We start from the raw sequence: 72,089 nt of genomic DNA on the forward strand, positions 1-72,089 counted from the left end.
TAAGCACCCTCCTCCCTGCCCTGTGGTGCAACACATGTCCCTTTCCACAAACATTTACTCAATGGGAGCGTAGGGTTGCAACCACACACACAAGTTGACCTGCTGTGAGGAAAAAACGAGTTAGTACATTTCAAACATGAAAAAGGTCATTTTAAAATCAACATGAAAAACAAAAATTCCAAAAGTATAAAACAGAAAAAAATGCTTATTAGAGAAAGAAAATGTATCGAGCTAAGCACCCTCCTCCCTGCCCTGTGGTGCAACAGATGTCCCTTTCCACAAACATTTACTCAATGGGAGCGTAGGGTTGCAACCACACACACAAGTTGACCTGCTGTGAGGAAAAAAGGAGTTAGTACATTTCAAACATGAAAAAGGTCATTTTAAAATCAACATGAAAAACCTAAATTCCTAAAGTATAAAACAGAAAAAAATGCTTACCAGAGAAAGAAAATGTATCGAGCTAAGCACCCTCCTCCCTGCCCTGTGGTGCAACAGATGTCCCTTTCCACAAACATTTACTCAATGGGAGCGTAATGTTGCAACCACACACACAAGTTGACCTGCTGTGAGGAAAAAACGAGTTAGTACATTTTAAACATGAAAAAGGTCATTTTAAAATCAACATGAAAAACCAAAATTCCAAAAGTATAAAACAGAAAGAATTGCTTACCAGAGAAAGAAAATGTATCGAGCTAAGCACCCTCCTCCCTGCCCTGTGGTGCAACAGATGTCCCTTTCCACAAACATTTACTCAATGGGAGCGTAATGTTGCAACCTCACACACAAGTTGACCTGCTGTGAGGAAAAAACGAGTTAGTACATTTCAAACATGACAAAGGTCATTTTAAACTCAACATGAAAAACCAAAATTCCAAAAGTATAAAACAGAAAAAAATGCTTATTAGAGAAAGAAAATGTATCGAGCTAAGCACCCTCCTCCCTGCCCTGTGGTGCAACAGATGTCCCTTTCCACAAACATTTACTCAATGGGAGCGTAGGGTTGCAACCACACACACAAGTTGACCTGCTGTGAGGAAAAAACGAGTTAGTACATTTCATACATGAAAAAGGTCATTTTAAAATCAACATGAAAAACCAAAATTCCAAAAGAATAAAACAGAAAAAAATTCTTACCATCGAAAGAAAATGTATGGAGCTAAGCACCCTCCTCCCTGCCCTGTGGTGCAACAGATGTCCCTTTCCACAAACATTTACTCAATGGGAGCGTAATGTTGCAACCACACACACAAGTTGACCTGCTGTGACGAAAAAACGAGTTAGTACATTTCAAACATGAAAAAGGTCATTTTAAAATCAACATGAAAAACCAAAATTCCAAAAGTATAAAACAGAAAGAAATGCTTACCAGAGAAAGAAAATGTTTCGAGCTAAGCACCCTCCTCCCTGCCCTGTGGTGCAACAGATGTCCCTTTCCACAAACATTTACTCAATGGGAGCGTAGGGTTGCAACCACACACACAAGTTGACCTGCTGTGAGGAAAAAACGAGTTAGTACATTTCAAACATGAAAAAGGTCATTTTAAAATCGACATGAAAAACCAAAATTCCAAAAGTATAAAACAGAAAAAAATGCTTACCAGAGAAAGAAAATGGTTCGAGCTAAGCACCCTCCTCCCTGCCCTGTGGTGCAACAGATGTCCCTTTCCACAAACATTTACTCAGTGGGAGCGTAGGGTTGCAACCACACACACAATTTGATCTGCTGTGAGGAAAAAACGAGTTAGTGCATTTCAAACATGAAAAAGGTCATTTTAAAATCAACATGAAAAACAAATATTACAAAAGTATAAAGCAGCAAAAAATGCTTACCAGAGAAAGAAAATGTATCGAGCTAAGCACCCTCCTCCCTGCCCTGTGGTGCAACAGATGTCCCTTTCCACAAACATTTACTCAATGGGAGCGTAATGATGCAACCACACACACAAGTTGACCTGCTGTGACGAAAAAACGAGTTAGTACATTTCAAACATGAAAAAGCTCATTTTAAAATCAACATGAAAAACCAAAATTCCAAAAGAATAAAACAGAAAGAAATGCTTACCAGAGAAAGAAAATGTTTCGAGCTAAGCACCCTCCTCCCTGCCCTGTGGTGCAACAGATGTCCCTTTCCACAAACATTTACTCAATGGGAGCGTATGGTTGCAACCACACACACAAGTTGACCTGCTGTGAGGAAAAAACGAGTTAGTACATTTCAAACATGAAAAAGGTCATTTTAAAATCAACATGAAAAACCAAAATTCCAAAAGTATAAAACAGAAAAAAATGCTTACCAGAGAAAGAAAATGTATCGAGCTAAGCACCCTCTCCCTGCCCTGAGTTGCAACAGATGTCCCTTTCCACAAACATTTACTCAATGGGAGCGTAATGTTGCAACCACACACACAAGTTGACCTGCTGTGACGAAAAAACGAGTTTGTACATTGCAAACATGAAAAAGGTCATTTTAAAATCAACATGAAAAACCAAAATTCCAAAAGTATAAAACAGAAAGAAATGCTTACCAGAGAAAGAAAATGTTTCGAGCTAAGCACCCTCCTCCCTGCCCTGTGGTGCAACAGATGTCCCTTTCCACAAACATTTACTCAATGGGAGCGTAGGGTTGCAACCACACACACAAGTTGACCTGCTGTGAGGAAAAAACGAGTTAGTACATTTCAAACATGAAAAAGGTCATTTTAAAATCAACATGAAAAACCAAAATTCCAAAAGTATAAAACAGAAAAAAATGCTTACCAGAGAAAGAAAATGTATCGAGCTAAGCACCCTCCTCCCTGCCCTGTGGTGCAACAGATGTCCCTTTCCACAAACATTTACTCAATGGGAGCGTAATGTTGCAACCACACACACAAGTTGACCTGCTGTGACGAAAAAACGAGTTAGTACATTTCAAACATGAAAAAGGTCATTTTAAAATCAACATGAAAAACCAAAATTCCAAAAGTATAAAACAGAAAGAAATGCTTACCAGAGAAAGAAAATGTATCGAGCTAAGCACCCTCCTCCCTGCCCTGTGGTGCAACACATGTCCCTTTCCACAAACATTTACCCAATGGGAGCGTAGGGTTGCAACCACACACACAAGTTGACCTGCTGTGAGGAAAAAACGAGTTAGTACATTTCAAACATGAAAAAGGTCATTTTAAAATCAACATGAAAAACCAAAATTCCAAAAGTATAAAACAGAAAAAAATGCTTACCAGAGAAAGAAAATGTATCGAGCTAAGCACCCTCCTCCCTGCCCTGTGGTGCAACAGATGTCCCTTTCCACAAACATTTACTCAATGGGAGCGTAGGGTTGCAACCACACACACAAGTTGACCTGCTGTGAGGAAAAAACGAGTTAGTACATTTCAAACATGAAAAAGGTCATTTTAAAATCAACATGAAAAACCAAAATTCCAAAAGAATAAAACAGAAAAAAATTCTTACCATCGAAAGAAAATGTATCGAGCTAAGCACCCTCCTCCCTGCCCTGTGGTGCGACAGATGTCCCTTTCCACAAACATTTACTCAATGGGAGCGTAATGTTGCAACCACACACACAAGTTGACCTGCTGTGACGAAAAAACGAGTTAGTACATTTCAAACATGAAAAAGGTCATTTTAAAATCAACATGAAAAACCAAAATTCCTAAAGTATAAAACAGAAAGAAATGCTTATCAGAGAAAGAAAATGTTTCGAGCTAAGCACCCTCCTCCCTGCCCTGTGGTGCAACAGATGTCCCTTTCCACAAACATTTACTCAATGGGAGCGTAGGGTTGCAACCACACACACAAGTTGGCCTGCTGTGAGGAAAAAACGAGTTAGTACATTTCATACATGAAAAAGGTCATTTTAAAATCAACATGAAAAACCAAAATTCCAAAAGTATAAAACAGAAAAAAATGCTTACCAGAGAAAGAAAATGTATCGAGCTAAGCACCCTCCTCCCTGCCCTGTGGTGCAACACATGTCCCTTTCCACAAACATTTACTCAGTGGGAGCGTAGGGTTGCAACCACACACACAATTTGTTCTGCTGTGAGGAAAAAAGGAGTTAGTACATTTCAAACATGAAAAAGGTCATTTTAAAATCAACATGAAAAACCAAAATTCCAAAAGTATAAAACAGAAAAAGATGCTTACCAGAGAAAGAAAATGTATCGAGCTAAGCTCCCTCCTCGCTGCCCTGTGGTGCAACAGATGTCCCTTTCCACAAACATTTACTCAATGGGAGCGTAATGTTGCAACCACACACACAAGTTGGCCTGCTGTGAGGAAAAAACGAGTTAGTACATTTCAAACATGAAAAAGGTCATTTTAAAAACAACATGAAAAACCAAAATTCCAAAAGTATACAACAGAAAGAAATGCTTACCAGAGAAAGAAAATGTATCGAGCTAAGCACCCTCCTCCCTGCCCTGTGGTGCAACAGATGTCCCTTTCCACAAACATTTACTCAATGGGAGCGTAGGGTTGCAACCACACACACAAGTTGACCTGCTGTGAGGAAAAAACGAGTTAGTACATTTCAAACATGAAAAAGGTCATTTTAAAATCAACATGAAAAACCAAAATTCCAAAAGTATAAAACAGAAAAAAATGCTTACCAGAGAAAGAAAATGTATCGAGCTAAGCACCCTCCTCCCTGCCCTGTGGTGCAACAGATGTCCCTTTCCACAAACATTTACTCAATGGGAGCGTAATGTTGCAACCACACACACAAGTTGACCTGCTGTGAGGAAAAAACGAGTTAGTACATTTCAAACATGAAAAAGGTCATTTTAAAATCAACATGAAAAACCAAAATTCCAAAAGTATAAAACAGAAAGAAATGCTTACCAGAGAAAGAAAATGTATCGAGCTAAGCACCCTCCTCCCTGCCCTGTGGTGCAACAGATGTCCCTTTCCACAAACATTTACTCAATGGGAGCGTAATGTTGCAACCACACACACAAGTTGACCTGCTGTGAGGAAAAAACGAGTTAGTACATTTAAAACATGAAAAAGGTCATTTTAAAATCAACATGAAAAACCAAAATTCCAAAAGTATAAAACAGAAAAAAATGCTTACCAGAGAAAGAAAATGTATCGAGCTAAGCACCCTCCTCCCTGCACTGTGGTGCAACAGATGTCCCTTTCCACAAACATTTACTCAATGGGAGCGTAGGGTTGCAACCACACACACAAGTTGACTTGCTGTGAGGAAAAAACCAGTTAGTACATTTCAAACATGAAAAAGGTCATTTTAAAATCAACATGAAAAACCAAAATTCCAAAAGTATAAAACAGAAAGAAATGCTTACCAGAGAAAGAAAATGTATCGAGCTAAGCACCCTCCTCCCTGCCCTGTGGTGCAACAGATGTCCCTTTCCACAAACATTTACTCAATGGGAGTGTAGGGTTGCAACCACACACACAAGTTGAACTGCTGTGTGGAAAAAACGAGTTAGTACATTTCAAACATGAAAAAGGTCATTTTAAAAACAACATGAAAAACCAAAATTCCAAAAGTATAAAACAGAAAAAAATGCTTACCAGAGAAAGAAAATGTATCGAGCTAAGCACCCTCCTCCCTGCCCTGTGGTGCAACAAATGTCCCTTTCCACAAACATTTTCTCAATGGGAGCGTAATGTTGCAACCACACACACAAGTTGACCTGCTGTGAGGAAAAAACGAGTTAGTACATTTCAAACATGAAAAAGGTCATTTTAAATTCAACATGAAAAACCAAAATTCCAAAAGTATAAAACAGAAAAAAATGCTTACCAGAGAAAGAAAATGTATCGAGCTATGCACCCTCCTCCCTGCCCTGTGGTGCAACAAATGTCACTTTCCACAAACATTTACTCAATGGGAGCGTAATGTTGCAACCACACACACAAGTTGACCTGCTGTGAGGAAAAAACGAGTTAGTACATTTCAAACATGAAAAAGGTCATTTTAAAATCAACATGAAAAACCAAAATTCCAAAAGTATAAAACAGAAAAAAATGCTTACCAGAGAAAGAAAATGTATCGAGCTAAGCACCCTCCTCCCTGCCCTGTGGTGCAACAGATGTCCCTTTCCACAAACATTTACTCAATGGGAGCGTAATGTTGCAACCACACACACAAGTTGACCTGCTGTGAGGAAAAAACGACTTAGTACATTTCAAACATGAAAAAGGACATTTTAAAATCATCATGAAAAACCAAAATTCCAAAAGTATAAAACAGAAAAAAATGCTTACCAGAGAAAGAAAATGTATCGAGCTAAGCACCCTCCTCCCTGCCCTGTGGTGCAACAGATGTCCCTTTCCACAAACATATACTCAATGGGAGTGCAGGGTTGCAACCACACACACAAGTTGACCTGCTGTGAGGAAAAAACGAGTTAGTACATTTCAAACATGAAAAAGGTCATTTTAAAATCAACATGAAAAAACAAAATTCCGAAAGTATAAAACAGAAAAAGATGCTTACCAGAGAAAGAAAATGTATCGAGCTAAGCTCCGTCCTCGCTGCCCTGTGGTGCAACAGATGTCCCTTTACACAAACATTTACTCAATGGGAGCGTAATGTTGCAACCACACACACAAGTTGACCTGCTGTGAGGAAAAAACGAGTTAGTACATTTCAAACATGAAAAAGGTCGTTTAAAATCAACATGAACAACCAAAATTCCAAAAGTATAAAACAGAAAGGAATGCTTACCAGAGAAAGAAAATGTATCGAGCTAAGCACCCTCCTCCCTGCCCTGTGGTGCAACAGATGTCCCTTTCCACAAACATTTACTCAATGGGAGCGTAGGGTTGCAACCACACACACAAGTTGACCTGCTGTGTGGGAAAAACGAGTTAGTACATTTCAAACATGAAAAAGGTCATTTTAAAAACAACATGAAAAACCAAAATTCCTAAAGTATAAAACAGAAAAAGTCCTTTCCAGAGAAAGAAAATGTATCGAGCTAAGCACCCTCCTCCCTGCCCTGTGGTGCAACACATGTCCCTTTCCACAAACATTTACTCAATGGGAGCGTAATGTTGCAACCACACACACAAGTTGACCTGCTGTGAGGAAATAACGAGTTAGTACATTTCAAACATGAAAAAGGTCATTTTAAAATCAACATGAAATACCATATTTCCAAAAGTATAAAACAGAAAAAAATGCTTACCAGAGAAAGAAAATGTATCGAGCTAAGCACCCTCCTCCCTGCCCCGTGGTGCAACAGATGTCCCTTTCCACAAACATTTACTCAATGGGAGCGTAATGTTGCAACCACACACACAAGCTGACCTGCTGTGACGAAAAAACGAGTTAGTACATTTCAAACATGAAAAAGGTCATTTTAAAATCAACATGAAAAACCAAAATTCCAAAAGTATAAAACAGAAAAAAATGCTTACCAGAGAAAGAAAATGTATCGAGCTAAGCACCCTCCTCCCTGCCCTGAGGTGCAACAGATGTCCCTTTCCACAAACATTTACTCAATGGGAGCGTAATGTTGCAACCACACACACAAGTTGACCTGCTGTGAGGAAAAAACGAGTTAGTACATTTCAAACATGAAAAAGGTCATTTTAAAATCAACATGAAAAACCAAAATTCCAAAAGTATAAAACAGAAAGAAATGCTTACCAGAGAAAGAAAATGTATCGAGCTAAGCACCCTCCTCCCTGCCCTGTGGTGCAACAGATGTCCCTTTCCACAAACATTTACTCAATGGGAGCGTAGGGTTGCAACCACACACACAAGTTGACCTGCTGTGAGGAAAAAACGAGTTAGTACATTTCAAACATGAAAAAGGTCATTTTAAAATCAACATGAAAAACCAAAATTCCAAAAGTATAAAACAGAAAAAAATGCTTACCAGAGAAAGAAAATGTATCGAGCTAAGCACCCTCCTCCCTGCCCTGTGGTGCAACAGATGTCCCTTTCCACAAACATTTACTCAATGGGAGCGTAGGGTTGCAACCACACACACAAGTTGACCTGCTGTGAGGAAAAAACGAGTTAGTACATTTCAAACATGAAAAAGGTCATTTTAAAATCAACATGAAAAAACAAAATTCCGAAAGTATAAAACAGAAAAAGATGCTTACCAGAGAAAGAAAATGTATCGAGCTAAGCTCCCTCCTCCCTGCCCTGTGGTGCAACAGATGTCCCTTTCCACAAACATTTACTCAATGGGAGCGTAGGGTTGCAACCACACACACAAGTTGACCTGCTGTGAGGAAAAAACGAGTTAGAACATTTCAAACCTGAAAAAGGTTATTTTAAAATCAACATGAAAAACCAAAATTCCAAAAGTATAAAACAGAAAGGAATGCTTACCAGAGAAAGAAAATGTATCGAGCTAAGCACCCTCCTCCCTGCCCTGTGGTGCAACACATGTCCCTTTCCACAAACATTTACTCAATGGGATCGTCGTGTTGCAACCACACACACAAGTGCAACTGCTGTGTGGAAAAAACGAGTTAGTACATTTCATACATGAAAAAGGTCATTTTAAAAACAACATGAAAAACCAAAATTCCAAAAGTATAAAACAGAAAAAAATGCTTACCAGAGAAAGAAAATGTATCGAGCTAAGCACCCTCCTCCCTGCCCTGTGGTGCAACAGATGTCCCTTTCCACAAACATTTACTCAATGGGAGCGTAATGTTGCAACCACACACACAAGTTAACCTGCTGTGAGGAAAAAACGAGTTAGTACATTTCAAACATGAAAAAGGTCATTTTAAAATCAACATGAAAACCAAAATTCCAAAAGAATAAAACAGAAAAAAGTTCTTACCATCGAAAGGAAATGTATCGAGCTAAGCACCCTCCTCCCTGCCCTGTGGTGCAACAGATGTCCCTTTCCACAAACATTTACTCAGTGGGAGCGTAGGGTTGCAACCACACACACAATTTGATCTGCTGTGAAGAAAAAACGAGTTAGTGCATTTCAAACATGAAAAAGGTCATTTTAAAATCAACATGAAAAACAAAAATTCCAAAAGTATAAAGCAGCAAAAAATGCTTACCAGAGAAAGAAAATGTATCGAGCTAAGCACCCTCCTCCCTGCCCTGTGGTGCAACAGATGTCCCTTTCCACAAACATTTACTCAATGGGAGCGTAATGTTGCAACCACAGACACAAGTTGACCTGCTGTGAGGAAAAAACGACTTAGTACATTTCAAACATGAAAAATGTCATTTTAAAATCAACATGAAAAACCAAAATTCCAAAAGTATAAAACAGAAAAAAATGCTTACCAGAGAAAGAAAATGTATCAAGCTAAGCACCCTCCTCCCTGCCCTGTGGTGCAACACATGTCCCTTTCCACAAACATTTACTCAATGGGAGCGTAGGGTTGCAACCACACACACAAGTTGACCTGCTGTGAGGAAAAAACGAGTTAGTACATTTCAAACATGAAAAAGGTCATTTTAAAATCAACATGAAAAACAAAAATTCCAAAAGTATAAAACAGAAAAAAATGCTTATTAGAGAAAGAAAATGTATCGAGCTAAGCACCCTCCTCCCTGCCCTGTGGTGCAACAGATGTCCCTTTCCACAAACATTTACTCAATGGGAGCGTAGGGTTGCAACCACACACACAAGTTGACCTGCTGTGAGGAAAAAAGGAGTTAGTACATTTCAAACATGAAAAAGGTCATTTTAAAATCAACATGAAAAACCTAAATTCCTAAAGTATAAAACAGAAAAAAATGCTTACCAGAGAAAGAAAATGTATCGAGCTAAGCACCCTCCTCCCTGCCCTGTGGTGCAACAGATGTCCCTTTCCACAAACATTTACTCAATGGGAGCGTAATGTTGCAACCACACACACAAGTTGACCTGCTGTGAGGAAAAAACGAGTTAGTACATTTTAAACATGAAAAAGGTCATTTTAAAATCAACATGAAAAACCAAAATTCCAAAAGTATAAAACAGAAAGAATTGCTTACCAGAGAAAGAAAATGTATCGAGCTAAGCACCCTCCTCCCTGCCCTGTGGTGCAACAGATGTCCCTTTCCACAAACATTTACTCAATGGGAGCGTAATGTTGCAACCTCACACACAAGTTGACCTGCTGTGAGGAAAAAACGAGTTAGTACATTTCAAACATGACAAAGGTCATTTTAAACTCAACATGAAAAACCAAAATTCCAAAAGTATAAAACAGAAAAAAATGCTTATTAGAGAAAGAAAATGTATCGAGCTAAGCACCCTCCTCCCTGCCCTGTGGTGCAACAGATGTCCCTTTCCACAAACATTTACTCAATGGGAGCGTAGGGTTGCAACCACACACACAAGTTGACCTGCTGTGAGGAAAAAACGAGTTAGTACATTTCATACATGAAAAAGGTCATTTTAAAATCAACATGAAAAACCAAAATTCCAAAAGAATAAAACAGAAAAAAATTCTTACCATCGAAAGAAAATGTATGGAGCTAAGCACCCTCCTCCCTGCCCTGTGGTGCAACAGATGTCCCTTTCCACAAACATTTACTCAATGGGAGCGTAATGTTGCAACCACACACACAAGTTGACCTGCTGTGACGAAAAAACGAGTTAGTACATTTCAAACATGAAAAAGGTCATTTTAAAATCAACATGAAAAACCAAAATTCCAAAAGTATAAAACAGAAAGAAATGCTTACCAGAGAAAGAAAATGTTTCGAGCTAAGCACCCTCCTCCCTGCCCTGTGGTGCAACAGATGTCCCTTTCCACAAACATTTACTCAATGGGAGCGTAGGGTTGCAACCACACACACAAGTTGACCTGCTGTGAGGAAAAAACGAGTTAGTACATTTCAAACATGAAAAAGGTCATTTTAAAATCGACATGAAAAACCAAAATTCCAAAAGTATAAAACAGAAAAAAATGCTTACCAGAGAAAGAAAATGGTTCGAGCTAAGCACCCTCCTCCCTGCCCTGTGGTGCAACAGATGTCCCTTTCCACAAACATTTACTCAGTGGGAGCGTAGGGTTGCAACCACACACACAATTTGATCTGCTGTGAGGAAAAAACGAGTTAGTGCATTTCAAACATGAAAAAGGTCATTTTAAAATCAACATGAAAAACAAATATTCCAAAAGTATAAAGCAGCAAAAAATGCTTACCAGAGAAAGAAAATGTATCGAGCTAAGCACCCTCCTCCCTGCCCTGTGGTGCAACAGATGTCCCTTTCCACAAACATTTACTCAATGGGAGCGTAATGATGCAACCACACACACAAGTTGACCTGCTGTGACGAAAAAACGAGTTAGTACATTTCAAACATGAAAAAGCTCATTTTAAAATCAACATGAAAAACCAAAATTCCAAAAGAATAAAACAGAAAGAAATGCTTACCAGAGAAAGAAAATGTTTCGAGCTAAGCACCCTCCTCCCTGCCCTGTGGTGCAACAGATGTCCCTTTCCACAAACATTTACTCAATGGGAGCGTATGGTTGCAACCACACACACAAGTTGACCTGCTGTGAGGAAAAAACGAGTTAGTACATTTCAAACATGAAAAAGGTCATTTTAAAATCAACATGAAAAACCAAAATTCCAAAAGTATAAAACAGAAAAAAATGCTTACCAGAGAAAGAAAATGTATCGAGCTAAGCACCCTCTCCCTGCCCTGAGTTGCAACAGATGTCCCTTTCCACAAACATTTACTCAATGGGAGCGTAATGTTGCAACCACACACACAAGTTGACCTGCTGTGACGAAAAAACGAGTTTGTACATTGCAAACATGAAAAAGGTCATTTTAAAATCAACATGAAAAACCAAAATTCCAAAAGTATAAAACAGAAAGAAATGCTTACCAGAGAAAGAAAATGTTTCGAGCTAAGCACCCTCCTCCCTGCCCTGTGGTGCAACAGATGTCCCTTTCCACAAACATTTACTCAATGGGAGCGTAGGGTTGCAACCACACACACAAGTTGACCTGCTGTGAGGAAAAAACGAGTTAGTACATTTCAAACATGAAAAAGGTCATTTTAAAATCAACATGAAAAACCAAAATTCCAAAAGTATAAAACAGAAAAAAATGCTTACCAGAGAAAGAAAATGTATCGAGCTAAGCACCCTCCTCCCTGCCCTGTGGTGCAACAGATGTCCCTTTCCACAAACATTTACTCAATGGGAGCGTAGGGTTGCAACCACACACACAAGTTGACCTGCTGTGAGGAAAAAACGAGTTAGTACATTTCAAACATGAAAAAGGTCATTTTAAAATCAACATGAAAAACCAAAATTCCAAAAGAATAAAACAGAAAAAAATTCTTACCATCGAAAGAAAATGTATCGAGCTAAGCACCCTCCTCCCTGCCCTGTGGTGCGACAGATGTCCCTTTCCACAAACATTTACTCAATGGGAGCGTAATGTTGCAACCACACACACAAGTTGACCTGCTGTGAGGAAAAAACGAGTTAGTACATTTCAAACATGAAAAAGGTCATTTTAAAATCAACATGAAAAACCAAAATTCCTAAAGTATAAAACAGAAAGAAATGCTTATCAGAGAAAGAAAATGTTTCGAGCTAAGCACCCTCCTCCCTGCCCTATGGTGCAACAGATGTCCCTTTCCACAAACATTTACTCAATGGGAGCGTAGGGTTGCAACCACACACACAAGTTGGCCTGCTGTGAGGAAAAAACGAGTTAGTACATTTCATACATGAAAAAGGTCATTTTAAAATCAACATGAAAAACCAAAATTCCAAAAGTATAAAACAGAAAAAAATGCTTACCAGAGAAAGAAAATGTATCGAGCTAAGCACCCTCCTCCCTGCCCTGTGGTGCAACACATGTCCCTTTCCACAAACATTTACTCAGTGGGAGCATAGGGTTGCAACCACACACACAATTTGTTCTGCTGTGAGGAAAAAAGGAGTTAGTACATTTCAAACATGAAAAAGGTCATTTTAAAATCAACATGAAAAACCAAAATTCCAAAAGTATAAAACAGAAAAAGATGCTTACCAGAGAAAGAAAATGTATCGAGCTAAGCTCCCTCCTCGCTGCCCTGTGGTGCAACAGATGTCCCTTTCCACAAACATTTACTCAATGGGAGCGTAATGTTGCAACCACACACACAAGTTGGCCTGCTGTGAGGAAAAAACGAGTTAGTACATTTCAAACATGAAAAAGGTCATTTTAAAAACAACATGAAAAACCAAAATTCCAAAAGTATACAACAGAAAGAAATGCTTACCAGAGAAAGAAAATGTATCGAGCTAAGCACCCTCCTCCCTGCCCTGTGGTGCAACAGATGTCCCTTTCCACAAACATTTACTCAATGGGAGCGTAGGGTTGCAACCACACACACAAGTTGACCTGCTGTGAGGAAAAAACGAGTTAGTACATTTCAAACATGAAAAAGGTCATTTTAAAATCAACATGAAAAACCAAAATTCCAAAAGTATAAAACAGAAAAAAATGCTTACCAGAGAAAGAAAATGTATCGAGCTAAGCACCCTCCTCCCTGCCCTGTGGTGCAACAGATGTCCCTTTCCACAAACATTTACTCAATGGGAGCGTAATGTTGCAACCACACACACAAGTTGACCTGCTGTGACGAAAAAACGAGTTAGTACATTTCAAACATGAAAAAGGTCATTTTAAAATCAACATGAAAAACCAAAATTCCAAAAGTATAAAACAGAAAGAAATGCTTACCAGAGAAAGAAAATGTATCGAGCTAAGCACCCTCCTCCCTGCCCTGTGGTGCAACAGATGTCCCTTTCCACAAACATTTACTCAATGGGAGCGTAATGTTGCAACCACACACACAAGTTGACCTGCTGTGAGGAAAAAACGAGTTAGTACATTTAAAACATGAAAAAGGTCATTTTAAAATCAACATGAAAAACCAAAATTCCAAAAGTATAAAACAGAAAAAAATGCTTACCAGAGAAAGAAAATGTATCGAGCTAAGCACCCTCCTCCCTGCACTGTGGTGCAACAGATGTCCCTTTCCACAAACATTTACTCAATGGGAGCGTAGGGTTGCAACCACACACACAAGTTGACTTGCTGTGAGGAAAAAACCAGTTAGTACATTTCAAACATGAAAAAGGTCATTTTAAAATCAACATGAAAAACCAAAATTCCAAAAGTATAAAACAGAAAGAAATGCTTACCAGAGAAAGAAAATGTATCGAGCTAAGCACCCTCCTCCCTGCCCTGTGGTGCAACAGATGTCCCTTTCCACAAACATTTACTCAATGGGAGCGTAGGGTTGCAACCACACACACAAGTTGAACTGCTGTGTGGAAAAAACGAGTTAGTACATTTCAAACATGAAAAAGGTCATTTTAAAAACAACATGAAAAACCAAAATTCCAAAAGTATAAAACAGAAAAAAATGCTTACCAGAGAAAGAAAATGTATCGAGCTAAGCACCCTCCTCCCTGCCCTGTGGTGCAACAAATGTCCCTTTCCACAAACATTTTCTCAATGGGAGCGTAATGTTGCAACCACACACACAAGTTGACCTGCTGTGAGGAAAAAACGAGTTAGTACATTTCAAACATGAAAAAGGTCATTTTAAATTCAACATGAAAAACCAAAATTCCAAAAGTATAAAACAGAAAAAAATGCTTACCAGAGAAAGAAAATGTATCGAGCTATGCACCCTCCTCCCTGCCCTGTGGTGCAACAAATGTCCCTTTCCACAAACATTTACTCAATGGGAGCGTAATGTTGCAACCACACACACAAGTTGACCTGCTGTGAGGAAAAAACGAGTTAGTACATTTCAAACATGAAAAAGGTCATTTTAAAATCAACATGAAAAACCAAAATTCCAAAAGTATAAAACAGAAAAAAATGCTTACCAGAGAAAGAAAATGCATCGAGCTAAGCACCCTCCTCCCTGCCCTGTGGTGCAACAGATGTCCCTTTCCACAAACATTTATTCAATTGGAGCGTAATGTTGCAACCACACACACAAGTTGACCTGCTGTGAGGAAAAAACGAGTTAGTACATTTCAAACATGAAAAAGGTCATTTTAAAAACAACATGAAAAACCAAAATTCCAAAAGTATAAAACAGAAAAAAATGCTTACCAGAGAAAGAAAATGTATCGAGCTAAGCACCCTCCTCCCTGCCCTGTGGTGCAACAGATGTCCCTATCCCCAAACATTTACTCAATGGGAGCGTAATGTTGCAACCACACACACAAGTTGACCTGCTGTGAGGAAAAAACGAGTTAGTACATTTCAAACATGAAAAAGGTCATTTTAAAATCAACATGAAAAACCAAAATTCCAAAAGTATAAAGCAGAAAGACATGCTTACCAGAGAAAGAAAATGTATCGAGCTAAGCACCCTCCTCCCTGCCCTGTGGTGCAACAGATGTCCCTTTCCACAAACATTTACTCAATGGGAGCGTAGGGTTGCAACCACACACACAAGTTGACCTGCTGTGAGGAAAAAACGAGTTAGTACATTTCATACATGAAAAAGGTCATTTTAAAATCAACATGAAAAACCAAAATTCCAAAAGAATAAAACAGAAAAAAATTCTTACCATCGAAAGAAAATGTATGGAGCTAAGCACCCTCCTCCCTGCCCTGTGGTGCAACAGATGTCCCTTTCCACAAACATTTACTCAATGGGAGCGTAATGTTGCAACCACACACACAAGTTGACCTGCTGTGACGAAAAAACGAGTTAGTACATTTCAAACATGAAAAAGGTCATTTTAAAATCAACATGAAAAACCAAAATTCCAAAAGTATAAAACAGAAAAAAATGCTTACCAGAGAAAGAAAATGTATCGAGCTAAGCACCCTCCTCCCTGCCCTGAGGTGCAACAGATGTCCCTTTCCACAAACATTTACTCAATGGGAGCGTAATGTTGCAACCACACACACAAGTTGACCTGCTGTGAGGAAAAAACGAGTTAGTACATTTCAAACATGAAAAAGGTCATTTTAAAATCAACATGAAAAACCAAAATTCCAAAAGTATAAAACAGAAAGAAATGCTTACCAGAGAAAGAAAATGTATCGAGCTAAGCACCCTCCTCCCTGCCCTGTGGTGCAACAGATGTCCCTTTCCACAAACATTTACTCAATGGGAGCGTAGGGTTGCAACCACACACACAAGTTGACCTGCTGTGAGGAAAAAACGAGTTAGTACATTTCAAACATGAAAAAGGTCATTTTAAAATCAACATGAAAAACCAAAATTCCAAAAGTATAAAACAGAAAAAAATGCTTACCAGAGAAAGAAAATGTATCGAGCTAAGCACCCTCCTCCCTGCCCTGTGGTGCAACAGATGTCCCTTTCCACAAACATTTACTCAATGGGAGCGTAGGGTTGCAACCACACACACAAGTTGACCTGCTGTGAGGAAAAAACGAGTTAGTACATTTCAAACATGAAAAAGGTCATTTTAAAATCAACATGAAAAAACAAAATTCCGAAAGTATAAAACAGAAAAAGATGCTTACCAGAGAAAGAAAATGTATCGAGCTAAGCTCCCTCCTCCCTGCCCTGTGGTGCAACAGATGTCCCTTTCCACAAACATTTACTCAATGGGAGCGTAGGGTTGCAACCACACACACAAGTTGACCTGCTGTGAGGAAAAAACGAGTTAGAACATTTCAAACCTGAAAAAGGTTATTTTAAAATCAACATGAAAAACCAAAATTCCAAAAGTATAAAACAGAAAGGAATGCTTACCAGAGAAAGAAAATGTATCGAGCTAAGCACCCTCCTCCCTGCCCTGTGGTGCAACACATGTCCCTTTCCACAAACATTTACTCAATGGGATCGTCGTGTTGCAACCACACACACAAGTGCAACTGCTGTGTGGAAAAAACGAGTTAGTACATTTCATACATGAAAAAGGTCATTTTAAAAACAACATGAAAAACCAAAATTCCAAAAGTATAAAACAGAAAGAAATGCTTACCAGAGAAAGAAAATGTATCGAGCTAAGCACCCTCCTCCCTGCCCTGTGGTGCAACAGATGTCCCTTTCCAAAAACATTTACTCAATGGGAGCGTAATGTTGCAACCATTCACACAAGTTGACCTGCTGTGAGGAAAAAACGAGTAAGTACATTTCAAACATGAAAAGGGTCATTTTAAAATCAACTTGAAAAACCAAAATTCCAATAGTATAAAACAGAAAAAAATGCTTACCAGAGAAAGAAAATGTATCGCGCTAAGCACCCTCCTCCCTGCCCTGTGGTGCAACAGATGTCCCTTTCCACAAACATTTACTCAATGGGAGCGTAGGGTTGCAACCACACACACAAGTTGACCTGCTGTGAGGAAAAAACGAGTTAGTACATTTCAAACATGAAAGAGGTCATTTTAAAATCAACATGAAAAAACAAAATTCCGAAAGTATAAAACAGAAAAAAATGCTTACCAGAGAAAGAAAATGTATCGAGCTAAGCTCCCTCCTCGCTGCCCTGTGGTGCAACAGATGTCCCTTTCCACAAACATTTACTCAATGGGAGCGTAATGTTGCAACCACACACACAAGTTGACCTGCTGTGAGGAAAAAACGAGTTAGTACATTTAAAACATGAAAAAGGTCATTTTAAAATCAACATGAAAAACCAAAATTCCAAAAGTATAAAACAGAAAGAAATGCTTACCAGAGAAAGAAAATGTATCGAGCTAAGCACCCTCCTCCCTGCCCTGTGGTGCAACAGATATCCCTTTCCACAAACATTTACTCAATGGGAGCGTAGGGTTGCAACCACACACACAAGTTAACCTGCTGTGAGGAAAAAACGAGTTAGTACATTTCAAACATGAAAAAGGTCATTTTAAAATCAACATGTATAACCAAAATTCCAAAAGTATAAAACAGAAAAAAATGCTTACCAGAGAAAGAAAATGTATCGAGCTAAGCACCCTCCTCCCTGCCCTGTGGTGCAACAGATGTCCCTTTCCACAAACATTTACTCAATGGGAGCGTAATGTTGCAACCACACACACAAGTTGACCTGCTGTGTGGAAAAAACGAGTTAGTACATTTCAAACATGAAAAAGGTCATTTTAAAATCAACATGAAAAACCAAAATTCCAAAAGTATAAAACAGAAAGGAATGCTTACCAGAGAAAGAAAATGTATCGAGCTAAGCACCCTCCTCCCTGCCCTGTGGTGCAACAGATGTCCCTTTCCACAAACATTTACTCAATGGGAGCGTAGGGTTGCAACCACACACACAAGTTGACCTGCTGTGTGGGAAAAACGAGTTAGTACATTTCAAACATGAAAAAGGTCATTTTAAAAACAACATGAAAAAGCAAAATTCCTAAATTATAAAACAGAAAAAAATCCTTACCAGAGAAAGAAAATGTATCGAGCTAAGCACCCTCCTCCCTGCCCTGTGGTGCAACAAATGTCCCTTTCCACAAACATTTACTCAATGGGAGCGTAATGTTGCAACCACACACACAAGTTGACCTGCTGTGAGGAAAAAACGAGTTAGTACATTTCAAACATGAAAAAGGTCATTTTAAAATCAACATGAAATACCAAATTTCCAAAAGTATAAAACAGAAAAAAATGCTTACCAGAGAAAGAAAATGTATCGAGCTAAGCACCCTCCTCCCTGCCCTGTGGTACAACAGATGTCCCTTTCCACAAACATTTACTCAATGGGAGTGTAATGTTGCAACCACACACACAAGTTGACCTGCTCTGAGGGAAAAACGAGTTAGTACATTTCAAACATGAAAAAGGTCATTTTAAAATCAACATGAAAAACCAAAATTCCAAAAGTATAAAACAGAAAAAAATGCTTACCAGAGAAAGAAAATGTATCGAGCTAAGCACCCTCCTCCCTGCCCTGTGGTACAACAGATGTCCCTTTCCACAAACATTTACTCAATGGGAGCGTAATGTTGCAACCACACACACAAGTTGACCTGCTGTGAGGAAAAAACGAGTTAGTACATTTCAAACATGAAAAAGGTCATTTTAAAATCAACATGAAAAACCAAAATTCCAAAAGTATAAAACAGAAAAAAATGCTTACCAGAGAAAGAAAATTTATCGAGCTAAGCACCCTCCTCCCTGCCCTGTGGTGCAACAGATGTCCCTTTCCACAAACATTTACTCAATGGGAGCGTAGGGTTGCAACCACACACACAAGTTGAACTGCTGTGTGGAAAAAACGAGTTAGTACATTTCAAACATGAAAAAGGTCATTTTAAAAACAACATGAAAAAGCAAAATTCCAAAAGTATAAAACAGAAAAAAATGCTTACCAGAGAAAGAAAATGTATCGAGCTAAGCACCCTCCTCCCTGCCCTGTGGTGCAACAAATGTCCCTTTCCACAAACATTTACTCAATGGGAGCGTAATGTTGCAACCACACACACAAGTTGACCTGCGGTGAGGAAAAAACGAGTTAGTACATTTCAAACATGAAAAAGGTCATTTTAAATTCAACATGAAAAACCAAAATTCCAAAAGTATAAAACAGAAAAAAATGCTTACCAGAGAAAGAAAATGTATCGAGCTAAGCACCCTCCTCCCTGCACTGTGGTGCAACAGATGTCCCTTTCCACAAACATTTACTCAATGGGAGCGTAGGGTTGCAACCACACACACAAGTTGACTTGCTGTGAGGAAAAAACCAGTTAGTACATTTCAAACATGAAAAAGGTCATTTTAAAATCAACATGAAAAACCAAAATTCCAAAAGTATAAAACAGAAAGAAATGCTTACCAGAGAAAGAAAATGTAACGAGCTAAGCACCCTCCTCCCTGCCCTGTGGTGCAACAGATGTCCCTTTCCACAAACATTTACTCGATGGGAGCGTAGGGTTGCAACCACACACACAAGTTGAACTGCTGTGTGGAAAAAACGAGTTAGTACATTTCAAACATGAAAAAGGTCATTTTAAAAACAACATGAAAAACCAAAATTCCAAAAGTATAAAACAGAAAAAAATGCTTACCAGAGAAAGAAAATGTATCGAGCTAAGCACCCTCCTCCCTGCCCTGTGGTGCAACAAATGTCCCTTTCCACAAACATTTACTCAATGGGAGCGTAGGGTTGCAACCACACACACAAGTTAACCTGCTGTGAGGAAAAAACGAGTTAGTACATTTCAAACATGAAAAAGGTCATTTTAAAATCAACATGAATAACCAAAATTCCAAAAGTATAAAACAGAAAAAAATGCTTACCAGAGAAAGAAAATGTATCGAGCTAAGCACCCTCCTCCCTGCCCTGTGGTGCAACAGATGTCCCTTTCCACAAACATTTACTCAATGGGAGCGTAATGTTGCAACCACACACACAAGTTGACCTGCTGTGTGGAAAAAACGAGTTAGTACATTTCAAACATGAAAAAGGTCATTTTAAAATCAACATGAAAAACCAAAATTCCAAAAGTATAAAACAGAAAGGAATGCTTACCAGAGAAAGAAAATGTATCGAGCTAAGCACCCTCCTCCCTGCCCTGTGGTGCAACAGATGTCCCTTTCCACAAACATTTACTCAATGGGAGCGTAGGGTTGCAACCACACACACAAGTTGACCTGCTGTGTGGGAAAAACGAGTTAGTACATTTCAAACATGAAAAAGGTCATTTTAAAAACAACATGAAAAAGCAAAATTCCTAAATTATAAAACAGAAAAAAATCCTTACCAGAGAAAGAAAATGTATCGAGCTAAGCACCCTCCTCCCTGCCCTGTGGTGCAACAAATGTCCCTTTCCACAAACATTTACTCAATGGGAGCGTAATGTTGCAACCACACACACAAGTTGACCTGCTGTGAGGAAAAAACGAGTTAGTACATTTCAAACATGAAAAAGGTCATTTTAAAATCAACATGAAATACCAAATTTCCAAAAGTATAAAACAGAAAAAAATGCTTACCAGAGAAAGAAAATGTATCGAGCTAAGCACCCTCCTCCCTGCCCTGTGGTACAACAGATGTCCCTTTCCACAAACATTTACTCAATGGGAGTGTAATGTTGCAACCACACACACAAGTTGACCTGCTCTGAGGGAAAAACGAGTTAGTACATTTCAAACATGAAAAAGGTCATTTTAAAATCAACATGAAAAACCAAAATTCCAAAAGTATAAAACAGAAAAAAATGCTTACCAGAGAAAGAAAATGTATCGAGCTAAGCACCCTCCTCCCTGCCCTGTGGTACAACAGATGTCCCTTTCCACAAATATTTACTCAATGGGAGCGTAATGTTGCAACCACACACACAAGTTGACCTGCTGTGAGGAAAAAACGAGTTAGTACATTTCAAACATGAAAAAGGTCATTTTAAAATCAACATGAAAAACCAAAATTCCAAAAGTATAAAACAGAAAAAAATGCTTACCAGAGAAAGAAAATTTATCGAGCTAAGCACCCTCCTCCCTGCCCTGTGGTGCAACAGATGTCCCTTTCCACAAACATTTACTCAATGGGAGCGTAGGGTTGCAACCACACACACAAGTTGAACTGCTGTGTGGAAAAAACGAGTTAGTACATTTCAAACATGAAAAAGGTCATTTTAAAAACAACATGAAAAAGCAAAATTCCAAAAGTATAAAACAGAAAAAAATGCTTACCAGAGAAAGAAAATGTATCGAGCTAAGCACCCTCCTCCCTGCCCTGTGGTGCAACAAATGTCCCTTTCCACAAACATTTACTCAATGGGAGCGTAATGTTGCAACCACACACACAAGTTGACCTGCGGTGAGGAAAAAACGAGTTAGTACATTTCAAACATGAAAAAGGTCATTTTAAATTCAACATGAAAAACCAAAATTCCAAAAGTATAAAACAGAAAAAAATGCTTACCAGAGAAAGAAAATGTATCGAGCTAAGCACCCTCCTCCCTGCACTGTGGTGCAACAGATGTCCCTTTCCACAAACATTTACTCAATGGGAGCGTAGGGTTGCAACCACACACACAAGTTGACTTGCTGTGAGGAAAAAACCAGTTAGTACATTTCAAACATGAAAAAGGTCATTTTAAAATCAACATGAAAAACCAAAATTCCAAAAGTATAAAACAGAAAGAAATGCTTACCAGAGAAAGAAAATGTAACGAGCTAAGCACCCTCCTCCCTGCCCTGTGGTGCAACAGATGTCCCTTTCCACAAACATTTACTCAATGGGAGCGTAGGGTTGCAACCACACACACAAGTTGAACTGCTGTGTGGAAAAAACGAGTTAGTACATTTCAAACATGAAAAAGGTCATTTTAAAAACAACATGAAAAACCAAAATTCCAAAAGTATAAAACAGAAAAAAATGCTTACCAGAGAAAGAAAATGTATCGAGCTAAGCACCCACCTCCCTGCCCTGTGGTGCAACAAATGTCCCTTTCCACAAACATTTTCTCAATGGGAGCGTAATGTTGCAACCACACACACAAGTTGACCTGCTGTGAGGAAAAAACGAGTTAGTACATTTCAAACATGAAAAAGGTCATTTTAAATTCAACATGAAAAACCAAAATTCCAAAAGTATAAAACAGAAAAAAATGCTTACCAGAGAAAGAAAATGTATCGAGCTATGCACCCTCCTCCCTGCCCTGTGGTGCAACAAATGTCCCTTTCCACAAACATTTACTCAATGGGAGCGTAATGTTGCAACCACACACACAAGTTGACCTGCGGTGAGGAAAAAACGAGTTAGTACATTTCAAACATGAAAAAGGTCATTTTAAAATCAACATGAAAAACCAAAATTCCAAAAGTATAAAACAGAAAAAAATGCTTACCAGAGAAAGAAAATGTATCGAGCTAAGCACCCTCCTCCCTGCCCTGTGGTGCAACAGATGTCCCTTTCCACAAACATTTATTCAATAGGAGCGTAATGTTGCAACCACACACACAAGTTGACCTGCTGTGAGGAAAAAACGAGTTAGTACATTTCAAACATGAAAAGGGTCATTTTAAAATCAACATGAAAAACCAAAATTCCAAAAGTATACAACAGAAAAAAATGCTTACCAGAGAAAGAAAATGTATCGAGCTAAGCACCCTCCTCCCTGCCCTGTGGTGCAACAAATGTCCCTTTCCACAAACATTTACTCAATGGGAGCGTAATGTTGCAACCACACACACAAGTTGACCTGCGGTGAGGAAAAAACGAGTTAGTACATTTCAAACATGAAAAAGGTCATTTTAAATTCAACATGAAAAACCAAAATTCCAAAAGTATAAAACAGAAAAAAATGCTTACCAGAGAAAGAAAATGTATCGAGCTAAGCACCCTCCTCCCTGCACTGTGGTGCAACAGATGTCCCTTTCCACAAACATTTACTCAATGGGAGCGTAGGGTTGCAACCACACACACAAGTTGACTTGCTGTGAGGAAAAAACCAGTTAGTACATTTCAAACATGAAAAAGGTCATTTTAAAATCAACATGAAAAACCAAAATTCCAAAAGTATAAAACAGAAAGAAATGCTTACCAGAGAAAGAAAATGTAACGAGCTAAGCACCCTCCTCCCTGCCCTGTGGTGCAACAGATGTCCCTTTCCACAAACATTTACTCAATGGGAGCGTAGGGTTGCAACCACACACACAAGTTGAACTGCTGTGTGGAAAAAACGAGTTAGTACATTTCAAACATGAAAAAGGTCATTTTAAAAACAACATGAAAAACCAAAATTCCAAAAGTATAAAACAGAAAAAAATGCTTACCAGAGAAAGAAAATGTATCGAGCTAAGCACCCACCTCCCTGCCCTGTGGTGCAACAAATGTCCCTTTCCACAAACATTTTCTCAATGGGAGCGTAATGTTGCAACCACACACACAAGTTGACCTGCTGTGAGGAAAAAACGAGTTAGTACATTTCAAACATGAAAAAGGTCATTTTAAATTCAACATGAAAAACCAAAATTCCAAAAGTATAAAACAGAAAAAAATGCTTACCAGAGAAAGAAAATGTATCGAGCTATGCACCCTCCTCCCTGCCCTGTGGTGCAACAAATGTCCCTTTCCACAAACATTTACTCAATGGGAGCGTAATGTTGCAACCACACACACAAGTTGACCTGCGGTGAGGAAAAAACGAGTTAGTACATTTCAAACATGAAAAAGGTCATTTTAAAATCAACATGAAAAACCAAAATTCCAAAAGTATAAAACAGAAAAAAATGCTTACCAGAGAAAGAAAATGTATCGAGCTAAGCACCCTCCTCCCTGCCCTGTGGTGCAACAGATGTCCCTTTCCACAAACATTTATTCAATAGGAGCGTAATGTTGCAACCACACACACAAGTTGACCTGCTGTGAGGAAAAAACGAGTTAGTACATTTCAAACATGAAAAGGGTCATTTTAAAATCAACATGAAAAACCAAAATTCCAAAAGTATACAACAGAAAAAAATGCTTACCAGAGAAAGAAAATGTATCGAGCTAAGCACCCTCCTCCCTGCCCTGTGGTGCAACAGATGTCCCTATCCCCAAACATTTACTCAATGGGAGCGTAATGTTGCAACCACACACACAAGTTGACCTGCTGTGAGGAAAAAACGAGTTAGTACATTTCAAACATGAAAAAGGTCATTTTAAAATCAACATGAAAAACCAAAATTCCAAAAGTATAAAGCAGAAAGACATGCTTACCAGAGAAAGAAAATGTATCGAGCTAAGCACCCTCCTCCCTGCCCTGTGGTGCAACAAATGTCCCTTTCCACAAACATTTACTCAATGGGAGCGTAATGTTGCAACCACACACACAAGTTGACCTGCTGTGAGGAAAAAACCAGTTAGTACATTTCAAACATGAAAAAGGTCATTTTAAAATCAACATGAAAAACCAAAATTCCAAAAGTATAAAACAGAATGAAATGCTTACCAGAGAAAGAAAATGTATCGAGCTAAGCACCCTCCTCCCTGCCCTGTGGTGCAACAGATGTCCCTTTCCACAAACATTTATTCAATAGGAGCGTAATGTTGCAACCACACACACAAGTTGACCTGCTGTGAGGAAAAAACGAGTTAGTACATTTCAAACATGAAAAAGGTCATTTTAAAATCAACATGAAAAACCAAAATTCCAAAAGTATAAAACAGAAAAAAATGCTTACCAGAGAAAGAAAATGTATCGAGCTAAGCACCCTCCTCCCTGCCCTGTGGTGCAACAGATGTCCCTATCCCCAAACATTTACTCAATGGGAGCGTAATGTTGCAACCACACACACAAGTTGACCTGCTGTGAGGAAAAAACGAGTTAGTACATTTCAAACATGAAAAAGGTCATTTTAAAATCAACATGAAAAACCAAAATTCCAAAAGTATAAAGCAGAAAGACATGCTTACCAGAGAAAGAAAATGTATCGAGCTAAGCACCCTCCTCCCTGCCCTGTGGTACAACAGATGTCCCTTTCCACAATCATTTACTCAATGGGAGCGTAATGTTGCAACCACACACACAAGTTGACCTGCTGTGAGGAAAAAACGAGTTAGTAGATTTCAAACATGAAAAAGGTCATTTTAAAATCAACATGGAAACACCAAAATTCCAAAAGTATAAAACAGAAAGAAATGCTTACCAGAGAAAGAAAATGTATCGAGCTAAGCACCCTCCTCCCTGCCCTGTGGTGCAACAGATGTCCCTTTCCACAAACATTTACTCAATGGGAGCGTATGGTTGCAACCACACACACAAGTTCACCTGTTGTGAGGAAAAAACGAGATAGTACATTTCAAACATCAAAAAGGTTATTTTAAAATCAACATGAAAAACCAAAATTCCAAAAGTATAAAAGAGAAAGGAATGCTTACCAGAGAAAGAAAATGTATCGAGCTAAGCACCCTCCTCCCTGCCCTGTGGTGCAACAGATGTCCCTTTCCACAAACATTTACTCAATGGGAGCGTAGGGTTGCAACCACACACACAAGTTGACCTGCTGTGAGGAAAAAACGAGTTAGTACATTTCAAACATGAAAAAGGTCATTTTAAAAACAACATGAAAAACCAAAATTCCAAAAGTATAAAACAGAAAAAAATGCTTACCAGAGAAAGAAAATGTATCGAGCTAAGCACCCTCCTCCCTGCCCTGTGGTGCAACAAATGTCCCTTTCCACAAACATTTACTCAATGGGAGCGTAATGTTGCAACCACACACACAAGTTGACCTGCTGTGAGGAAAAAACGAGTTAGTACATTTCAAACATGAAAAAGGTCATTTTAAAATCAACATGAAAAACCAAAATTCCAAAAGTATAAAACAGAAAAAAATGCTTACCAGAGAAAGAAAATGTATCGAGCTAAGACCCTCCTCCCTGCCCTGTGGTGCAACAGATGTCCCTTTCCACATACATTTACTCAATGGGAGCGTAATGTTGCAACCACACACACAAGTTGACCTACTGTGAGGAAAAAACGAGTTAGTACATTTCAAACATGAAAAAGGTCATTTAAAAATTAACATGAAAAACCAAAATTCTAAAAGTATAAAACAGAAAAAAATGCTTACCAGAGAAAGAAAATGTATCGAGCTAAGCACCCTCCTCCCTGCCCTGTGGTGCAACAGATGTCCCTTTCCACAAACATTTACTCAATGGGAGCGTAGGGTTGCAACCACACACGCAAGTTGACCTGCTGTGAGGAAAAAACGAGTTAGTACATTTCAAACATGAAAAAGGTCATTTTAAAATCAACATGAAAAACCAAAATTCCAAAAGTATAAAACAGAAAAAAATGGTTACCAGAGAAAGAAAATGTATCGAGCTAAGCACCCTCCTCCCTGCCCTGTGGTGCAACAGATGTCCCTTTCCACAAACTTTTACTCAATGGGAGCATAGGGTTGCAACCACACACACAAGTTGACCTGCTGTGAGGAAAAAACGAGTTAGTACATTTCAAACATGAAAAAGGTCATTTGAAATCAACATGAAAAACCAAAATTCCAAAAGTATAAAACAGAAAAAAATGCTTAACAGAGAAAGAAAATGTATCGAGCTAAGCACCCTCCTCCCTGCCCTGTGGTGCAACAGATGTCCCTTTCCACAAACATTTACTCAATGGGAGCGTAATGTTGCAACCACACACACAAGTTGACCTTATGTGTGGAAAAAACGAGTTAGTACATTTCAAACATGAAAAAGGTCATATTAAAATCAACATGAAAAACCATAATTCCAAAAGTATAAAACAGAAAAAAATGCTTACCAGAGAAAAAAAATGTATCGAGCTAAGCACCCTCCTCCCTACCCTGTGGTACAATTGATGTCCATTTCCACAAACATTTACTCAATGGGAGCGTAAGGTTGCAACCACACACACAAGTTGACCTGCTGTGAGGAAAAAACCAGTTAGTACATTTCAAACATGAAAAAGGTCATTTTAAAATCAACATGAAAAACCAAAATTCCAAAAGTATAAAACAGAAAAAAATGCTTACCAGAGAAAGAAAATGTATCGAGCTAAGCACCCTCCTCCCTGCCCTGTGGTGCAACAGATGTCCCTTTCCAGAAACATTTACTCAATGGGAGCGTAGGGTTGCAACCACACACGCAAGTTGACCTGCTGTGAGGAAAAAACGAGTTAGTTCATTTCAAACATGAAAAAGGTCATTTTAAAATCAACATGACAAACCAAAATTCCAAAAGTATAAAACAGAAAAAAATGCTTACCGGAGAAAGAAAATGTATCGAGCTAAGCACCCTCCTCCCTGCCCTGTGGTGCAACAGATGTCCCTTTCCACAAACATTTACTCAATGGGAGCGTAGGGTTGCAACCACACACACAAGTTGACCTGCTGTGAGGAAAAAACGAGTTAGTACATTTCAAACATGAAAAAGGTCATTTTAAAATCAACATGAAAAACCAAAATTCCAAAAGTATAAAACAGAAAAAAATGCTTACCAGAGAAAGAAAATGTATCGAGCTAAGCACCCTCCTCCCTGCCCTGTGGTGCAACAGATGTCCCTTTCCACAAACATTTACTCAATGGGAGCGTAGGGTTGCAACCACACACGCAAGTTGACCTGCTGTGAGGAAAAAACGAGTTAGTTCATTTCAAACATGAAAAAGGTCATTTTAAAATCAACATGACAAACCAAAATTCCAAAAGTATAAAACAGAAAAAAATGCTTACCGGAGAAAGAAAATGTATCGAGCTAAGCACCCTCCTCCCTGCCCTGTGGTGCAACAGATGTCCCTTTCCACAAACATTTACTCAATGGGAGCGTAGGGTTGCAACCACACACACAAGTTGACCTGCTGTGAGGAAAAAACGAGTTAGTACATTTCAAACATGAAAAAGGTCATTTTAAAATCAACATGAAAAACCAAAATTCCAAGAGTATAAAACAGAAAAAAATGCTTACCAGAGAATGAAAATGTATCGAGCTAAGCACCCTCCTCCCTGCCCTGTGGTGCAACAGATGTACATTTCCACAAACATTTATTCAATGGGAGCGTAATGTTGCAACCACACACACAAGTTGACCTGCTGTGAGGAAAAAACGAGTTAGTACATTTCAAACATGAAAAAGGTCATTTTAAAATTAACATGAAAAACCAAAATTCCAAAAGTATAAAACAGAAAAAAATCTTACCAGAGAAAGAAAATGTATCGAGCTAAGCACCCTCCTCCCCGCCCTGTCGTGCAACAGATGTCCCTTTCCACAAACATTTACTCAATGGGAGCGTAATGTTGCAACCACACACACAAGTTGACCTGCTGTGAGGAAAAAACGAGTTAGTACATTTCAAACATGAAAAAGGTCATTTTAAAATCAACATGAAAAACCAAAATTCCAAAAGTATAAAACAGAAAGGAATGCTTACCAGAGAAAGAAAATGTATCGAGCTAAGCACCCTCCTCCCTGCCCTGTGGTGCAACAGATGTCCTTTTCCACAAACTTTTACTCAATGGGAGCGTAGGGTTGCAACCACACACACAAGTTGACCTGCTGTGAGGAAAAAACGAGTTAGTACATTTCAAACATGAAAAAGGTCATTTTAAAATCAACATGAAAAACCAAAATTCCAAAAGTATAAAAAAGAAAAAAATGCTTACCAGAGAAAGAAAATGTATCGAGCTAAGCACCCTCCTCCCTGCCCTGTGGTGCAACAAATGTCCCTTTCCACAAACATTTACTCAATGGGAGCGCAATGTTGCAACCACACACACAAGTTGACCTGCTGTGAGGAAAAAACGAGTTAGTACATTTCAAACATGAAAAAGGACATTTTAAAATCAACATGAAAAACCAAAATTCCAAAAGTATAAAACAGAAAAAAATGCTTACCAGAGAAAGAAAATGTATCGAGCTAAGCACCCTCCTCCCTGCCCTGTGGTGCAACACATGTCCCTTTCCACAAACATTTACTCAATGGGAGCGTAATGTTGCAACCACACATACAAGTTGACCTGCTGTGAGGAAGAAACGAGTTAGTACATTTCAAACATGAGAAAGGTCATTTTAAAATCAACATGAAAAACCAAAATTCCATAAGTATAAAACAGAAAAAAATGCTTACCAGAGAAAGAAAATGTATCGAGCTAAGCACCCTCCTCCCTGCCCTGTGGTGCAACAGATGTTGCTTTCCACAAACATTTACTCAATGGGAGCGTAGGGTTGCAACCACACACACAAGATGACCTGCTGTGAGGAAAAAACGACTTAGTACATTTCAAACATGAAAAAGGTCATTTTAAAATCAACATGAAAAACCAAAATTCCAAAAGTATAAAACAGAAAAAAATGCTTACCAGAGAAAGAAAATGTATCGAGCTAAGCACCCTCCTCCCTGCCCTGTGGTGCAACAGATGTCCCTATCCCCAAACATTTACTCAATGGGAGCGTAATGTTGCAACCACACACACAAGTTGACCTGCTGTGAGGAAAAAACGAGTTAGTACATTTCAAACATGAAAAAGGTCATTTTAAAATCAACATGAAAAACCAAAATTCCAAAAGTATAAAACAGAAAAAAATACTTACCAGAGAAAGAAAATGTATCGAGCTAAGCACCCTCCTCCCTGCCCTGTGGTGCAACAGATGTCCCTTTCCACAAACATTTACTCAATGGGAGCGTAGGGTTGCAACCACACACACAAGTTGACCTGCTGTGAGGAAAAAACGAGTTAGTACATTTCAAACATGAAAAAGGTCATTTTAAAATCAACATGAAAAACCAAAATTCCAAAAGTATAAAACAGAAAAAAATGCTTACCAGAGAAAGAAAATGTATCGAGCTAAGCACCCTCCTCCCTGCCCTGTGGTGCAACAGATGTCCCTTTCCACAAACATTTACTCAATGGGAGCGTAGGGTTGCAACCACACACACAAGTTGACCTGCTGTGAGGAAAAAACGAGTTAGTACATTTCAAACATGAAAAAGGTTATTTTAAAATCAACATGAAAAACCAAAATTCCAAAAGTATAAAACAGAAAGACATGCTTACCAGAGAAAGAAAATGTATCGAGCTAAGCACCCTCCTCCCTGCCCTGTGGTGCAACAGATGTCCCTTTCCACAAACATTTACTCAATGGGAGCGTAGGGTTGCAACCACACACACAAGTTGACCTGCTGTGAGGAAAAAACGAGTTAGTACATTTCAAACATGAAAAAGGTCATTTTAAAATCAACATGAAAAACCAAAATTCCAAAAGAATAAAACAGAAAAAAATGCTTACCAGAGAAAGAAAATGTATCGAGCTAAGCACCCTCCTCCCTGCCCTGTGGTGCAACAGATGTCCCTTTCCACAAACATTTACTCAATGGGAGCGTAGGGTTGCAACCACTCACACAAGTTGACCTGCTGTGAGGAAAAAACGAGTTAGTACATTTCAAACATGAAAAAGGTCATTTTAAAATCAACATGAGAAACTAAAATTCCAAAAGTATAAAACAGAAAGACATGCTTACCAGAGGAAGAAAATGTATCGAGCTAAGCACCCTCCTCCCTGCCCTGTGGTGCAACAGATGTCCCATTCCACAAACATTTACTCAATGGGAGCGTAATGTTGCAACCACACACACAAGTTGACTTGCTGTGAGGAAAAAACGAGTTAGTACATTTCAAACATGAAAAAGGTCATTTTAAAATCAACATGAAAAACCAAAATTCCGAAAGTATAAAACAGAAAGACATGCTTACCAGAGAAAGAAAATGTATCGAGCTAAGCACCCTCCTCCCTGCCCTGTTGTGCAACAGATTTCCCTTTCCACAAACATTTACTCAATGGGAGCGTAGGGTTGCAACCACACACACAAGTTGACCTGCTGTGAGGAAAACACGAGTTAGTACATTTCAAACATGAAAAAGGTCATTTTAAAATCAACATGAAAAACCAAGATTCCAAAAGTATAAAACAGAAAAAAATGCTTACCAGAGAAAGAAAATGTATCGAGCTAAGCACCCTCCTCCCTGCCCTGTGGTGCAACAGATGTACATTTCCACAAACATTTATTCAATGGGAGCGTAATGTTGCAACCACACACACAAGTTGACCTGCTGTGAGGAAAAAACGAGTTAGTACATTTCAAACATGAAAAAGGTCTTTTTAAAATCAACATGAAAAACCAAAATTCCAAAAGTATAAAACAGAAAGAAATGCTTACCAGAGAAAGAAAATGTATCGAGCTAAGCACCCTCCTCCCTGCCCTGTGGTGCAACACATGTCCCTTTCCACAAACATTTACTCAATGGGAGCGTAGGGTTGCAACCACACACACAATTTGACCTGCTGTGAGGAAAAAACGAGTTAGTACATTTCAAACATGAAAAAGGTCATTTTAAAATCAACATGAAAAACCATTATTCCAAAAGTATAAAACAGAAAGAAATTCTTACCAGAGAAAGAAAATGTATCGAGCTAAGCACCCTCCTCCCTGCCCTGTGGTGCAACAGATGTCCTTTTCCACAAACTTTTACTCAATGGGAGTGTAGGGTTGCAACCACACACACAAGTTGACCTGCTGTGAGGAAAAAACGAGTTAGTACATTTCAAACATGATAAAGGTCATTTTGAAATCAACATGAAAAACCAAGATTCCAAAAGTATAAAACAGAAAAAAATGCTTACCAGAGAAAGAAAATGTATCGAGCTAAGCACCCTCCTCCCTGCCCTGTGGTGCAACAGATGTACATTTCCACAAACATTTATTCAATGGGAGCGTAATGTTGCAACCACACACACAAGTTGACCTGCTGTGAGGAAAAAACGAGTTAGTACATTTCAAACATGAAAAAGGTCTTTTTAAAATCAACATGAAAAACCAAAATTCCAAAAGTATAAAAGAGAAAGAAATGCTTACCAGAGAAATAAATGTATCGAGCTAAGCTCCCCCCTCCCTGCCCTGTGGTGCAACACATGTCCCTTTCCACAAACATTTACTCAATGGGAGCGTAGGGTTGCAACCACACACACAATTTGACCTGCTGTGAGGAAAAAACGAGTTAGTACATTTCAAACATGAAAAAGGTCATTTTAAAATCAACATGAAAAACCATTATTCCAAAAGTATAAAACAGAAAGAAATTCTTACCAGAGAAAGAAAATGTATCGAGCTAAGCACCCTCCTCCCTGCCCTGTGGTGCAACAGATGTCCTTTTCCACAAACTTTTACTCAATGGGAGTGTAGGGTTGCAACCACACACACAAGTTGACCTGCTGTGAGGAAAAAACGAGTTAGTACATTTCAAACATGAAAAAGGTCATTTTAAAATCAACATGAAAAACCAAAATTCCAAAAGTATAAAAAAGAAAAAAATGCGTACCAGAGAAAGAAAATGTATCGAGCTAAACACCCTCCTCCCTGCCCTGTGGTGCAACAGATGTCCCTTTCCACAACCATTTACTCAATGGGTGCGTAATGTTGCAACTACACACATAAGTTGACCTGCTGTGAGGAAAAAACGAGTTAGTACATTTCAAACATGAAAAAGGTCATTTTAAAATCAACATGAAAAACCAAAATTTCAAAAGTATAAAACAGAAAAAAATGCTTACCAGAGAAAGAAAATGTATCGAGCTAAGCACCCTCCTCCCTGCCCTGTGGTGCAACAGATGTCCCTTTCCACAAACATTTACTCAATGGTAGCTTAATGTTGCAACCACACACACAAGTTGACCTGCTGTGAGGAAAAAACAAGTTAGTACATTTCAAACATGATAAAGGTCATTTTGAAATCAACATGAAAAACTAAAATTCCAAAAGTATAAAACAGAAAAAAATGCTTACCAGAGAAAGAAAATGTATCGAGCTAAGCACCCTCCTCCCTGCCCTGTGGTGCAACAGATGTCCCTTTCCACCAACATTTACTCAATGGGAGCGTAGGGTTGCAACCACACACACAAGTTGACCTGCTGTGAGGAAAAAACGAGTTAGTACATTTAAAACATGAAAAAGGTCATTTTAAAATCAACATGAAAAACCAAAATTCCAAAAGAATAAAACAGAAAAAAATGCTTACCAGAGAAAGAAAATGTATCGAGCTAAGCACCCTCCTCCCTGCCCTGTGGTGCAACAGATGTCCATTTCCACAAACATTTACTCAATGGGAGCGTAGGGTTGCAACCACACACACAAGTTGACCTGCTGTGAGGAAAAAACGAGTTAGTACATTTCAAACATGAAAAAGGTCATTTTAAAATCGACATGAGAAACTAAAATTCCAAAAGTATAAAACAGAAAAAAATGCTTAACAGAGAAAAAAAATGTATCGAGCTAAGCACCCTCCTCCCTGCCCTGTGGTGCAACAGATGTCCCTTTCCACAAACATTTACTCAATGGGAGCGTAATGTTGCAACCACACACACAAGTTGACCTGCTGTGAGGAAAAAACGAGTTAGTACATTTCAAACATGAAAAAGGTCATTTTAAAATCAACATGAAAAACCAAAATTCCAAAAGCATAAAACAGAAAGACATGCTTACCAGAGAAAGAAAATGTATCGAGCTAAGCTGCCTCCTCCCTGCCCTGTTGTGTAACAGATTTCCCTTTCCACAAACATTTACTCAATGGGAGCGTAGGGTTGCAACCACACACACAAGTTGACCTGCTGTGAGGAAAAAACGAGTTAGTACATTTCAAACATGAAAAAGGTCATTTTAAAATCAACATGAAAAACCAAAATTCCAAAAGTATAAAACAGAAAAAAATGCTTACCAGAGAAAGAAAATGTATCGAGCTAAGCACCCTCCTCCCTGCCCTGTGGTGCAACAGATGTACATTTCCACAAACATTTATTCAATGGGAGCATAATGTTGCAACCACACACACAAGTTGACCTGCTGTGAGGAAAAAACGAGTTAGTACATTTCAAACATGAATAAGGTCATTTTAAAATCAACATGAAAAACCAAAATTCCAAAAGTATAAAACAGAAAGAAATGCTTACCAGAGAAAGAAAATGTATCGAGCTAAGCACCCTCCTCCCTGCCCTGTGGTGCAACAGATGTCCCTTTCCACAAACATTTACTCAATGGGAGCGTAGGGTTGCAACCACACACACAAGTTGACCTGCTGTGAGGAAAAAACGAGTTAGTACATTTCAAACATGAAAAAGGTCATTTTAAAATCAACATGAGAAACTAAAATTTTAAAAGTATAAAACAGAAAAAAATGCTTACCAGAGAAAGAAAATGTATCGAGCTAAGCACCCTCCTCTCTGCCCTGTGGTGCAACAGATGTCCCTTTCCACAAACATTTACTCAATGGGAGCGTAATGTTGCAAACACACACACACAAGTTGACCTGCTGTGAGGAAAAAACGAGTTAGTACATTTCAAACATGAAAAAGGTCATTTTAAAATCAACATGAAAAACCAAAATTCCAAAAGTATAAAACAGAAAGAAATGCTTACCAGAGAAAGAAAATGTATCGAGCTAAGCACCCTCCTCCCTGCCCTGTGGTGCAACAGATGTCCCTTTCCAGAAACATTTACTCAATGGGAGCGTAGGGTTGCAACTACACACACAAGTTGACCTGCTGTGAGGAAAAAACGAGTTAGTACATTTCAAACATGAAAAAGGTCATTTTAAAATCAACATGAAAAACCAAAATTCCAAAAGTATAAAACAGAAAAAAATGCTTACCAGAGAAAGAAAATGTATCAAGCTAAGCACCCTCCACCCTGCCCTGTGGTGCAACAGATGTACATTTCCACAAACATTTATTCAATGGGAGCGTAATGTTGCAACCACACACACAAGTTGACCTGCTGTGAGGAAAAAACGAGTTAGTACATTTCAAACATGAAAAAAGTCATTTTAAAATCAACATGAAAAACCAAAATTCCAAAAGTATAAAAAAGAAAAAAATGCTTACCAGAGAAAGAAAATGTATCGAGCTAAGCACCCTCCTCCCTGCCCTGTGGTGCAACAGATGTCCCTTTCCACAAACATTTACTCAATGGGAGTGTAATGTTGCAACCACACACACAAGATGACCTGCTGTGAGGAAAAAACGAGTTAGTACATTTCAAACATGAAAAAGAACATTTTAAAATCAACATGAAAAACCAAAATTCCAAAAGAATAAAACAGAAAAAAATGCTTACCAGAGAAAGAAAATGTATCGAGCAAAGCACCCTCCTCCCTGCCCTGTGGTGCAACAGATGTCCCTTTCCACAAACATTTACTCAATGGGAGCTTAGGGTTGCAATCACACACACAATTTGACCTGCTGTGAGGAAAAAACGAGTTAGTACATTTCAAACATGAAAAAGGTCATTTTAAAATCAAGATGAAAAACCAAAATTCCAAAAGTATAAAGCAGAAAAAAATGCTTACCAGAGAAAGAAAATGTATCGAGCTAAGCACCCTCCTCCCTGCCCTGTGGTGCAACACATGTCCCTTTCCACAAACATTTACTCAATGGGAGCGTAATGTTGCAACCACACACACAAGTTGACCTGCTGTGAGGAAAAAACGAGTTAGTACATTTCAAACATGATAAAGGTCATTTTGAAATCAACATGAAAAACTAAAATTCCAAAAGTATAAAACAGAAAAAAATGCTTACCAGAGAAAGAAAATGTATCGAGCTAAGCACCCTCCTCCCTGCCCTGTGGTGCAACAGATGTCCCTTTCCACAAACATTTACTCAATGGGAGCGTAGGGTTGCAACCACACACACAAGTTGACCTGCTGTGAGGAAAAAACGAGTTAGTACATTTCAAACATGAAAAAGGTCATTTTAAAATCGACATGAGAAACTAAAATTCCAAAAGTATAAAACAGAAAAAAATGCTTACCAGAGAAAAAAAATGTATCGAGCTAAGCACCCTCCTCCCTGCCCTGTGGTGCAACAGATGTCCCTTTCCACAAACATTTACTCAATGGGAGCGTAATGTTGCAACCACACACACAAGTTGACCTGCTGTGAGGAAAAAACGAGTTAGTACATTTCAAACATGAAAAAGGTCATTTTAAAATCAACATGAAAAACCAAAATTCCAAAAGCATAAAACAGAAAGACATGCTTACCAGAGAAAGAAAATGTATCGAGCTAAGCACCCTCCTCCCTGCCCTGTTGTGCAACAGATTTCCCTTTCCACAAACATTTACTCAATGGGAGCGTAGGGTTGCAACCACACACACAAGTTGACCTGCTGTGAGGAAAAAACGAGTTAGTACATTTCAAACATGAAAAAGGTCATTTTAAAATCAACATGAAAAACCAAAATTCCAAAAGTATAAAACAGAAAAAAATGCTTACCAGAGAAAGAAAATGTATCGAGCTAAGCACCCTCCTCCCTGCCCTGTGGTGCAACAGATGTACATTTCCACAAACATTTATTCAATGGGAGCATAATGTTGCAACCACACACACAAGTTGACCTGCTGTGAGGAAAAAACGAGTTAGTACATTTCAAACATGAATAAGGTCATTTTAAAATCAACATGAAAAACCAAAATTCCAAAAGTATAAAACAGAAAGAAATGCTTACCAGAGAAAGAAAATGTATCGAGCTAAGCACCCTCCTCCCTGCCCTGTGGTGCAACAGATGTCCCTTTCCACAAACATTTACTCAATGGGAGCGTAGGGTTGCAACCACACACACAAGTTGACCTGCTGTGAGGAAAAAACGAGTTAGTACATTTCAAACATGAAAAAGGTCATTTTAAAATCAACATGAAAAACCATTATTCCAAAAGTATAAAACAGAAAGAAATTCTTACCAGAGAAAGAAAATGTATCGAGCTAAGCACCCTCCTCCCTGCCCTGTGGTGCAACAGATGTCCTTTTCCACAAAATTTTACTCAATGGGAGCGTAGGGTTGCAACCACACACACAAGTTGACCTGCTGTGAGGAAAAAACGAGTTAGTACATTTCAAACATGAAAAAGGTCATTTTAAAATCAACATGAAAAACCAAAATTCCAAAAGTATAAAAAAGAAAAAAATGCTTACCAGAGAAAGAAAATGTATCGAGCTAAGCACCCTCCTCCCTGCCCTGTGGTGCAACAGATGTCCCCTTCCACAACCATTTACTCAATGGGTGTGTAATGTTGCAACTACACACACAAGTTGACCTGCTGTGAGGAAAAAACGAGTTAGTACATTTCAAACATGAAAAAGGTCATTTTAAAATCAACATGAAAAACCAAAATTACAAAAGTATAAAACAGAAAAAAATGCTTACCAGAGAAAGAAAATGTATCGAGCTAAGCACCCTCCTCCCTGCCCTGTGGTGCAACAGATGTCCCTTTCCACAAATATTTACTCAATGGTAGCTTAATGTTGCAACCACACACACAAGTTGACCTGCTGTGAGGAAAAAACGAGTTAGTACATTTCAAACATGAAAAAGGTCATTTTAAAATCAACATGAAAAACCAAAATTCCAAAAGTATAAAACAGAAAGACATGCTTACCAGAGAAAGAAAATGTATCGAGCTAAGCACCCTCCTCCCAGCCCTGTGGTGCAACAGATGTCGCTTTCCACAAACATTTACTCAATGGGAGCGTAATGTTGCAACCACACACACAAGATGACCTGCTGTGAGGAAAAAACGAGTTAGTACATTTCAAACATGAAAAAGGTCATTTTAAAATGAACATGAAAAACCAAAATTCCAAAAGTATAAAACAGAAAAAAATGCTTACCAGAGAAAGAAAATGTATCGAGCTAAGCACCCTCCTCCCTGCCCTGTGGTGCAACAGATGTCCTTTTCCACAAAATTTTACTCAATGGGAGCGTAGGGTTGCAACCACACACACAAGTTGACCTGCTGTGAGGAAAAAACGAGTTAGTACATTTCAAACATGAAAAAGGTCATTTTAAAATCAACATGAAAAACCAAAATTCCAAAAGTATAAAACAGAAAAAAATGCTTACCAGAGAAAGAAAATGTATCGAGCTAAGCACCCTCCTCCCTGCCCTGTGGTGCAACAGATGTCCTTTTCCACAAAATTTTACTCAATGGGAGCGTAGGGTTGCAACCACACACACAAGTTGACCTGCTGTGAGGAAAAAACGAGTTAGTACATTTCAAACATGAAAAAGGTCATTTTAAAATCAACATGAAAAACCAAAATTCCAAAAGTATAAAAAAGAAAAAAATGCTTACCAGAGAAAGAAAATGTATCGAGCTAAGCACCCTCCTCCCTGCCCTGTGGTGCAACAGATGTCCCCTTCCACAACCATTTACTCAATGGGTGCGTAATGTTGCAACTACACACACAAGTTGACCTGCTGTGAGGAAAAAACGAGTTAGTACATTTCAAACATGAAAAAGGTCATTTTAAAATGAACATGAAAAACCAAAAATTACAAAAGTATAAAACAGAAAAAAATGCTTACCAGAGAAAGAAAATGTATCGAGCTAAGCACCCTCCTCCCTGCCCTGTGGTGCAACAGATGTCCCTTTCCACAAATATTTACTCAATGGTAGCTTAATGTTGCAACCACACACACAAGTTGACCTGCTGTGAGGAAAAAACGAGTTAGTACATTTCAAACATGAAAAAGGTCATTTTAAAATCAACATGAAAAACCAAAATTCCAAAAGTATAAAACAGAAAGACATGCTTACCAGAGAAAGAAAATGTATCGAGCTAAGCACCCTCCTCCCAGCCCTGTGGTGCAACAGATGTCGCTTTCCACAAACATTTACTCAATGGGAGCGTAATGTTGCAACCACACACACAAGATGACCTGCTGTGAGGAAAAAACGAGTTAGTACATTTCAAACATGAAAAAGGTCATTTTAAAATCAAGATGAAAAACCAAAATTCCAAAAGTATAAAACAGAAAAAAATGCTTACCAGAGAAAGAAAATGTATCGAGCTAAGCACCCTCCTCCCTGCCCTGTGGTGCAACAGATGTCCCTTTCCACAAACATTTACTCAATGGGAGCGTAATGTTGCAACCACACACACAAGTTGACCTGCTGTGAGGAAAAAACGAGTTAGTACATTGCAAACATGAAAAAGGTCATTTTAAAATCGACATGAAAAACCAAAATTCCAAAAGTATAAAACAGAAAAAAATACTTACCAGAGAAAGAAAATGTATCGAGCTAAGCACCCTCCTCCCTGCCCTGTGGTGCAACAGATGTCCCTTTCCACAAACATTTACTCAATGGGAGCGTAGGGTTGCAACCACACACACAAGTTGACCTGCTGTGAGGAAAAAACGAGTTAGTACATTTCAAACATGAAAAAGGTCATTTTAAAATCAACATGAGAAACTAAAATTTTAAAAGTATAAAACAGAAAAAAATGCTTACCAGAGAAAGAAAATGTATCGAGCTAAGCACCCTCCTCTCTGCCCTGTGGTGCAACAGATGTCCCTTTCCACAAACATTTACTCAATGGGAGCGTAATGTTGCAAACACACACACACAAGTTGACCTGCTGTGAGGAAAAAACGAGTTAGTACATTTCAAACATGAAAAAGGTCATTTTAAAATCAACATGAAAAACCAAAATTCCAAAAGTATAAAACAGAAAAAAATGCTTACCAGAGAAAGAAAATGTATCGAGCTAAGCACCCTCCTCCCTGCCCTGTGGTGCAACAGATGTCCCTTTCCACAAACATTTACTCAATGGGAGCGTAATGTTGCAACCACACACACAAGATGACCTGCTGTAAGGAAAAAACGAGTTAGTGCAATTCAAACATGAAAAAGGTCATTGTGAAATCAACATGAAAAACTAAAATTCCAAAAGTATAAAACAGAAAAAAATGCTTACCAGAGAAAGAAAATGTATCGAGCTAAGCACCCTCCTCCCTGCCCTGTGGTGCAACAGATGTCCCTTTCCACCAACATTTACTCAATGGGAGCGTAGGGTTGCAACCACACACACAAGTTGACCTGCTGTGAGGAAAAAACGAGTTAGTACATTTAAAACATGAAAAAGGTCATTTTAAAATCAACATGAAAAACCAAAATTACAAAAGTATAAAACAGAAAAAAATGCTTACCAGAGAAAGAAAATGTATCGAGCTAAGCACCCTCCTCCCTGCCCTGTGGTGCAACAGATGTCCCTTTCCACAAATATTTACTCAATGGTAGCTTAATGTTGCAACCACACACACAAGTTGACCTGCTGTGAGGAAAAAACGAGTTAGTACATTTCAAACATGAAAAAGGTCATTTTAAAATCAACATGAAAAACCAAAATTCCAAAAGTATAAAACAGAAAAAAATGCTTACCAGAGAAAGAAAATGTATCGAGCTAAGCACCCTCCTCCCTGCCCTGTGGTGCAACAGATGTCCCTTTCCACAAACATTTACTCAATGGGAGCGTAATGTTGCAACCACACACACAAGTTGACCTGCTGTGAGGAAAAAACGAGTTAGTACATTTCAAACATGAAAAAGGTCATTTTAAAATCAACATGAAAAACCAAAATTCCAAAAGTATAAAAAAGAAAAAAATGCTTACCAGAGAAAGAAAATGTATCGAGCTAAGCACCCTCCTCCCTGCCCTGTGGTGCAACAGATGTCCCCTTCCACAACCATTTACTCAATGGGTGCGTAATGTTGCAACTACACACACAAGTTGACCTGCTGTGAGGAAAAAACGAGTTAGTACATTTCAAACATGAAAAAGGTCATTTTAAAATCAACATGAAAAACCAAAATTCCAAAAGTATAAAACAGAAAAAAATGCTTACCAGAGAAAGAAAATGTATCGAGCTAAGCACCCTCCTCCCTGCCCTGTGGTGCAACAGATGTCCCTTTCCACAAACATTTACTCAATGGGAGTGTAGGGTTGCAACCACACAAACAAGTTGACCTTCTGTGAGGAAAAAACGAGTTAGTACATTTCAAACATGAAAAAGGTCATTTTAAAATCAACATGAAAAACCAAAATTCCAAAAGTATAAAACAGAAAGAAATGCTTACCAGAGAAAGAAAATGTATCGAGCTAAGCACCCTCCTCCCTGCCCTGTGGTGCAACAGATGTCCCTTTCCACAAACATTTACTCAATGGGAGCGTAGGGTTGCAACCACACACACAAGTTGACCTGCTGTGAGGAAAAAACGAGTTAGTACATTTCAAACATGAAAAAGGTCATTTTAAAATCAACATGAAAAACCAAAATTCCAAAAGTATGAAACAGAAAAAAATGCTTACCAGAGAAAGAAAATGTATCGAGCTAAGCACCCTCCTCCCTGCCCTGTGGTGCAACAGATGTCCCTTTCCACAAACATTTACTCAATGGGAGCGTAATGTTGCAACCACACACACAAGTTGACCTGCTGTGAGGAAAAAACGAGTTAGTACATTTCAAACATGAAAAAGGTCATTTTAAAATCAACATGAAAAACCAAAATTCCAAAAGTATAAAACAGAAAAAAATGCTTACCAGAGAAAGAAAATGTATCGATCTAAGCACCCTCCTCCCAGCCCTCTGGTGCAACACATGTCCCTTTCCACCAACATTTACTCAATGGGAGCGTAATGTTGCAACCACACACACAAGTTGACCTGCTGTGAGGAAAAAACGAGTTAGTACATTTCAAACATGAAAAAGGTCTTTTTAAAATCAACATGAGAAACTAAAATTTTAAAAGTATAAAACAGAAAAAAATGCTTACCAGAGAAAGAAAATGTATCGAGCTAAGCACCCTCCTCTCTGCCCTGTGGTGCAACAGATGTCCCTTTCCACAAACATTTACTCAATGGGAGCGTAATGTTGCAAACACACACACACAAGTTGACCTGCTGTGAGGAAAAAACGAGTTAGTACATTTCAAACATGAAAAAGGTCATTTTAAAATCAACATGAAAAACCAAATATCCAAAAGTATAAAACAGAAAAAAATGCTTACCAGAGAAAGAAAATGTATCGAGCTAAGCACCCTCCTCCCTGCCCTGTGGTGCAACAGATGTCCCTTTCCACAAACATTTACTCAATGGGAGCGTAATGTTGCAACCACACACACAAGATGACCTGCTGTAAGGAAAAAACGAGTTAGTGCATTTCAAACATGAAAAAGGTCATTGTGAAATCAACATGAAAAACTAAAATTCCAAAAGTATAAAACAGAAAAAAATGCTTACCAGAGAAAGAAAATGTATCGAGCTAAGCACCCTCCTCCCTGCCCTGTGGTGCAACAGATGTCCCTTTCCACCAACATTTACTCAATGGGAGCGTAGGGTTGCAACCACACACACAAGTTGACCTGCTGTGAGGAAAAAACGAGTTAGTACATTTAAAACATGAAAAAGGTCATTTTAAAATCAACATGAAAAACCAAAATTCCAAAAGAATAAAACAGAAAAAAATGCTTACCAGAGAAAGAAAATGTATCGAGCTAAGCACCCTCCTCCCTGCCCTGTGGTGCAACAGATGTCCTTTTCCACAAAATTTTACTCAATGGGAGCGTGGGGTCGCAACCACACACACAAGTTGACCTGCTGTGAGGAAAAAACGAGTTAGTACATTTCAAACATGAAAAAGGTCATTTTAAAATCAACATGAAAAACCAAAATTCCAAAAGTATAAAAAAGAAAAAAATGCTTACCAGAGAAAGAAAATGTATCGAGCTAAGCACCCTCCTCATTGCCCTGTGGTGCAACAGATGTCCCCTTCCACAACCATTTACTCAATGGGTGCGTAATGTTGCAACTACACACACAAGTTGACCTGCTGTGAGGAAAAAACGAGTTAGTACATTTCAGACATGAAAAAGGTCATTCTAAAATCAACATGAAAAACCAAAATTTCAAAAGTATAAAACAGAAAAAAATGCTTACCAGAGAAAGAAAATGTATCGAGCTAAGCACCCTCCTCCCTGCCCTGTGGTGCAACAGATGTCCCTTTCCACAAATATTTACTCAATGGTAGCTTAATGTTGCAACCACACACACAAGTTGACCTGCTGTGAGGAAAAAACGAGTTAGTACATTTCAAACATGAAAAAGGTCATTTTAAAATCAACAAGAAAAACCAAAATTCCAAAAGTATAAAACAGAAAGACATGCTTACCAGAGAAAGAAAATGTATCGAGCTAAGCACCCTCCTCCCAGCCCTGTGGTGCAACAGATGTCGCTTTCCACAAACATTTACTCAATGGGAGCGTAATGTTGCAACCACACACACATGATGACCTGCTGTGAGGAAAAAACGAGTTAGTACATTTCAAACATGAAAAAGGTCATTTTAAAATCAACATGAAAAACCAAAATTCCAAAAGTATAAAACAGAAAAAAATGCTTTCCAGAGAAAGAAAATGTATCGAGCTAAGCACCCTCCTCCCTGCCCTGTGGTGCAACAGATGTCCCTTTCCACAAACATTTACTCAATGGGAGCGTAATGTTGCAACCACACACACAAGTTGACCTGCTGTGAGGAAAAAACGAGTTAGTACATTGCAAACATGAAAAAGGTCATTTTAAAATCAACATGAAAAACCAAAATTCCAAAAGTATAAAACAGAAAAAAATACTTACCAGAGAAAGAAAATGTATCGAGCTAAGCACCCTCCTCCCTGCCCTGTGCTGCAACAGATGTCCCTTTCCAGAAACATTTACTCAATGGGAGCGTAGGGTTGCAACCACACACACAAGTTGACCTGCTGTGAGGAAAAAACGAGTTAGTACATTTCAAACATGAAAAAGGTCATTTTAAAATCAACATGAAAAACCAAAATTCCAAAAGTATAAAACAGAAAAAAATGCTTACCAGAGAAAGAAAATGTATCGAGCTAAGCACCCTCCACCCTGCCCTGTGGTGCAACAGATGTACATTTCCACAAACATTTATTCAATGGGAGCGTAATGTTGCAACCACACACACAAGTTGACCTGCTGTGAGGAAAAAACGAGTTAGTACATTTCAAACATGAAAAAAGTCATTTTAAAATCAACATGAAAAACCAAAATTCCAAAAGTATAAAACAGAAAAAAATGCTTACCAGAGAAAGAAAATGTATCGAGTTAAGCACCCTCCTCCCTGCCCTGTGGTGCAACAGATGTCCCTTTCCACAAACATTTACTCAATGGGAGCGTAATGTTGCAACCACACACACAAGTTGACCTGCTGTGAGGAAAAAACGAGTTAGTACATTTCAAACATGAAAAAGGTCATTTTAAAATCAACATGAAAAACCAAAATTCCAAAAGAATAAAACAGAAAGAAATGCTTACCAGAGAAAGAAAATGTATCGAGCTAAGCACCCTCCTCCCTGCCCTGTGGTGCAACAGATGTCCCTTTCCACAAACATTTACTCAATGGGAGCGTAGGGTTGCAACCACACACACAAGTTGACCTGCTGTGAGGAAAAAACGAGTTAGTACATTTCAAACATGAAAAAGGTCATTTTAAAATCAACATGAGAAACTAAAATTCCAAAAGTATAAAACAGAAAAAAATGCTTACCAGAGAAAGAAAATGTATCGAGCTAAGCACCCTCCTCCCTGCCCTGTGGTGCAACAGATGTCCCTTTCCACAAACATTTACTCAATGGGAGCGTAATGTTGCAACCACACACACAAGTTGACCTGCTGTGAGGAAAAAAACGAGTTAGTACATTTCAAACATGAAAAAGGTCATTTTAAAAGCAACATGAAAAACCAAAATTCCAAAAGTATAAAAAAGAAAAAAATGCTTACCAGAGAAAGAAAATGTATCGAGCTAAGCACCGTCCTCCCTGCCCTGTGGTGCAACAGATGTCCCTTTCCACAAACATTTACTCAATGGGAGCGTAGTGTTGCATCCACACACACAAGTTGACCTGCTGTGAGGAAAAAACGAGTTAGTACATTTCATACATGAAAAAGGTCATTTTAAAAGCAACATGAAAAACCAAAATTCCAAAAGTATAAAAAAGAAAAAAATGCTTACCAGAGAAAGAAAATGTATCGAGCTAAGCACCCTCCTCCCTGCCCTGTGGTGCAACAGATGTCTCTTTCCACAAACATTTACTCAATGGGAGCGTAGGGTTGCAACCACACACACAAGTTCACCTGCTGTGAGGAAAAAACGAGTTAGTACATTTCAAACATGAAAAAGGTCATTTTAAAATCAACATGAAAAACCAAAATTCCAAAAGTATAAAACAGAAAAAAATGCTTACCAGAGAAAGAAAATGTATCGAGCTAAGCACCCTCCTCCCTGCCCTGTGGTGCAACAGATGTCCCTTTCCACAAACATTTACTCAATGGGAGTGTAGGGTTGCAACCACACACACAAGTTGACCTTCTGTGAGGAAAAAACGAGTTAGTACATTTCAAACATGAAAAAGGTCATTTTAAAATCAACATGAAAAACCAAAATTCCAAAAGTATAAAACAGAAAGAAATGCTTACCAGAGAAAGAAAATGTATCGAGCTAAGCACCCTCCTCCCTGCCCTGTGGTGCAACAGATGTCCCTTTCCACAAACATTTACTCAATGGGAGCGTAGGGTTGCAACCACACACACAATTTGACCTGCTGTGAGGAAAAAACGAGTTAGTACATTTCAAACATGAAAAAGGTCATTTTAAAATCAACATGAAAAACCAAAATTCCAAAAGTATAAAACAGAAAGAAATGCCTACCAGAGAAAGAAAATGTATCGAGCTAAGCACCCTCCTCCCTGCCCTGTGGTGCAACAGATGTCCCTTTCCACAAACATTTACTCAATGGGAGCGTAATGTTGCAACCACACACACAAGTTGACCTGCTGTGAGGAAAAAACGAGTTAGTACATTTCAAACACGAAAAAGGTCATTTTAAAATCAACATGAAAAACCAAAATTCCAAAAGTATAAAACAGAAAAAAATGCTTACCAGAGAAAGAAAATGTATCGAGCTAAGCACCCTCCTCCCAGCCCTCTGGTGCAACACATGTCCCTTTCCACAAACATTTACTCAATGGGAGCGTAATGTTGCAACCACACACACAAGTTGACCTGCTGTGAGGAAAAAACGAGTTAGTACATTTCAAACATGAAAAAGGTCATTTTAAAATCAACATGAAAAACCAAAATTCCAAAAGTATAAAGCAGAAAAAAATGCTTACCAGAGAAAGAAAATGTATCGAGCTAAGCACCCTCCTCCCTGCCTTGTGGTGCAACAGATGTCCCTTTCCACAAACATTTACTCAATGGGAGCGTAGGGTTGCAACCACACACACAAGTTCACCTGCTGTGAGGAAAAAACGAGTTAGTACATTTCAAACATGAAAAAGGTCATTTTAAAATCAACATGAAAAACCAAAATTCCAAAAGTATAAAACAGAAAGAAATGCTTACCAGAGAAAGAAAATGTATCGAGCTAAGCACCCTCCTCCCTGCCCTGTGGTGCAACAGATGTCCCTTTCCACAAACATTTACTCAATGGGAGCGTAGGGTTGCAACCACACACACAAGTTCACCTGCTGTGAGGAAAAAACGAGTTAGTACATTTCAAACATGAAAAAGGTCATTTTAAAATCAACATGAAAAACCAAAATTCCAAAAGTATGAAACAGAAAAAAATGATTACCAGAGAAAGAAAATGTATCGAGCTAAGCACCCTCCTCCCTGCCCTGTGGTGCAACAGATGTCCCTTTCCACAAACATTTACTCAATGGGAGCGTAGGGTTGCAACCACACACACAAGTTCACCTGCTGTGAGGAAAAAACGAGTTAGTACATTTCAAACATGAAAAAGGTCACTTTAAAATCAACCTGAAAAACCAAAATTCCAAAAGTATAAAACAGAAAAAAATGCTTACCAGAGAAAGAAAATGTATCGAGCTAAGCACCCTCCTCCCTGCCCTGTGGTGCAACAGATGTCCCTTTCCACAAACATTTACTCAATGGGAGCGTAGGGTTGCAACCACACACACAAGTTCACCTGCTGTGAGGAAAAAACGAGTTAGTACATTTCAAACATGAAAAAGGTCATTTTAAAATCAACATGAAAAACCAAAATTCCAAAAGTATAAAACAGAAAGAAATGCTTACCAGAGAAAGAAAATGTATCGAGCTAAGCACCCTCCTCCCTGCCCTGTGGTGCAACAGATGTCCCTTTCCACAAACATTTACTCAATGGGAGTGTAGGGTTGCAACCACACACACAAGTTGACCTGCTGTGAGGAAAAAACGAGTTAGTACATTTCAAACATGAAAAAGGTCATTTTAAAATCAACATGAAAAACCAAAATTCCAAATGTATAAAACAGAAAAAAATGCTTACCAGAGAAAGAAAATGTATCGAGCTAAGCACCCTCCTCCCTGCCCTGTGGTGCAACAGATGTCTCTTTCCACAAACATTTACTCAATGGGAGCGTAGGGTTGCAACCACACACACAAGTTCACCTGCTGTGAGGAAAAAACGAGTTAGTACATTTCAAACATGAAAAAGGTCATTTTAAAATCAACATAAAAGACCAAAATTCCAAAAGTATAAAACAGAAAAAAATGCTTACCAGAGAAAGAAAATGTATCGAGCTAAGCACCCTCCTCCCTGCCCTGTGGTGCAACATATGTCCCTTTCCACAAACATTTACTCAATGGGAGCGTAATGTTGCAACCACACACACAAGTTGAGCTGCTGTGAGGAAAAAAGAGTTAGTACATTTCAAACATGAAAAAGGTCATTTTAAAATCAACATGAAAAAGCAAAATTCCAAAAGTATAAAACAGAAAAAAATGCTTACCAGAGAAAGAAAATGTATCGAGCTAAGCACCCTCCTCCCTGCTCTGTGGTGCAACAGATGTCCCTTTCCACAAACATTTACTCAATGGGAGCGTAAGGTTGCAACCACACACACAAGTTGACCTGCTGTGAGGAAAAAACGAGTTAGTACATTTCAAACATGAAAAAGGTCATTTTAAAATCAACATGAAAAACCAAAATTCCAAAAGTATAAAACAGAAAAAAATGCTTACCAGAGAAAGAAAATGTATCGAGCTAAGCACCCTCCTCCCTGCCCTGTGGTGCAACAGATGTCCCTTTCCACAAACATTTACTCAATGGGAGCGTAGGGTTGCAACCACACACACAAGTTCACCTGCTGTGAGGAAAAAACGAGTTAGTACATTTCAAACATGAAAAAGGTCATTTTAAAATCAACATGAAAAACCAAAATTCCAAAAGTATAAAACAGAAAAAAATGCTTACCAGAGAAAGAAAATGTATCGAGCTAAGCACCCTCCTCCCTGCCCTGTGGTGCAACAGATGTCCCTTTCCACAAACATTTACTCAATGGGAGCGTAGGGTGGCAACCACACACACAATTTGACCTGCTGTGAGGAAAAAACGAGTTAGTACATTTCAAACATGAAAAAGGTCATTTTAAAATCAACATGAAAAACCAAAATTCCAAAAGTATAAAACAGAAAGAAATGCTTACCAGAGTATGAAAATGTATCGAGCTAAGCACCCTAATCCCTGGCCTGTGGTGCAACACATGTCCCTTTCCACAAACATTTACTCAATGGGAGCGTAATGTTGCAACCACACACACAAGTTGACCTGCTGTGAGGAAAAAACGAGTTAGTACATTTCAAACATGAAAAAGGTCATTTTAAAATCAACATGAAAAACCAAAATTCCAAAAGTATAAAACAGAAAAAAATGCTTACCAGAGAAAGAAAATGTATCGAGCTAAGCACCCTCCTCCCTGCCCTGTGGTGCAACAGATGTCCCTTTCCACAAACATTTACTCAATGGGAGCGTAGGGTTGCAACCACACACACAATTTGACCTGCTGTGAGGAAAAAACGATTTAGTACATCTCAAACATGAAAAAGGTCATTTTAAAATCAACATAAAAAACCATAATTCCAAAAGTATAAAACAGAAAAAAATGCTTACCAGAGAAAGAAAATGTATCGAGCTAAGCACCCTCCTCCCTGCCCTGTGGTGCAACAGATGTCCCTTTCCACAAACATTTACTCAATGGGAGCGTAATGTTGCAACCACACACACAAGTTGACCTGCTGTGAGGAAAAAAAGAGTTAGTACATTTCAAACATGGAAAAGGTCATTTTAAAATCAACATGAAAAAGCAAAATTCCAAAAGTATAAAACAGAAAAAAATGCTTACCAGAGAAAGAAAATGTATCGAGCTAAGCACCCTCCTCCCTGCCCTGTGGTGCAACAGATGTCCCTTTCCACAAACATTTACTCAATGGGAGCGTAGGGTTGCAACCACACACACAATTTCACCTGCTGTGAGGAAAAAACGAGTTAGTACATTTCAAACATGAAAAAGGTCATTTTAAAATCAACATGAAAAACCAAAATTCCAAAAGTATGAAACAGAAAAAAATGCTTACCAGAGAAAGAAAATGTATCGAACTAAGCACCCTCCTCCCTGCCCCTTGGTGCAACAGATGTCCCTTTCCACAAACATTTACTCAATGGGAGCGTAGGGTTGCGACCACACACACAAGTTGACCTGCTGTGAGGAAAAAACGAGTTAGTACATTTCAAACATGAAAAAGGTCATTTTAAAATCAACATGAAAAACCAAAATTCCAAAAGTATAAAACAGAAAAAAATGCTTACCAGAGAAAGAAAATGTATCGAGCTAAGCACCCTCCTCCCTGCCCTGTGGTGCAACAGATGTCCCTTTCCACAAACATTTACTCAATGGGAGCGTAGGGTTGCAACCACACACACAAGTTGACCTGCTGTGAGGAAAAAACGAGTTAGTACATTTCAAACATGAAAAAGGTCATTTTAAAATCAACATGAAAAACCATAATTCCAAAAGTATAAAACAGAAAAAAATGCTTACCAGAGAAAGAAAATGACTCGAGCTAAGCACCCTCGTCCCTGCACTGTGGTGCAACAGATGTCCCTTTCCACAAACATTTACTCAATGGGAGCGTAGGGTTGCAACCACACACACAAGTTCACCTGCTGTGAGGAAAAAACGAGTTAGTACATTTCAAACATGAAAAAGGTCATTTTAAAATCAACATGAAAAACCAAAATTCCAAAAGTATAAAACAGAAAAAAATGCTTACCAGAGAAAGAAAATGTATCGAGCTAAGCACCCTCCTCCCTGCCCTGTGGTGCAACAGATGTCCCTTTCCACAAACATTTACTCAATGGGAGCGTAGGGTTGCAACCACACACACAAGTTGACCTGCTGTGAGGAAAAAACGAGTTAGTACATTTCAAACATGAAAAAGGTCATTTTAAAATCAACATGAAAAACCAAAATTCCAAACGTATAAAACAGAAAAAAATGCTTACCAGAGAAAGAAAATGTATCGAGCTAAGCACCCTCCTCCCTGCCCTGTGGTGCAACAGATGTCCCTTTCCACAAACATTTACTCAATGGGAGCGTAGGGTTGCAACCACACACACAAGTTCACCTGCTGTGAGGAAAAAACGAGTTAGTACATTTCAAACATGAAAAAGGTCATTTTAAAATCAACATAAAAAACCAAAATTCCAAAAGTATAAAACAGAAAAAAATGCTTACCAGACAAAGAAAATGTATCGAGCTAAGCACCCTCCTCCCTGCCCTGTGGTGCAACAGATGTCCCTTTCCACAAACATTTACTCAATGGGAGCGTAATGTTGCAACCACACACACAAGTTGAGCTGCTGTGAGGAAAAAAGAGTTAGTACATTTCAAACATGAAAAAGGTCATTTTAAAATCAACATGAAAAACCAAAATTCCAAAAGTATAAAACAGAAAAAAATGCTTACCAGAGAAAGAAAATGTATCGAGCTAAGCACCCTCCTCCCTGCCCTGTGGTGCAACAGATGTCCCTTTCCACAAACATTTACTCAATGGGAGCATAAGGTTGCAACCACACACACAAGTTGACCTGCTGTGAGGAAAAAACGAGTTAGTACATTTCAAACATGAAAAAGGTCATTTTAAAATCAACATGAAAAACCAAAATTCCAAATGTATAAAACAGAAAAAAATGCTTACCAGAGAAAGAAAATGTATCGAGCTAAGCACCCTCCTCCCTGCCCTGTGGTGCAACAGATGTCCCTTTCCACAAACATTTACTCAATGGGAGCGTAGGGTTGCAACCACACACACAAGTTCACCTGCTGTGAGGAAAAAACGAGTTAGTACATTTCAAACATGAAAAAGGTCATTTTAAAATCAACATGAAAAAGCAAAATTCCAAAAGTATAAAACAGAAAAAAATGCTTACCAGAGAAAGAAAATGTATCGAGCTAAGCACCCTCCTCCCTGCCCTGTGGTGCAACAGATGTCCCTTTCCACAAACATTTACTCAATGGGAGCGTAGGGTTGCATACACACACACAAGTTCACCTGCTGTGAGGAAAAAACGAGTTAGTACATTTCAAACATGAAAAAGGTCATTTTAAAATCAACATGAAAAACCAAAATTCCAAAAGTATGAAACAGAAAAAAATGCTTACCAGAGAAAGAAAATGTATCGAGCTAAGCACCCTCCTCCCTGCCCTGTGGTGCAACAGATGTCCCTTTCCACAAACATTTACTCAATGGGAGCGTAGGGTTGCGACCACACACACAAGTTGACCTGCTGTGAGGAAAAAACGAGTTAGTACATTTCAAACATGAAAAAGGTCATTTTAAAATCAACATGAAAAACCAAAATTCCAAAAGTATAAAACAGAAAAAAATGCTTACCAGAGAAAGAAAATGTATCGAGCTAAGCACCCTCCTCCCTGCCCTGTGGTGCAACAGATGTCCCTTTCCACAAACATTTACTCAATGGGAGCGTAGGGTTGCAACCACACACACAATTTGACCTGGTGTAAGGAAAAAACGAGTTAGTACATTTCAAACATGAAAAAGGTCATTTTAAAATCAACATGAAAAACCAAAATTCCAAAAGTATAAAACAGAAAAAAATGCTTACCAGAGAAAGAAAATGTATCGAGCTAAGCACCCTCCTCCATGCCCTTTGGTGCAACAGATGTCCCTTTCCACAAACATTTACTCAATGGGAGCATAATGTTGCAACCACACACACAAGTTGACCTGCTGTTAGGAAAAAACGAGTTAGTTCATTTCAAACATGAAAAAGGTCATTTTAAAATCAACATGAAAAACCAAAATTCCAAAAGTATAAAACAGAAAAAAATGCTTACCAGAGAAAGGAAATGTATCGAGCTAAGCACCCTCCTCCCTGCCCTGTGGTGCAACACATGTCCCTTTCCACAAACATTTACTCAATGGGAGCGTAATGTTGCAACCACACACACAAGTTGACCTGCTGTGAGGAAAAAGCGAGTTAGTACATTTCAAACATGAAAAAGGTCATTTTAAAATCAACATGAAAAACCAAAATTCCAAAAGTATAAAACAGAAAGAAATGCTTACCAGAGAAAGAAAATGTATCGAGCTAAGCACCCTCCTCCCTGCCCTGTGGTGCAACAGATGTCCCTTTCCACAAACATTTACTCAATGGGAGCGTAGGGTTGCAACCACACACACAAGTTGACCTGCTGTGAGGAAAAAACGAGTTAGTACATTTCAAACATGAGAAAGGTCATTTTAAAATCAACATGAAAAACCAAAATTCCAAAAGTATAGAACAGAAAGAAATGCTTACCAGAGAAAGAAAATGTATCGAGCTAAGCACCCTCCTCCCTGCCCTGTGGTGCAACAGATGTCCCTTTCCACAAACATTTACTCAATGGGAGCGTAGGGTTGCAACCACACACACAATTTGACCTGGTGTGAGGAAAAAACGAGTTAGTACATTTCAAACATGAAAAAGGTCATTTTAAAATCAACATGAAAAACCAAAATTCCAAAACTATAAAACAGAAAAAAATGCTTACCAGAGAAAGAAAATGTATCGAGCTAAGCACGCTCCTCCCTGCCCTGTGGTGCAACAGATGTCCCTTTCCACAAACATTTACTCAATGGGAGCGTAGGGTTGCAACCACACACACAAGTTCACCTGCTGTGAGGAAAAAACGAGTTAGTACATTTCAAACATGAAAAAGGTCATTTTAAAATCAACATGAAAAACCGAAATTCCAAAAGTATAAAACAGAAAAAAATGCTTACCAGAGAAAGAAAATGTATCGAGCTAAGCACCCTCCTCCCTGCCCTGTGGTGCAACAGATGTCCCTTTCCACAAACATTTACTCAATGGGAGCGTAGGGTTGCAACCACACACACAAGTTCACCTGCTGTGAGGAAAAAACGAGTTAGTACATTTCAAACATGAAAAAGGTCATTTTAAAATCAACCTGAAAAACCAAAATTCCAAAAGTATACAACAGAAAAAAATGCTTACCAGAGAAAGAAAATGTATCGAGCTAAGCACCCTCCTCCCTGCCCTGTGGTGCAACAGATGTCCCTTTCCACAAACATTTACTCAATGGGAGCGTAGGGTTGCAACCACACACACAAGTTCACCTGCTGTGAGGAAAAAACGAGTTAGTACATTTCAAACATGAAAAAGGTCATTTTAAAATCAACATGAAAAACCAAAATTCCAAAAGTATAAAACAGAAAGAAATGCTTACCAGAGAAAGAAAATGTATCGAGCTAAGCACCCTCCTCCCTGCCCTGTGGTGCAACAGATGTCCCTTTCCACAAACATTTACTCAATGGGAGCGTAGGGTTGCAACCACACACACAAGTTGACCTGCTGTGAGGAAAAAACGAGTTAGTACATTTCAAACATGAAAAAGGTCATTTTCAAATCAACATGAAAAACCAAAATTCCAAACGTATAAAACAGAAAAAAATGCTTACCAGAGAAAGAAAATGTATCGAGCTAAGCACCCTCCTCCCTGCCCTGTGGTGCAACAGATGTCCCTTTCCACAAACATTTACTCAATGGGAGCGTAGGGTTGCAACCACACACACAAGTTCACCTGCTGTGAGGAAAAAACGAGTTAGTACATTTCAAACATGAAAAAGGTCATTTTAAAATCAACATAAAAAACCAAAATTCCAAAAGTATAAAACAGAAAAAAATACTTACCAGACAAAGAAAATGTATCGAGCTAAGCACCCTCCTCCCTGCCCTGTGGTGCAACAGATGTCCCTTTCCACAAACATTTACTCAATGGGAGCGTAATGTTGCAACCACACACACAAGTTGACCTGCTGTGAGGAAAAAAGAGTTAGTACATTTCAAACATGAAAAAGGTCATTTTAAAATCAACATGAAAAAGCAAAATTCCAAAAGTATAAAACAGAAAAAAATGCTTACCAGAGAAAGAAAATGTATCGAGCTAAGCACCCTCCTCCCTGCCCTGTGGTGCAACAGATGTCCCTTTCCACAAACATTTACTCAATGGGAGCATAAGGTTGCAACCACACACACAAGTTGACCTGCTGTGAGGAAAAAACGAGTTAGTACATTTCAAACATGAAAAAGGTCATTTTAAAATCAACATGAAAAACCAAAATTCCAAAAGTATAAAACAGAAAAAAATGCTTACCAGAGAAAGAAAATGTATCGAGCTAAGCACCCTCCTCCCTGCCCTGTGGTGCAACAGATGTCCCTTTCCACAAACATTTACTCAATGGGAGCGTAGGGTTGCAACCACACACACAAGTTCACCTGCTGTGAGGAAAAAACGAGTTAGTACATTTCAAACATGAAAAAGGAAATTTTAAAATCAACATGAAAAACCAAAATTCCAAAAGTATAAAACAGAAAAAAATGCTTACCAGAGAAAGAAAATGTATCGAGCTAAGCACCCTCCTCCCTGCCCTGTGGTGCAACAGATGTCCCTTTCCACAAACATTTACTCAATGGGAGCGTAGGGTTGCAACCACACACACAAGTTGACCTGCTGTGAGGAAAAAACGAGTTAGTACATTTCAAACATGAAAAAGGTCATTTTAAAATCAACATGAAAAACCAAAATTCCAAAAGTATAAAACAGAAAAAAATGCTTACCAGAGAAAGAAAATGTATCGAGCTAAGCACCCTCCTCCCTGCCCGTGGTGCAACAGATGTCCCTTTCCACAAACATTTACTCAATGGGAGCGTAGGGTTGCAACTACACACACAATTTGACCTGCTGTGAGGAAAAAACAAGTTAGTACATTTCAAACATGAAAAAGGTCATTTTAAAATCAACATAAAAAACCAAAATTCCAAAAGTATAAAACAGAAAAAAATGCTTACCAGAGAAAGAAAATGTATCGAGCTAAGCACCCTCCTCCCTGCCCTGTGGTGCAACAGATGTCCCTTTCCACAAACATTTACTCAATGGGAGCGTAATGTTGCAACCACACACACAAGTTGACCTGCTGTGAGGAAAAAAAGAGTTAGTACATTTCAAACATGAAAAAGGTCATTTTAAAATCAACATGAAAAAGCAAAATTCCAAAAGTATAAAACAGAAAAAAATGCTTACCAGAGAAAGAAAATGTATCGAGCTAAGCACCCTCCTCCCTGCCCTGTGGTGCAACAGATGTCCCTTTCCACAAACATTTACTCAATGGGACTGTAGGGTTGCAACCACACACACAAGTTCACCTGCTGTGAGGAAAAAACGAGTTAGTACATTTCAAACATGAAAAAGGTCATTTTAAAATCAACATGAAAAACCAAAATTCCAAAAGTATGAAACAGAAAAAAATGCTTACCAGAGAAAGAAAATGTATCGAGCTAAGCACCCTCCTCCCTGCCCTGTGGTGCAACAGATGTCCCTTTCCACAAACATTTACTCAATGGGAGCGTAGGGTTACGACCACACACACAAGTTGACCTGCTGTGAGGAAAAAACGAGTTAGTACATTTCAAACATGAAAAAGGTCATTTTAAAATCAACATGAAAAACCAAAATTCCAAAAGTATAAAACAGAAAAAAATGCTTACCAGAGAAAGAAAATGTACCGAGCTAAGCACCCTCCTCCCTGCCCTGTGGTGCAACAGATGTCCCTTTCCACAAACATTTACTCAATGGGAGCGTAGGGTTGCAACCACACACACAATTTGACCTGCTGTGAGGAAAAAACGAGTTAGTACATTTCAAACATGAAAAAGGTCATTTTAAAATCAACATGAAAAACCAAAATTCCAAAAGTATAAAACAGAAAAAAATGCTTACCAGAGAAAGAAAATGTATCGAGCTAAGCACCCTCCTCCCTGCCCTTTGGTGCAACAGATGTCCCTTTCCACAAACATTTACTCAATGGGAGCGTAATGTTGCAACCACACACACAAGTTGACCTGCTGTTAGGAAAAAACGAGTTAGTACATTTCAAACATGAAAAAGGTCATTTTAAAATCAACATGAAAAACCAAAATTCCAAAAGTATAAAACAGAAAAAAATGCTTACCAGAGAAAGAAAATGTATCGAGCTAAGCACCCTCCTCCCTGCCCTGTGGTGCAACACATGTCCCTTTCCACAAACATTTACTCAATGGGAGCGTAATGTTGCAACCACACACACAAGTTGACCTGCTGTGAGGAAAAAACGAGTTAGTACATTTCAAACATGAAAAAGGTCATTTTAAAATCAACATGAAAAACCAAAATTCCAAAAGTATAAAACAGAAAAAAATGCTTACCAGAGAAAGAAAATGTATCGAGCTAAGCACCCTCCTCCCTGCCCTGTGGTGCAACAGATGTCCCTTTCCACAAACATTTACTCAATGGGAGCGTAGGGTTGCAACCACACACACAATTTGACCTGCTGTGAGGAAAAAACGAGTTAGTACATTTCAAACATGAAAAAGGTCATTTTAAAATCAACATGAAAAACCGAAATTCCAAAAGAATAAAACAGAAAAAAATGCTTACCAGAGAAAGAAAATGTATCGAGCTAAGCACCCTCCTCCCTGCCTGTGGTGCAACAGATGTCCCTTTCCACAAACATTTACTCAATGGGAGCGTAGGGTTGCAACCACACACACAAGTTCACCTGCTGTGAGGAAAAAACGAGTTAGTACATTTCAAACATGAAAAAGGTCATTTTAAAATCAACATGAAAAACCAAAATTCCAAAAGTATAAAACAGAAAAAAATGCTTACCAGAGAAAGAAAATGTATCGAGCTAAGCACCCTCCTCCCTGCCCTGTGGTGCAACAGATGTCCCTTTCCACAAACATTTACTCAATGGGAGCGTAGGGTTGCAACCACACACAGAATTTGACATGCTGTGAGGAAAAAACGAATTAGTACATTTCAAACATGAAAAAGGTCATTTTAAAATCAACATGAAAAACCAAAATTCCAAAAGTATAAAACAGAAAAAAATGCTTACCAGAGAAAGAAAATGTATCGAGCTAAGCACCCTCCTCCCTGCCCTGTGGTGCAACAGATGTCCCTTTCCACAAACATTTACTCAATGGGAGCGTAATGTTGCAACCACACACCCAAGTTGACCTGCTGTGAGGAAAAAACGAGTTAGTACATTTCAAACATGAAAAAGGTCATTTTAAAATCAACATGAAAAACCAAAATTCCAAAAGTATAAAACAGAAAAAAATGCTTACCAGAGAAAGAAAATGTATCGAGCTAAGCACCCTCCTCCCTGCCCTGTGGTGCAACACATGTCCCTTTCCACAAACATTTACTCAATGGGAGCATAAGGTTGCAACCACACACACAAGTTGACCTGCTGTGAGGAAAAAACGAGTTAGTACATTTCAAACATGAAAAAGGTCATTTTAAAATCAACATGAAAAACCAAAATTCCAAAAGTATAAAACAGACAAAAATGCTTACCAGAGAAAGAAAATGTATCGAGCTTTGCACCCTCCTCCCTGCCCTGTGGTGCAACAGATGTCCCTTTCCACAAACATTTACTCAATGGGAGCGTAGGGTTGCAACCACACACACAAGTTCACCTGCTGTGAGGAAAAAACGAGTTAGTACATTTCAAACATGAAAAAGGTCATTTTAAAATCAACATGAAAAACCAAAATTCCAAAAGTATAAAACAGAAAAAAATGCTTACCAGAGAAAGAAAATGTATCGAGCTAAGCACCCTCCTCCCTGCCCTGTGGTGCAACAGATGTCCCTCTCCACAAACATTTACTCAATGGGAGCGTAGGGTTGCAACCACACACACAAGTTGACCTGCTGTGAGGAAAAAACGAGTTAGTACATTTCAAACATGAAAAAGGTCATTTTCAAATCAACATGAAAAACCAAAATTCCAAACGTATAAAACAGAAAAAAATGCTTACCAGAGAAAGAAAATGTATCGAGCTAAGCACCCTCCTCCCTGCCCTGTGGTGCAACAGATGTCCCTTTCCACAAACATTTACTCAATGGGAGCGTAGGGTTGCAACCACACACACAATTTGACCTGCTGTGAGGAAAAAACGAGTTAGTACATTTCAAACATGAAAAAGGTCATTTTAAAATCAACATGAAAAACCAAAATTCCAAAAGTATAAAACAGAAAAAAATGCTTACCAGAGAAAGAAAATGTATCGAGCTAAGCACCCTCCTCCCTGCCCGTGGTGCAACAGATGTCCCTTTCCACAAACATTTACTCAATGGGAGCGTAGGGTTGCAACTACACACACAATTTGACCTGCTGTGAGGAAAAAACAAGTTAGTACATTTCAAACATGAAAAAGGTCATTTTAAAATCAACATAAAAAACCAAAATTCCAAAAGTATAAAACAGAAAAAAATGCTTACCAGAGAAAGAAAATGTATCGAGCTAAGCACCCTCCTCCCTGCCCTGTGGTGCAACAGATGTCCCTTTCCACAAACATTTACTCAATGGGAGCGTAATGTTGCAACCACACACACAAGTTGACCTGCTGTGAGGAAAAAAAGAGTTAGTACATTTCAAACATGAAAAAGGTCATTTTAAAATCAACATGAAAAAGCAAAATTCCAAAAGTATAAAACAGAAAAAAATGCTTACCAGAGAAAGAAAATGTATCGAGCTAAGCACCCTCCTCCCTGCCCTTTGGTGCAACAGATGTCCCTTTCCACAAACATTTACTCAATGGGAGCGTAATGTTGCAACCACACACACAAGTTGACCTGCTGTTAGGAAAAAACGAGTTAGTACATTTCAAACATGAAAAAGGTCATTTTAAAATCAACATGAAAAACCAAAATTCCAAAAGTATAAAACAGAAAAAAATGCTTACCAGAGAAAGAAAATGTATCGAGCTAAGCACCCTCCTCCCTGCCCTGTGGTGCAACACATGTCCCTTTCCACAAACATTTACTCAATGGGAGCGTAATGTTGCAACCACACACACAAGTTGACCTGCTGTGAGGAAAAAACGAGTTAGTACATTTCAAACATGAAAAAGGTCATTTTAAAATCAACATGAAAAACCAAAATTCCAAAAGTATAAAACAGAAAAAAATGCTTACCAGAGAAAGAAAATGTATCGAGCTAAGCACCCTCCTCCCTGCCCTGTGGTGCAACAGATGTCCCTTTCCACAAACATTTACTCAATGGGAGCGTAGGGTTGCAACCACACACACAATTTGACCTGCTGTGAGGAAAAAACGAGTTAGTACATTTCAAACATGAAAAAGGTCATTTTAAAATCAACATGAAAAACCGAAATTCCAAAAGAATAAAACAGAAAAAAATGCTTACCAGAGAAAGAAAATGTATCGAGCTAAGCACCCTCCTCCCTGCCTGTGGTGCAACAGATGTCCCTTTCCACAAACATTTACTCAATGGGAGCGTAGGGTTGCAACCACACACACAAGTTCACCTGCTGTGAGGAAAAAACGAGTTAGTACATTTCAAACATGAAAAAGGTCATTTTAAAATCAACATGAAAAACCAAAATTCCAAAAGTATAAAACAGAAAAAAATGCTTACCAGAGAAAGAAAATGTATCGAGCTAAGCACCCTCCTCCCTGCCCTGTGGTGCAACAGATGTCCCTTTCCACAAACATTTACTCAATGGGAGCGTAGGGTTGCAACCACACACAGAATTTGACATGCTGTGAGGAAAAAACGAATTAGTACATTTCAAACATGAAAAAGGTCATTTTAAAATCAACATGAAAAACCAAAATTCCAAAAGTATAAAACAGAAAAAAATGCTTACCAGAGAAAGAAAATGTATCGAGCTAAGCACCCTCCTCCCTGCCCTGTGGTGCAACAGATGTCCCTTTCCACAAACATTTACTCAATGGGAGCGTAATGTTGCAACCACACACCCAAGTTGACCTGCTGTGAGGAAAAAACGAGTTAGTACATTTCAAACATGAAAAAGGTCATTTTAAAATCAACATGAAAAACCAAAATTCCAAAAGTATAAAACAGAAAAAAATGCTTACCAGAGAAAGAAAATGTATCGAGCTAAGCACCCTCCTCCCTGCCCTGTGGTGCAACACATGTCCCTTTCCACAAACATTTACTCAATGGGAGCATAAGGTTGCAACCACACACACAAGTTGACCTGCTGTGAGGAAAAAACGAGTTAGTACATTTCAAACATGAAAAAGGTCATTTTAAAATCAACATGAAAAACCAAAATTCCAAAAGTATAAAACAGACAAAAATGCTTACCAGAGAAAGAAAATGTATCGAGCTTTGCACCCTCCTCCCTGCCCTGTGGTGCAACAGATGTCCCTTTCCACAAACATTTACTCAATGGGAGCGTAGGGTTGCAACCACACACACAAGTTGACCTGCTGTGAGGAAAAAACGAGTTAGTACATTTCAAACATGAAAAAGGTCATTTTAAAATCAACATGAAAAACCAAAATTCCAAAAGTATAAAACAGAAAAAAATGCTTACCAGAGAAAGAAAATGTATCGAGCTAAGCACCCTCCTCCCTGCCCTGTGGTGCAACAGATGTCCCTTTCCACAAACATTTACTCAATGGGAGCGTAGGGTTGCAACCACACACACAAGTTGACCTGCTGTGAGGAAAAAACGAGTTAGTACATTTCAAACATGAAAAAGGTCATTTTCAAATCAACATGAAAAACCAAAATTCCAAACGTATAAAACAGAAAAAAATGCTTACCAGAGAAAGAAAATGTATCGAGCTAAGCACCCTCCTCCCTGCCCTGTGGTGCAACAGATGTCCCTTTCCACAAACATTTACTCAATGGGAGCGTAGGGTTGCAACCACACACACAATTTGACCTGCTGTGAGGAAAAAACGAGTTAGTACATTTCAAACATGAAAAAGGTCATTTTAAAATCAACATGAAAAACCAAAATTCCAAAAGTATAAAACAGAAAAAAATGCTTACCAGAGAAAGAAAATGTATCGAGCTAAGCACCCTCCTCCCTGCCCGTGGTGCAACAGATGTCCCTTTCCACAAACATTTACTCAATGGGAGCGTAGGGTTGCAACTACACACACAATTTGACCTGCTGTGAGGAAAAAACAAGTTAGTACATTTCAAACATGAAAAAGGTCATTTTAAAATCAACATAAAAAACCAAAATTCCAAAAGTATAAAACAGAAAAAAATGCTTACCAGAGAAAGAAAATGTATCGAGCTAAGCACCCTCCTCCCTGCCCTGTGGTGCAACAGATGTCCCTTTCCACAAACATTTACTCAATGGGAGCGTAATGTTGCAACCACACACACAAGTTGACCTGCTGTGAGGAAAAAAAGAGTTAGTACATTTCAAACATGAAAAAGGTCATTTTAAAATCAACATGAAAAAGCAAAATTCCAAAAGTATAAAACAGAAAAAAATGCTTACCAGAGAAAGAAAATGTATCGAGCTAAGCACCCTCCTCCCTGCCCTGTGGTGCAACAGATGTCCCTTTCCACAAACATTTACTCAATGGGACTGTAGGGTTGCAACCACACACACAAGTTCACCTGCTGTGAGGAAAAAACGAGTTAGTACATTTCAAATATGAAAAAGGTCATTTTAAAATCAACATGAAAAACCAAAATTCCAAAAGTATGAAACAGAAAAAAATGCTTACCAGAGAAAGAAAATGTATCGAGCTAAGCACCCTCCTCCCTGCCCTGTGGTGCAACAGATGTCCCTTTCCACAAACATTTACTCAATGGGAGCGTAGGGTTACGACCACACACACAAGTTGACCTACTGTGAGGAAAAAACGAGTTAGTACATTTCAAACATGAAAAAGGTCATTTTAAAATCAACATGAAAAACCAAAATTCCAAAAGTATAAAACAGAAAAAAATGCTTACCAGAGAAAGAAAATGTATCGAGCTAAGCACCCTCCTCCCTGCCCTGTGGTGCAACAGATGTCCCTTTCCACAAACATTTACTCAATGGGAGCGTAATGTTGCAACCACACACACAAGTTGACCTGCTGTGAGGTAAAAACGAGTTAGTACATTTCAAACATGAAAAAGGTCATTTTAAAATCAACATGAAAAACCAAAATTCCAAAAGTATAAAACAGAAAGAAATGCTTACCAGAGAAAGAAAATGTATCGAGCTTTGCACCCTCCTCCCTGCCCTGTGGTGCAACAGATGTCCCTTTCCACAAACATTTACTCAATGGGAGCGTAGGGTTGCAACCACACACACAAGTTGACCTGCTGTGAGGAAAAAACGAGTTAGTACATTTCAAACATGAAAAAGGTCATTTTAAAATCAACATGAAAAACCAAAATTCCAAAAGTATAAAACAGAAAAAAATGCTTACCAGAGAAAGAAAATGTATCGAGCTAAGCACCCTCCTCCCTGCCCTGTGGTGCAACAGATGTCCCTTTCCACAAACATTTACTCAATGGGAGCGTAATGTTGCAACCACACACACAAGTTGACCTGCTGTGAGGAAAAAACGAGTTAGTACATTTCAAACATGAAAAAGGTCATTTTAAAATCAACATGAAAAACCAAAATTCCAAAAGTATAAAACAGAAAGAAATGCTTACCAGAGAAAGAAAATGTATCGAGCTAAGCACCCTCCTCCCTGCCCTGTGGTGCAACAGATGTCCCTTTCCACAAACATTTACTCAATGGGAGCGTAGGGTTGCAACCACACACACAAGTTCACCTGCTGTGAGGAAAAAACGAGTTAGTACATTTCAAACATGAAAAAGGTCATTTTAAAATCAACATGAAAAACCAAAATTCCAAAAGTATAAAACAGAAAAAAATGCTTACCAGAGAAAGAAAATGTATCGAGTTAAGCACCCTCCTCCCTGCCCTGTGGTGCAACAGATGTCCCTTTCCACAAACATTTACTCAATGGGAGCGTAGGGTTGCAACCACACACACAAGTTGACCTGCTGTGAGGAAAAAACGAGTTAGTACATTTCAAACATGAAAAAGGTCATTTTAAAATCAACATGAAAAACCAAAATTCCAAAAGTATAAAACAGAAAAAAATGCTTACCAGAGAAAGAAAATGTATCGAGCTAAGCACCCTCCTCCCTGCCCTGTGGTGCAACAGATGTCCCTTTCCACAAACATTTACTCAATGGGAGCGTAATGTTGCAACCACACACACAAATTGACCTGCTGTGAGGAAAAAACGAGTTAGTACATTTCAAACATGAAAAAGGTCATTTTAAAATCAACATGAAAAACCAAAATTCCAAAAGTATAAAACAGAAAAAAATGCTTACCAGAGAAAGAAAATGTATCGAGCTAAGCACCCTCCTCACTGCCCTGTGGTGCAACACATGTCCCTTTCCACAAACATTTACTCAATGGGAGCGTAATGTTGCAACCACACACACAAGTTGACCTGCTGTGAGGAAAAAACGAGTTAGTACATTTCAAACATGAAAAAGGTCATTTTAAAATCAACATGAAAAACCAAAATTCCAAAAGTATAAAACAGAAAAAAATGCTTACCAGAGAAAGAAAATGTATCGAGCTAAGCACCCTCCTCCCTGCCCTGTGGTGCAACAGATGTCCCTTTCCACAAACATTTACTCAATGGGAGCGTAATGTTGCAACCACACACACAAGTTGACCTGCTGTGAGGAAAAAACGAGTTAGTACATTTCAAACATGAAAAAGGTCATTTTAAAATCAACATGAAAAACCAAAATTCCAAAAGTATAAAACAGAAAAAAATGCTTACCAGAGAAAGAAAATGTATCGAGCTAAGCACCCTCCTCCCTGCCCTGTGGTGCAACAGATGTCCCTTTCCACAAACATTTACTCAATGGGAGCGTAATGTTGCAACCACACACGCAAGTTGACCTGCTGTGAGGAAAAAACGAGTTAGTACATTTCAAACATGAAAAAGGTCATTTTAAAATCAACATGAAAAACCAAAATTCCAAAAGTATAAAACAGAAAAAAATGCTTACCAGATAAAGAAAATGTATCGAGCTAAGCACCCTCCTCCCTGCCCTGTGGTGCAACAGATGTCCCTTTCCACAAACATTTACTCAATGGGAGCGTAATGTTGCAACCACACACACAAGTTGACCTGCTGTGAGGAAAAAACGAGTTAGTACATTTCAAACATGAAAAAGGTCATTTTAAAATCAACATGAAAAACCAAAATTCCAAAAGTATAAAACAGAAAGAAATGCTTACCAGAGAAAGAAAATGTATCGAGCTTTGCACCCTCCTCCCTGCCCTGTGGTGCAACAGATGTCCCTTTCCACAAACATTTACTCAATGGGAGCGTAGGGTTGCAACCACACACACAAGTTGACCTGCTGTGAGGAAAAAACGAGTTAGTACATTTCAAACATGAAAAAGGTCATTTTAAAATCAACATGAAAAACCAAAATTCCAAAAGTATAAAACAGAAAAAAATGCTTACCAGAGAAAGAAAATGTATCGAGCTAAGCACCCTCCTCCCTGCCCTGTGGTGCAACAGATGTCCCTTTCCACAAACATTTACTCAATGGGAGCGTAATGTTGCAACCACACACACAAGTTGACCTGCTGTGAGGAAAAAACGAGTTAGTACATTTCAAACATGAAAAAGGTCATTTTAAAATCAACATGAAAAACCAAAATTCCAAAAGTATAAAACAGAAAGAAATGCTTACCAGAGAAAGAAAATGTATCGAGCTAAGCACCCTCCTCCCTGCCCTGTGGTGCAACAGATGTCCCTTTCCACAAACATTTACTCAATGGGAGCGTAGGGTTGCAACCACACACACAAGTTCACCTGCTGTGAGGAAAAAACGAGTTAGTACATTTCAAACATGAAAAAGGTCATTTTAAAATCAACATGAAAAACCAAAATTCCAAAAGTATAAAACAGAAAAAAATGCTTACCAGAGAAAGAAAATGTATCGAGCTAAGCACCCTCCTCCCTGCCCTGTGGTGCAACAGATGTCCCTTTCCACAAACATTTACTCAATGGGAGCGTAGGGTTGCAACCACACACACAAGTTGACCTGCTGTGAGGAAAAAACGAGTTAGTACATTTCAAACATGAAAAAGGTCATTTTAAAATCAACATGAAAAACCAAAATTCCAAAAGTATAAAACAGAAAAAAATGCTTACCAGAGAAAGAAAATGTATCGAGCTAAGCACCCTCCTCCCTGCCCTGTGGTGCAACAGATGTCCCTTTCCACAAACATTTACTCAATGGGAGCGTAATGTTGCAACCACACACACAAATTGACATGCTGTGAGGAAAAAACGAGTTAGTACATTTCAAACATGAAAAAGGTCATTTTAAAATCAACATGAAAAACCAAAATTCCAAAAGTATAAAACAGAAAAAAATGCTTACCAGAGAAAGAAAATGTATCGAGCTAAGCACCCTCCTCACTGCCCTGTGGTGCAACACATGTCCCTTTCCACAAACATTTACTCAATGGGAGCGTAATGTTGCAACCACACACACAAGTTGACCTGCTGTGAGGAAAAAACGAGTTAGTACATTTCAAACATGAAAAAGGTCATTTTAAAATCAACATGAAAAACCAAAATTCCAAAAGTATAAAACAGAAAAAAATGCTTACCAGAGAAAGAAAATGTATCGAGCTAAGCACCCTCCTCCCTGCCCTGTGGTGCAACAGATGTCCCTTTCCACAAACATTTACTCAATGGGAGCGTAATGTTGCAACCACAAACACAAGTTGACCTGCTGTGAGGAAAAAACGAGTTAGTACATTTCAAACATGAAAAAGGTCATTTTAAAATCAACATGAAAAACCAAAATTCCAAAAGTATAAAACAGAAAAAAATGCTTACCAGAGAAAGAAAATGTATCGAGCTAATCACCCTCCTCACTGCCCTGTGGTGCAACATATGTCCCTTTCCACAAACATTTACTCAATGGGAGCGTAATGTTGCAACCACACACACAAGTTGACCTGCTGTGAGGAAAAAACGAGTTAGTACATTTCAAACATGAAAAAGGTCATTTTAAAATCAACATGAAAAACCAAAATTCCAAAAGTATAAAACAGAAAAAAATGCTTACCAGAGAAAGAAAATGTATCGAGCTAAGCACCCTCCTCACTGCCCTGTGGTGCAACACATGTCCCTTTCCACAAACATTTACTCAATGGGAGCGTAATGTTGCAACCACACACACAAGTTGACCTGCTGTGAGGAAAAAACGAGTTAGTACATTTCAAACATGAAAAAGGTCATTTTAAAATCAACATGAAAAACCAAAATTCCAAAAGTATAAAACAGAAAAAAATTCTTACCAGAGAAAGAAAATGTATCGAGCTAAGCACCCTCCTCCCTGCCCTGTGGTGCAACAGATGTCCCTTTCCACAAACATTTACTCAATGGGAGCGTAATGTTGCAACCACACACACAAGTTGACCTGCTGTGAGGAAAAAACGAGTTAGTACATTTCAAACATGAAAAAGGTCATTTTAAAATCAACATGAAAAACCACAATTCCAAAAGTGTAAAACAGAAAAAAATGCTTACCAGAGAAAGAAAATGTATCGAGCTAAGCACCCTCCTCCCTGCCCTGTGGTGCAACAGATGTCCCTTTCCACAAACATTTACTCAATGGGAGCGTAATGTTGCAACCACACACACAAGTTGACCTGCTGTGAGGAAAAAACGAGTTAGTACATTTCAAACATGAAAAAGGTCATTTTAAAATCAACATGAAAAACCACAATTCCAAAAGTATAAAACAGAAAAAAATGCTTACCAGAGAAAGAAAATGTATCGAGCTAAGCACCCTCCTCCCTGCCCTGTGGTGTAACAGATGTCCCTTTCCACAAACATTTACTCAATGGGAGCGTAATGTTGCAACCACACACACAAGTTCACCTGCTGTGAGGAAAAAACGAGTTAGTACATTTCAAACATGAAAAAGGTCATTTTAAAATCAACATGAAAAACCAAAATTCCAAAAGTATAAAACAGAAAAAAATGCTTACCAGAGAAAGAAAATGTATCGAGCTAAGCACCCTCCTCCCTGCCCTGTGGTGCAACACATGTCCCTTTCCACAAACATTTACTCAATGGGAGCGTAATGTTGCAACCACACACACAATTTGACCTGCTGTGAGGAATAAAGGAGTTAGTACATTTCAAACATGAAAAAGGTCATTTTAAAATCAACATGAAAAACCAAAATTCCAAAAGTATAAAACAGAAAATAATGCTTACCAGAGAAAGAAAATGTATCGAGCTAAGCACCCTCCTCCCTGCCCTGTGGTGCAACAGATGTCCCTTTCCACAAACATTTACTCAATGGGAGCGTCGGGTTGCAACCACACACACAAGTTGACATGCTGTGAGGAAAAAACGAGTTAGTACATTTCAAACATGAAAAAGGTCATTTTAAAATCAACATGAAAAACCAAAATTCCAAAAGTATAAAACAGAAAAAAATGCTTACCAGAGAAAGAAAATGTATCGAGCTAAGCACCCTCCTCCCTGCCCTGTGTTGCAACAGATGTCCCTTTCCACAAACATTTACTCAATGGGAGCGTAATGTTGCAACCACACACACAATTTGACCTGCTGTGAGGAAAAAACGAGTTAGTACATTTCAAACATGAAAAAGGTCATTTTAAAATCAACATGAAAAACCAAAATTCCAAAAGTATAAAACAGAAAAAAATGCTTACCAGAGAAAGAAAATGTATCGAGCTAAGCACCCTCCTCCCTGCCCTGTGGTGCAACAGATGTCCCTTTCCACAAACATTTACTCAATGGGAGCGTAATGTTGCAACCACACACACAATTTGACCTGCTGTGAGGAAAAAACGAGTTAGTACATTTCAAACATGAAAAATGTCATTTCAAAATCAACATGAAAAACCAAAATTCCAAAAGTATAAAACAGAAAAAAATGCTTACCAGAGAAAGAAAATGTATCGAGCTAAGCACCCTCCTCCCTGCCCTGTGGTGCAACACATGTCCCTTTCCACAAACATTTACTCAATGGGAGCGTAATGTTGCAACCACACACACAATTTGACCTGCTGTGAGGAATAAAGGAGTTAGTACATTTCAAACATGAAAAAGGTCATTTTAAAATCAACATGAAAAACCAAAATTCCAAAAGTATAAAACAGAAAAAAATGCTTACCAGAGAAAGAAAATGTATCGAGCTAAGCACCCTCCTCCCTGCCCTGTGGTGCAACAGATGTCCCTTTCCACAAACATTTACTCAATGGGAGCGTAATGTTGCAACCACACACACAATTTGACCTGTTGTGAGGAAAAAACGAGTTAGTACATTTCAAACATGAAAAAGGTCATTTTAAAATCAACATGAAAAACCAAAATTCCAAAAGTATAAAACAGAAAAAAATGCTTACCAGAGAAAGAAAATGTATCGAGCTAAGCACCCTCCTCCCTGCCCTGTGGTGCAACACATGTCCCTTTCCACAAACATTTACTCAATGGGAGCGTAGGGTTGCAACCACACACACAAGTTCACCTGCTGTGAGGAAAAAACGAGTTAGTACATTTCAAACATGAAAAAGGTCATTTTAAAATCAACATGAAAAACCAAAATTCCAAAAGTATAAAACAGAAAGAAATGCTTACCAGAGAAAGAAAATGTATCGAGCTAAGCACCCTCCTCCCTGCCCTGTGGTGCAACAGATGTCCCTTTCCACAAACATTTACTCAATGGGAGCGTAGGGTTGCAACCACACACACAATTTGACCTGCTGTGAGGAAAAAACGAGTTAGTACATTTCAAACATGAAAAAGGTCATTTTAAAATCAACATGAAAAACCAAAATTCCAAAAGTATAAAACAGAAAATAATGCTTACCAGAGAAAGAAAATGTATCGAGCTAAGCACCCTCCTCCCTGCCCTGTGGTGCAACACATGTCCCTTTCCACAAACATTTACTCAATGGGAGCGTAATGTTGCAACCACACACACAATTTGACCTGCTGTGAGGAAAAAACGAGTTAGTACATTTCAAACATGAAAAAAGTCATTTTAAAATCAACATGAAAAACCAAAATTCCAAAAGTATAAAACAGAAAAAAATGCTTACCAGAGAAAGAAAATGTATCGAGCTAAGCACCCTCCTCCCTGCCCTGTGGTGCAACAGATGTCCCTTTCCACAGACATTTACTCAATGGGAGCGTAATGTTGCAACCACACACACAATTTGACCTGCTGTGAGGAAAAAACGAGTTAGTACATTTCAAACATGAAAAAGGTCATTTTAAAATCAACATGAAAAACCACAATTCCAAAAGTATAAAACAGAAAGAAATGCTTACCAGAGAAAGAAAATGTATCGAGCTAAGCACCCTCCTCCCTGCCCTGTGGTGCAACAGATGTCCCTTTCCACCAAAAATTTACTCAATGGGAGCGTAATGTTGCAACCACACACACAATTTGACCTGCTGTGAGGAAAAAACGAGTTAGTACATTTCAAACACGAAAAAGGTCATTTTAAAATCAACATGAAAAACCAAAATTCCAAAAGTATAAAACAGAAAAAAATGCTTACCAGAGAAAGAAAATGTATCGAGCTAAGCACCCTCCTCCCTGCCCTGTGGTGCAACAGATGTCCCTTTCCACAAACATTTACTCAATGGGAGCGTAATGTTGCAACCACACACACAAGTTGACCTGCTGTGAGGAAAAAACGAGTTAGTACATTTCAAACATGAAAAAGGTCATTTTAAAATCAACATGAAAAACCAAAATTCCAAAAGTATAAAACAGAAAGAAATGCTTACCAGAGAAAGAAAATGTATCGAGCTAAGCACCCTCCTCCCTGCCCTGTGGTGCAACAGATGTCCCTTTCCACAAACATTTACTCAATGGGAGCGTAGGGTTGCAACCACACACACAAGTTCACCTGCTGTGAGGAAAAAACGAGTTAGTACATTTCAAACATGAAAAAGGTCATTTTAAAATCAACATGAAAAACCAAAATTCCAAAAGTATAAAACAGAAAAAAATGCTTACCAGAGAAAGAAAATGTATCGAGCTAAGCACCCTCCTCCCTGCCCTGTGGTGCAACAGATGTCCCTTTCCACAAACATTTACTCAATGGGAGCGTAATGTTGCCACCACACACACAAGTTGACCTGCTGTGAGGAAAAAACGAGTTAGTACATTTCAAACATGAAAAAGGTCATTTTATAATCAACATGAAAAACCAAAATTCCAAAAGTATAAAACAGAAAAAAATGCTTACCAGAGAAAGAAAATGTATCGAGCTAAGCACCCTCCTCCCTGCCCTGTGGTGCAACAGATGTCCCTTTCCACAGACATTTACTCAATGGGAGCGTAATGTTGCAACCACACACACAATTTGACCTGCTGTGAGGAAAAAACGAGTTAGTACATTTCAAACATGAAAAAGGTCATTTTAAAATCAACATGAAAAACCACAATTCCAAAAGTATAAAACAGAAAGAAATGCTTACCAGAGAAAGAAAATGTATCGAGCTAAGCACCCTCCTCCCTGCCCTGTGGTGCAACAGATGTCCCTTTCCACAAACATTTACTCAATGGGAGCGTAGGATTGCATACACACACACAAGTTCACCTGCTGTGAGGAAAAAACGAGTTAGTACATTTCAAACATGAAAAAGGTCATTTTAAAATCAACATGAAAAACCAAAATTCCAAAAGTATAAAACAGAAAAAAATGCTTACCAGAGAAAGAAAATGTATCGAGCTAAGCACCCTCCTCCCTGCCCTGTGGTGCAACAGATGTCCCTTTCCACAAACATTTACTCAATGGGAGCGTAATGTTGCAACCACACACACAATTTGACCTGCTGTGAGGAAAAAACGAGTTAGTACATTTCAAACATGAAAAAGGTCATTTCAAAATCAACATGAAAAACCAAAATTCCAAAAGTATAAAACAGAAAAAAATGCTTTCCAGAGAAAGAAAATGTATCGAGCTAAGCACCCTCCTCCCTGCCCTGTGGTGCAACACATGTCCCTTTCCACAAACATTTACTCAATGGGAGCGTAATGTTGCAACCACACACACAATTTGACCTGCTGTGAGGAAAAAACGAGTTAGTACATTTCAAACATGAAAAAGGTCATTTCAAAATCAACATGAAAAACCAAAATTCCAAAAGTATAAAACAGAAAAAAATGCTTACCAGAGAAAGAAAATGTATCGAGCTAAGCACCCTCCTCCCTGCCCTGTGGTGCAACACATGTCCCTTTCCACAAACATTTACTCAATGGGAGCGTAATGTTGCAACCACACTCACAATTTGACCTGCTGTGAGGAATAAAGGAGTTAGTACATTTCAAACATGAAAAAGGTCATTTTAAATCAACATGAAAAACCAAAATTCCAAAAGTATAAAACAGAAAAAAATGCTTACCAGAGAAAGAAAATGTATCGAGCTAAGCACCCTCCTCCCTGCCCTGTGGTGCAACAGATGTCCCTTTCCACAAACATTTACTCAATGGGAGCGTAATGTTGCAACCACACACACAATTTGACCTGTTGTGAGGAAAAAACGAGTTAGTACATTTCAAACATGAAAAAGGTCATTTTAAAATCAACATGAAAAACCAAAAT

Source organism: Schistocerca nitens, chromosome 6 (genome assembly GCF_023898315.1).
Source record: "Schistocerca nitens isolate TAMUIC-IGC-003100 chromosome 6, iqSchNite1.1, whole genome shotgun sequence".
NCBI lineage: Eukaryota > Metazoa > Arthropoda > Insecta > Orthoptera > Acrididae > Schistocerca > Schistocerca nitens.